We start from the raw sequence: 71269 nt of genomic DNA on the forward strand, positions 1-71269 counted from the left end.
ATAAAAGCCCTATTCGTAGTCGCTTATAGTAGCCGTCTACGCGGCTAAGACGCGGCCGCCGTAGTCCTGCCCCTAGTATAGGAGGGCGGCCGAGATAACCGAGAAGGCGAATCTAGAGATAACCTCGATAGTAAGATCGACTATCGCGGCCGCTACGGCGTATTCGAAGTCTAGTAATAATTCTACTAGAAGAAATAGCGGTCTTCTATATATAAGATCCGGCGTAGACTAGCGACCTAGATACTTACGCCTTAATAGACTGCGATAGGACCACCCTCCGTAAGTTCTAGACTAAGCTCGATAATAACTAGATAGAATACTATAGCCGATACCGCGAGTATTAGTTTTAGATATAAATAGATTATAACGGTATTTATACGCGTTACTATTAAAAGGATAAGAAACGTAGCCCCGACGAGCCTTACTTCTTCTCTATAGAAAACTAGCTCGACTTTAGCCTTATACCGACCCGATTGCCTAAGCTTATACCTACCGAAGAGGCATTAATTGCTCGTGTCTATATCTACGTAAATATTATACTTATACGGGGGCAGTAGTATAAATATCGAGGGCACGTTATTAACTTTCTCCGCGAGGTTAGCTTAGTATATAACCAGCTCCCTCTCCTACCGCGGGAGTTAAACACGGTATTGCTACGTCCTACTAACACGTCGTTATACGCTAATCTTAGCCGGCAATTTACCCGCTAGTTCCGCGTGCGTTGCTAGGCGGTTATAATATAGCTAGACTACCTACGCTATTATTATCCTAGCTATCGATCTATCGCGATCGACGACGAGCGACTAAGCTAACTACCCGAGGACGGTAATATAGTAGACGCTATCCCCTAAAGTTAGGTAGAGGCTGCCGATATAGGACCGGATAAAGATTAGGAGGTAGAGCCTAACCTAGAGGATGCGGCTATAGTGCCTAACCTATTAGCTAAGGACACGGAGCTAGATGCTCTATAGTCTATTCTCGCGGGTAAATCCGAAGCGGATATAGGGCAACCCCTTACTATAGGCTCTCTAGGGTAGGCGAGGCACGAGCTCTAGCTTCCTAATATACGGTATACGCCGATTAATAAGTTTAATTACTCTTATGCCCTACTCTCCTTAGTATTCCCCTGCCTATTTCTAGATAGTAGAGCCGACTTTATAGAGCCTCGCTTACGGTCTATTAAGTATAAGGATTATATCGAGCACGCGATGCGGTAGTATAACGGGCGTTTTACGCGCTATCTAACCTTCCGTTTTATTATATTTAATACCCTAATACGGTCCTAAGCACGTGCTCGGTCTAACTTCTTCGTAAAGTAATACGATAGCACCTATAAGCCGCTTACGCGAGAGCAGCTTATATAGGCGCTCGAACACGCTAAGGATCTATAGGCGTAGGCGCTAATTAACTCGATTATAAGGTATACGGTATCGATTCGCGGTACGCGACCCTTTTAGAATAAAAAGAGGTAGGACCTTAAGGCGTACGCCTATAGCTTAGGTTATCCTAGCGTATTTATTATATTTAGCCCGGCTAATTTATATTAGCGGAGCCTCTACTAATATATGCCCCGATATAAAGAATAGCTAGGCGCGTCTAAGCCGGAAAGGATAGTATTATCGCGGTACTTATTATAGTAGAACCCTTATATTACTACTTTCTACTTTTACCGCCGATATTATCTCTTTTAGGATATCGTATTAAGAACGAAGTTTAACGTAATAGATTACTAGGATCGATATAAATAGTAAGGGCGTAAGAGTCTATATAACTACGGTCTATACTAGATAGAGAATAGCCCGGTAGCCGATATAAGGGATAAAACCGCTCGCGACCTTTTTATATATACGTAGGGATTCTATATTACTACTATAAACCCGGAGCTAAATAGGACAATGCCCTAGGGTAAAGGGAACCCCCTAAGTATAGATCCGCTAGGCGTAGGGATAATATTCCTACGGCTCTCGTAAATCGTTAACCGCTGCTAGCGCTATAGATATAATACCGCGTACTACTTACGGGTCCGAAAGAGAAGTAGGGACCTAGCGAACGATATATAAGGGGCTATAGCCGATATCGAGGCGGCTAATATCGCCGATCCAGAGAGGGAGTATCGTTTTAACTTCCCCCGTGCCTTACGGGAGCTAGCCGTAGTTATTAGGAAAGAAGGTAAGTTATATTATATCTTCGAGGCAGCCTATAACGACAGCCTTATAAACCACTTTAATCCTACTATTATTCTAGGCTAGCTAGCTAATATCGATATATCGCCCTATACTAGCTTATAGGCAGTTATTATATATACTACTAAGTATTATAGTAAATCGGAGAAGAAGATAGAGCCTTACTATAAGCTCGTAGATTAGGTTTTGCTATATATAGCATACTACTAGCCCCTATTATCCTTCTCCTCTCGCTTTATAAATAAGTTAATTGCTAAGAGAGATTATTTAGCGTAGGAAATTTCCTACTTACTACTTAATATCCCTTTATAGGAAGGCACTCGGATAGTTATATACGTCGACTGCCGTCCGTTAGAGTAGTATATACGGTCGTTCCGCGTCGACGAGGATATTAGTAAAGCTATTAGTAGCTACCGGAAATATCTATAGAGAAATGTCTAATATAAGAGTATAACCTATCTCGAGTACCTATAGTCCTATAATCTTAAGACGTAGAGGAGACTTAGTGCGAACGCAAAGAAGAGGGTCCTATCCTACTTCCCTCGGTATAGGTTAGCGGAGGCATTACCCTAGTTTTATAACTTCTGCCGTGTTAAGTTAATAATAGCCTATCCGTATCGCTCTCCGGAGGAGCTGCTTGCTATAGACGGGCAGCCGTTTAAGTCCTTTACGGCGGTGTACTAGTGCTGCCGGCAGCGACACTATTTCTATAAAGACAACTATTACGGCGAGGTAGGAGTAAATAAGCTATAGGCAGAGGACGATAAGTTTAAGCGGGAGGAGCACGAAGAGCCTATCGTAGAGGAAGATTAGTATAAACTCGCCTATATACTACTAGACTATCCGCTAGAGGAGGAGGATATCGACGTACTAGGCCGGCGAGATATCGACGTGAATTATAACTAGACTCCCTACGTTAGACGGTATACCGATAACGGCATTCTCTAGGGCGACTTCTAGAAGCAACGTAAAGCCGAAAATCCCCTTTACCTTAATATAGATTATTAGCCGCTAGAGGCTCGCGATTCCCTAAATCCGGAGCAGCGCCTAGTATACGATACGGTGATAGGCTACTTTCTAACCTAGGCCTATTCCTAATTATTACTCTATATAGATAGTGGCGGTGGCACGGGCAAGTTATACCTTATTAATCTGCTCTCGGCGTACCTCTAAGCCGCCTCGGGCGGAAGAGGGACGCCTATTTAGCGTGCCGCGCCTACGGGCGTTGCGGGAAATTAGATATCGGGCACTACCTTACACTCCCTACTATACCTCCCTATTAATAAGGACTTTAAGCCCCTATTAGCGATCGATAAAGCTTAGCTATAGAAGAAGGTAAAGGATATTAAGTACCTAATTATCGATAAGAAGAGCATACTAGGTCTATAATAGCTATTATAGATTAATAACCGTCTCTATAAGGCGTTCCCGAATAGAAATAAGGAGTTCTTTAGTAGTCTTAATATCCTCCTAGTTAGCGACTTCTTTTAGCTTCCCCCTATACTATAGAAGCCTCTTTATTACGATAAGGAGGTATAGGGGGTAGAGATTAAGGGCAGGAACGTATATCGGCGCTTCGATAAGACGGTTTTCTTAAAGGTTGCCTAACGTTAGCGCGGCGACGATTAGGCAGCGTTTCGCTTAGCTCTTAAGGAATTGCGGCTGCTCTAACTCTCTATAGAGTCCTAGAAGCTCCTCTCTAGCCGTATTTAGGCGAAGCTAGACGATTAGGAGGTTACTAAGTTCGTTAATCCCCTACGAGTATACGCTACGAAAGATAGGGTAAACGAATATAACCACTACCACCTCGACCGCCTAGGCCGGCCTATTATCTAGGTCATAGCTAAGAACGTTGGCCCCGGTGCTGCTGCTGCTCCTAACGATAAGGCAGGCAACCTTGCGAAGCAGATTCCCGTATGCATTAGCGCCCGTCTAATGCTAACGTCTAACCTTTGGCAGCCGGTTAGCCTCTATAACGGTGCACGTGGTACAGTATACGATATCGCGTGGGCGCCTAGAGCTAACCCTATGCGAGGCCCTCCCTGCGTGATTATGATGGAGTTTGACAAGTACCGGTACACGGGGCCGGTATTCCTAACCACCACAGATGGCAGGAAGATTGTCCCGATTCTGCCAGTAGACAGGGACTTCCTCGTCGGAGCCACACTCTACACTCGTACGTAGTTTCCCCTGATCGTGTGCTACGCTATTACAGTTCATAAGTCGCCGAGCATTACCGAAGACATGATCGTGATGGATCTGTCGTGCCGTGACTTTTAGACCGGTTTAAGCTACGTGGCCGTCTCGCGTGTGAAAACGCTGCAGGGTCTAATGCTAGATGCCCCGTTTGACCGCAATTACCTAACTTATGCGTCGCCGCCGGAAGGAATTAAGATAAAAATAAAGGATCAATAACTTCGCAAACGATAGGTTCTTACCCAGAATCCGTATAAGATAGGCGAAGGGTCTACGTAACTCCACTTGATGCTACCGGCGACAAGATCGACATTTTCCAAGGCACAGATGAATGTATGATTGTAGATACTGTACTGATTGTTCAGTGACTGACTGCTTGACTGGTAGCCAGACTCGCAGCCTTCGGCTGATTGTACGCCTTGCACCACAGCCCTAAAGACTAAAGTGCAAGGCGTGGCGCAGTATTTTAGCGTTATGGGCATCGGTTTCGTCGCCGGCGAGTTTCTTGGCTGCATCAATTATAGACACCGGCTGGAGGTTGCTGGTCTCAGCGGTGCCGGGCCGGTCCGGCGCGGGGTCGCACCGCGCTCCTTCTGTAGCGGCGGCATGTGAGAAACGGACTAGAGGCGACGACGGCGTTGCGGCCGGTCGCCGGAATATCGATGAGAGACCAATAGGGCAGGTCACAATAGGAGAACTGTCTCGGAGCTGAGATGCACGGGCTAAGCGAGCAAGGTTAGGCGGAGTATGAGCACCCAGATCAAAGGGATCTGAGCTGGCATGCGAGCTCGTGGCAGATGCCATGGCCGCAGCCGGAGCCAGCGCAAAGCGCTGCTACAGAGGTTGGCGTGCACGTGTTAGGCAAATAGGTTAGGATAGCGCCACTTTCTTAACAATAGCATGCCAAGAAAGTGTGATGGCAAAGGAAGGTGTTCTACAAGCTACAGGGAAGAGGAAGGTACGATATAGGGTATATAGTTAGACTGGGCCTACCAGGAAGTGGTTTATACAGCTGGTTGGCCGCTGTAGGCGGAAGGGGGGTTCTAGGGGGTCCCCCTTAAGAAAGTCGAATGCAGGTATACGATATTCACCCTTCGGGCTGGATATTCAGCCGTTAAGCCCCTTGCATTGGCAACTTAACGGGTGTTCGAAGTATTTTATTATTATATGCTCGTTCTCGCCGTGGCATCTTCGTCCATTTCTCTCAAGCTTTCACTCGCATATCTCTTTAGTTTTATAAGGTCCATTCCCTTAGCTATCTTCTCAATAGCTTGAAAAAGCCGTCGCTGCTCGGGTTAGTTCCTAATCCGGGTTGCTTCTAGGACTACTTATAAATGCGTTCTCCGTCCCCTCGCGATTAAAACAGCCGTCTTCGTAGAGGACATTCCGACGAGAAATCTCCATGTTCTCGGCCATAGGGTATGGAGGGTCTCCCCCGAGTGTGTTTGGGGATCCAAGCTGTCCCTGAAACTGTGCAATCGCCTAGAGATCCCGAGGTGATAGTGTTGATGAGCACTCTTACGTAAATACGCGTGCTCTCTCCGAATTCTCTTTAATCTCTTTAAAAAGTTACCGCATAATACCAAAGATAATTGTTTAGAAGGCGACGGTAGGGAGTCTAGGGACCTTAGTATATGTGCCGGGTAAACGACTAGATGTCTGACGGAGGCCCTTAGCTTGAGATTTCATGGCCTCTTCGATCTATGCCGTCTTGGGCTTGCGCTTAGTCCTATTATTCGACTCGCCCATAGCGTTACCCGAGTCTCCTATATCATTTACATCAGTGAAAGGTTCGCTGGTGCCATGAAATATCACGAATCCGTTCTTACTATCGTCCTAGCGCTCGGGCTTTAGAGCGTTTAGTTTAGTTTAGTTTAGTTTAGTGTATTTTCCGTCTAGCAACTTTTGGTCGCTCAGGTCTCCGCAGGGGAGCATAGGACGTGCTAAGCTAGCAGGTGTCTATATACTATATATCGTATACCTCACCCACTATCTAGCATTTTATCGGCTTAACGGCGCTTATAATAAACCTATTGCCCGTTAGCGGGACGTCTAGGCATAAAGAGAAAGCTATCCCGTGGTTAGATTAGCTAATTTGCTTCTAGGGCCTTATAGCCCTTAATGACCTCGGCGATCGCATAGTCGCGAGACCTTAACGCCGCCCGAGATCGGAGCAGGTAATAGAAAGAATTAAGAGGAAAAGGTAGGGTAAGAGAGGAGAATAATAACCGTCTAGTAGCGTGGGTAGATCCCTCCGAAGAAGGAGCTCGCTTTCGCTAGCCTAACGAATTTATTAAAGTCCTTGCCGATTACGCGGTTAATAGCTATAGGCGGCGAAGGTGCAAGCCGCATACGATGCCGTGGCGCAACCTTTCTATAGTAAAAGATATATACTAGCTCTTTTCGTCGTCCGCACGAGCACGTTAGTCGCGTATCGTCGTAACTAACCCTTTCGTAGTAGTTAGCAAAATCCCTATAGTAGGTTCTTACTATAAGCAAGTTATAAAGTAGGGGCCGAGAGAGCGCTAATTCTGATAGATAGCTGGTTGTGGCTTTAAGCCTTAGGTCTCTATATCGCTCCGGCGCAGAGGCTTCCCACTAGGCCTTGAAAGCCTCTTCCGGCTACTATCGGGCAATCTTTCGCAGGTGCGCTAGCGTCGGGACGTTATTAGCGGGTTCTAGCAGTGATGCTCCCGCCTTTACCAGAGCATTAGCCTCCTCGTTGCCTGGGATGTTAGCATGGCCGGGGATCTAATAGACCTCTATAGCTCCGTATTTTCGCGCTAAAGATTAAAACTCAAGGAAGACCTCTTGCGAGGAGTCGTTCGGCGTGCCCCGTAAGCATATTGCGGTCGCGAGGTTGTCGAGGCAGACTAAGATGCGGTCAGTTTCTAGAAGGCTCACCGCAGCCTTTAACCCCTCTAATTCACCTTTCGCCTCGGCGTCGAAAACCTTAGCAGGCCCGAGACGGCCCTTATCGCGTAAGACGGTAGATCCGTCCCGATAAACAACATAGCTATATCCGGCGTGGCCTTCGGCAGAACGGGACCCGTCGGAATAGACGACCAAGGTTCGGGCTTTAGAGCGGCTGTCGTGGCTTCGGCGTATAGGTTAGGTTGTTGTTGGGCCGGATGTCACGGGCTACGCCCGGCTCGGTGGACCCGGTTATACCGGGTCTAGTAGATCATGCTTAGATGGCAGCATCGGCCCCGCTTCGCGAGCCTAGAGTTACGAGAACATTCTATAATAGACATTATATAAGTTCGAACTCGAGGCGTAGCCTCGAATTTAGCTTCCTTTCCCCTTAGCTTTAGATAGATAATACTAAGGCACCTACTTATTAAAGAAACTCCGGGCCAGCCTCTTATATATCTAAAGCTTAACCAACGCATTTAGAATATAAGGCAGAATAGCTTAACGCCGAGCGACTTTTAATATATTTAGAACTCAAGGCATAAGGCACGACGGCTCCACGCGAGCAAAAAAAAATAAAAAATTCTTTAATAGAAACGCAAGGAGTACAATAGGCTGCGACTCCCACGCAACGCGAGGCGCAGTTAATAAGCACGATCGAAACGATGCAGGCACAGATCGAGGAGCTGCGGGGAGCGATCAATCATCGAGCGCACCGACCTCGTTAGGTACTCCCGGAACCCGACCGATTCAGCGGCCGAGCCAAAGATTAGGATGCATAGGCGTTGGCCATGAGGGCCAAGCTACGAGTTAACGGCCAAGCTATCGGAGACGAGAACGCGCAGTTCTACTATGTCTATAGCTCCCTTAACAGGAACATCCAATCCACGGTTTTAGCATTCGTACAACGTGCAGAGAAGCAAGGCCAATAGAGCCCAACGCTTCTACTCGACCATCTTGAACGGATTTTCGACGATCCCAACAAGTCTAAAAAGGCAGGACAGCGGCTCAGAGAGATGACACAAGGAGTTAGATCACTCCCAGACTACCTGCCAAGGTTCGAGAGAACGCTTTTCGAGGCTAGGGCCGATTCATGGCCAGACGACGCAAAGATCACGACGCTGGTAGGGGGTCTCAATAAGGAGTTAAGACAACGATTGACCGCTCAGCTCAATCTCCCAACAACCTATAATGAGTTTGTTCGGGTTCTTCTTGCCCTCGGTGACCAAGATGGCGTCAGGTTTTACCACCAAGGAAGCAATGCAATGGACTAGGAATAGACGAAAACTACGAACGCAAGGGTTGCGCCAGCGATCTCTGCTACGCAACGGCAAAGGTGGCGCGACGAAGGGAAATGTGTCCGGTGCGGCTCGTCCTCTCACTGGATTCAGGAGTGCAAGATGCAGCCCACACGAACCCGAGGATCGTCCCGATCACCGCCTCCAGCAGTTTCAAGGGTGCGATTCAATAACCAGCTAGCTTTAGTGAAGGCACCAAATGTAGGGAATATGGCGAGGCGCACAGGACATGTCTACGAGTACTCGTCCGACTCCGATTCGGACGGGGAAGGCTATTAGAGGGGGGGTAATGTCACGGGCTACGCCCGGCTCGGTGGACCCGGTTATAACGGGTCTAGTAGATTATGCTCGGATGGCAGCATCGGCCCCGCTTCGCGAGCCTAGAGTTACGAGAATATTCTATGATAGATATTATATAAGTTCGAACTCGAGGCGTAGCCTCGAATTTAGCTTCCTTTCCCCTTAGCTTTAGATAGACAATACTAAGGCACCTACTTATTAAAGAAACTCCGGGCCAGCCTCTCACACCGGAGAGCCTTTCGCACTTACGTAGGAGTCGAAAAGAGGACGCTGAGGTTGTGACATTGTCTCGATTAAGATTCGCTACCACAAGCTCTCGTATATGCCTATAGGCGTGTAAGACGTAAGTACCGTAAGATACTCACGACCTAGAAGTCGAGTGTTAAGTCAAGGTATAAATAGAAGACGGAGTTAGTAGTAGAGCTAGGAAACACGACGTAAAAGCCGGACAGGTAATCGTATAAACCAGCAGTCTATAGTGGCGTCTAATAAGCGGAGCGTGTAAATATCGCGATATCTCGTTTTCCTACCCTAAGGGGTGTCCCTAACGGCTCTCTAGAGCCGCTCCTTTAGACTTCCGGCTAATTTTTATATATTGCGAAGTATTGCTACCTCGTTAGATGCAAATATAGGTCTCGCGAAGGTCGCCGTCTTCTTCCCGAAATTGATGCCGACGTAGGTAGCCCTCCCCTTGTCGCGAGGCTCCCTCCGCTACAAGCTTCGCCACCCCCGATACTTACTAGGCATGCACATATACATTGTCATACATTAGGTCAACAACGAGGGAAGAGAAATTAACGGATAAGTCCTGCCTCGCGTTCCCTCCCTAAACCCCGTCGCAGGGGAGGCTGCGGACTAGTCTGCACGATTCGGTTCGCCCCCCTGCGCCTATAGAGAATTTAGCTACTCGTAATTTTGCAGCATTAGCGGATATGATCGGCGCATAGATGTAGAAGCTGAACCTGGTCAAAGACGCATAATCTATCTCAGGGGTGGCCGGCAGGCGTTAGCGAAGCAATAACGGACTATAGCCCGGAAGTAGAGGAAGGCGCATAATCCTACCCGACAATATATACAATAAGATAGCCAAAGCTACGCCTTAGGGATTCTCGGGATAATTCGCTAGAGCTCTCGTCCCGGCTAAGGCAGTCCGTCTTATACTCGTTTAGATAGTAAAGGAGGTAGGTACTACCCCCTTTTATCCTAGTTTCTATATCTCCTATTTTCTTATAACTTATTAAACGCTAACGAAGCCCTCCTTCCCGCTATATCGACTAATACTACCTCGACTATATAGGGGAATATAAGTTCTACTAAATCGATTGCCTATAGATAAACTAGTTATCTTCGTGCTCTCGATATACTTCTTTATCCTACCTTACCTATATTAAAACTCTTAGATACCGAAAGCTAATTTAATAGTATAAACTACCGTAATAAATATCTATAAGACGAGATTAAAGTATTACCTATATAAAATATATAGCCCTCGTTTATACCTAGCGATCTTAACGAGAGTAATTACTCTTTATTTTAGGGCGATAATAAGGAGAATCGTCCTCTTACTAAGCTCGTTTTTCGAGTTACTATATCCGATACTTACTATCGAGTAGAGGCTAGCGGTATAGTCGAGAACGGATAAGGTAAATAGGTTAAGATAGAACTTAACCTCCCTCTCTATAAGCCTATTAGAATTACTATTAGCCTTTCTTAGTCTTCTCCTTCGGACTCGTTACGATATACTAGGAAATGCGAGCGGAGAGACTATAGCGGGATATACGGGGGTATAAGTATAGAATATCGAGCGCCTAAAAGAATATAGCAAAGCCATAGGCAAGGGCATAAGCAATAGCGGATTCATAAAATCCGGAGGAGCAAGCAACCAGCCGTAGAGGAGTATTAAATTATTATATCTTTACCAGCCCTTATAATAGTAGTAGTCCTTAGATATCTCCTCTAAGAAACCCTAGTTCTATAAGCTGGCATTTGCATCCTCGCTCGCCTTTATGCGAGACTTATCGGGGAATTGCCCTCGGGTCACCGAATTATACGAGGCGTATCGATAATCTAAAACGGCGTCGGGTATAAGTGCCCCCTACTGCCTTCCCAACACGAGTCTAAGTCTAAGTAAGTCGGTTAACTCGGTTATAAGTATACTGCGGCGAGTCGTTCGTAGTGATAGAATTGCCCGGGTTTTCCCGGGGTCGCATGCGACTTAAGTATATAGAAAATTAAATCGAGGCTCCTCGCTAGATCCCTTGTCTAAGGTTGACTGTTGCTTGCACTCTCTACTATAAGCGTGATGAGTGATTGTCATTGCCTTTCCCTAGGTGTCGTACGGTGGAACAGCCGCCACTTCATGCTCGGCTCGCCGCTTTCACTGCCATCAGAACTGTAGTCGTTCACGGCGAGTGTGAAAGGCCTCTAGTGAGTTGATGCAACTAGTCCCTATGCTGTTTACTATCAAGATATAGAAGAAAGGAAGAAAGAAAGAGAATCTACTATATAAGAGCATAACGGCATTTTGTAGCTTCGAGCCAATGGAAGGTTCTAGAAGCTAGGCGGCGCAGCCGCCGTTAAAGCGGCTTGCCCGTTACAGCGAGCTCGTCGCCCCGAATTTGGAATTTAATTGATACTTCACTTACGGAGGTAAGCTAAGCATATCTGAACGTCTGGACACTGTCTACAGCGTGCATATTAGGGCGAGACGAGCCGGTTATCCTTAGCGAGCCCTTCTGCGAGTCCGATGAAGTCTTTAAGGATATATCTTTCAAACGACTGGTAGATGTTTGCGTGAACTATCGTGGGTATTTCGTTCGAGGAGAGTGTAACTAAAGTAAAGATCGAACTAAAGATCATGATTAACGTGGAAAGCAGGGCTTCCTTTATGCTTCGGAAGGCACACTTACGTCGCGCTTCCAACTTAGATTACTTAGAGCTTTTGCACGACCTGAATGCAGGATGTGCGTGTGGCCTAAACTTGGGACGCTTAAATCTAAAGAAGTGGCCGTAGACGGAGGGCATACAGTGATGTAATTATCGTCTGTCTGATTTAGTGCCCTTGTAAGGTGCACACACGCAACGAAACAGAGAGTGAGGAGCGGGGGCCAGTGGTTCAATTGATTGATCTCTAAAGAACTCATAAAATACCCGGGAATAGACTCTCTTCTTTATATGATAGCATTCCCCGTTTCCTGCTCGGAGGTATGATTTCTTCTAGCGCGTAACAGCCCTCAGGATAGTACAAGGTGCTCCGTCGACCGTTCAGTACCGGGGGCTGTTACCATAGACAGCTACACCACTCTATCTACCCGTTTCCTCTAGTGCTCTCTCATTATACTGTCTAGAGGTACTGCTGGCATAACTAAAATCGCCAGACAAAGTCCACACTAACCTCTAAACTAGTGTCTTACCTAACTAGTTATAGAACATATTAGGAGCATAGATGATGCTAGGAACACTAATCCGCTTACTGCTCTAAGCCACGGCATCCCCTAGTTTAACGTCGGCTGCTCTAGCTAAAGCGGGTTAGAGTGCCGGTTAAAACGACGAAAAGACTATATCTTCCTCTATATCGCTATAACTATAATAACGGTAACTAAGTAAGATACTATTAGAGCAGCCCACCAATATTCGACGCCGGATAGCCTAGACTACTAGACAGTCGCCCTAATAAAGGTAAGGTGAAAGACTAAGGCTAGTCTAAAAATAATGATTCTCGCCTTAGAGGGGTCAGGCTTAACGGCGCTGCAAAAATAGGCGTAAATCAAGGGATCGATAACTTAAATAAGCTATAAACTATGAGATATCGGGGAGATAACCAGACGGGCCTTAGTAGGGAGTACCTCGATAATATCGACGCATAATATTATGACTCCTTTCTAGGCTATAAAAAAGGGGTAGGCAAGGACGCTTAGTAGGAGTGCATTTCTCGCACTGCTAAATAAAGCGGCGAATATTAGTCCGGAACCTAAGAGGAGATATGCTATGGGAATCAATGCCCAGGTTCGCCTACGCGAAGCTTCTCGTGACTTAACTCTAATTAAATCTTCTTATGGCTTAACTCTAATCGAAGCTTCTCGTGGCTTAGCTCTAATCATCTAGTACAGATAAAGCGCTAGAAAGACCATGGTCACGGCAAACACGACACCGGCCTCGGTTACCTCCTTAACGGTAATCTCGTCCTATATTTCGAAATATAGCAACTTAAACGGTAGAGAGAGCGTAATTTAGATTTAGAGTAATAAGAAAATAAGCACCGGGCTTGCCCGGAATAAGACGTGCTTTATACAATGTTAAGTCGAACAGTGAATTTTAGTACTTAGAAAGTAACGCTTAGATAAAGAGAGCCACGGGACGTTATCTAGTCGTTTAGCAAATGCGCAGACATGCCTAGAGTGAGGTGGTAATAGGTGCTTCGTGTATAGTGAGGTTATACCGTTATCGCCTTAAGAAGGGGCTATAGTTAATATGATGATTTATATATATGAGGCAGGTGAGCTTCCTCTATATTAGAACGGCCCTAGTCAGAGTAGGGTGGGTGGAATGGCACGTCTTTAACTAGTCAATGCGGTGGCCCATAGTTACGAGGCTATCTAGTATCTCGGCATCACTAGCAGTGCATATAACCTGGTTTATGCACTCTAGCTTGCATGCGCCTAAGCTCTCCTTAACTAGGGGTTAGAACGCCATAGACCGATATAGAGGGCAACTTGTCTAGGGGCCGTGACGACACTATAAGCTCTCTGGTAGAGATGGACCAAACAAGGATAGTTAAAGACACGAGCAAAAGGTGTCGTTGGTCCGTTCTATATTGGGATTCGTGGGCAACAGCGCGGCTGCCGGAAGCGTAACTCTTAGCTATAACAATTCCGTAAGGTGGGTTTCGAACTAGCACGCAGAGCTAAGAACTTGGCTCTCTCCTGGTCGGCCTTATCGGGGCCATTGGTGGTGAGCCTCAAGAAAAGGCAGGATTGTTAGGCTAGAAGGGAAGGAATAGAGAATAGATCTCTAAGATAGGAGTGCATATAACCTGGTTCATGCGCCATGGCTTATACGCGTTTCACGCCGCCTTGGCTGGGGAGGTCAGAACGCACAGGGCTTGCGCGGAGGGAACCACCACCCGGGGTCTGGATTCGTGGCCGGTCAAGATGAGCGCGACCGTCACGACGATGTGCTACCAGGGAGAGGAGGGGGGGGGGCGGGGAACCAAAACGATCAAAGATACGGGGGTTAATTGCCATTGCTTTCTTCCTCATTAGAGTTCGTGAGACCATAGCGCAGCTCGTAGAGGGGCGTTACTTACTTAAGCACCCAATTGCTATAAATCCTGTAAGCCGAGCATCGTATTAATTTACCGAAAGTCGCTCTCAATCATATGGTGAGATCAGTCCCCGGCTAAGAAATTGAAGGATTTAGGCCCTGGTGCAATTGCACGATGGCTAATAGAGCGTAACGGCAACGAAAAGCTTAGCCCGCATCGCAAAATGTATAAATCCCAAGGTATAATTGCACTGTGGAAGGCTAAGAAGCGTGGCAACTCGGGCACCTTATTAGTGCATTTGCACTATATCTAGACACAATTGCCCTGCCTACGCATGGTTCGATGCAATGCACCATCTTATAAGCAAATTTTAGTGCGAATCTCGCTGTAAGATAAGCGAATGCACTCATTGCGCAAATAGTAGAAGATATAGCAGCGAAGCTTTCCATTTATATCGCTGCCTTTACCGCCTTAGCATCGATACAATATAGGTTCACTACCGATAAACCACGTCCGTATACTCTCTAAAACCTTTAATCGCCTTAGTTCTATTTATTTATCTCTAGCAAAGCCAAAGAAATTTAAGAGAAAAATAACTCTAGATGAAATTCAACCCCTCGTGAACTTTTACGAATTTCGCACTGGCCGTCGAAGTAATGGATCTCGCTACACCTATAAGGCGTCGGACTACGGCAGCACGGGATGCAAATATTCCGACAACTACGTCCCTCCGCGACAGTAGAGTACGTCGATTTATATATCCGGATAATAATTCAATGTTATAACCTGATATATTTCCCGTAGTATCTAATTCCTTCGTTTTCTTATTACCGTAGGATAACAAAATCGGCGACGGAGGAAGGATATTGTTGCATTATAAACGCAGTCTAAGTGGTAAGTGGCAAATTCGCCACCGCAAGGCAGTTATACTCCCTCAGGACTATTAGAGACAGAGCTTCTTATATTCGTTTTAGATAACCGACAATAAACATTTTTTTGCTCTTGCCCTCTGCTTTTATTTCTTGCGAGAGGCGGCATGGTTGTTCACGGAGTGGCGACATGGCTATACGCAAGAATTGCTGTCGATCTAGCAACAGCTACTGTCTGAACAAAGTGCTTTCATTCCTGTACACAGAGCCGCACGGTCCCGTGCATTCATTCTATCACATAGAGTATATCAGCCTCTAATAGTCTAATTCCCCTATTCGCATAGTTAGCCTATATTTTAGGTCGTGGCAGTTTATAATGCCATATTAGTGATGGATTCGAACCTTCTAGATAACATCGTTATCTAGGCTGCCTAGGTGGCGACATCGCTACTCAACCCAACGTCATAAGTATAAGAAGCCAACTTCTCACCATCACTTCGATAGAGAATTAAGAGTTGTTCAGTCCCCGATCTTCATGCTTGCTCAGCTTATCCTCCGTGCTATACATTCATTCACTTCTTATCTTAATGAATTTATATTCGTTGGCAGACACTTTCCCTAATCCGTGTAAAGTGAACGGTTTATATAATATCTAGCCGAAAGAGTGATTAAATGGTTAGGTATAGAGGGTCTCTCTACGGTAGATGGCTGGTTAATTCCAACTACCGGCTGGGGCGACTATTCCAGAGAAAAGCACGGGGCTAGGGAGGCATCTCGTGGTTATAAAAGTATGGTAGTGTAGCTGTATAGCTCCTAAAGGAGCTCGTCAGAGATTAATGAATTGAATTATTGGCCCCCGTTCTTCACTCTCTGTTTCGTTGTATGTGTATGCACTTTACAGTCTCTGACCTCGCTATGACTAGGTTGACAGCTGACACTGTCCGCGAATACTTGAACGATGATATTACTTCTGCAGGAAGCTATAGCAGCTTAAGCCGCCCACTAGTATAGCTATGGCCTGAAACCGTTAGAGCACGTAAACATATATTTATATAGCCTTGAGAGACCAAAGGTGTTATTCTCGAAACTCGCGTATTCCGATCCTTCTATTGACCAACCGCGTGTACCGGCCTTGAGGCCAAGTTTATATCCTTCCTGTTGGCAAGAATCAAAATCGATAATAACAGCATTATCCATCTTATCAACCATAACATTTATCGGGTTAATGTTATTGTAGACGAGACCCAAGGAATGTAAATGCTGGATCCCTTGCTTAATACCACGGAGACAAAGGTCCTTATTAAAGGGTGCGTCGACTCTCAATCTCTTAGCAAGAGTTATTTTATATCTAACAAAACAGAGTCCCTTGATTCGATTAGCAGTCACAACATAGCCTATGTAGGTAGCAATGTTAGGGTGTGGATGTTTCTTTAGAATTTCGCAAATTTAGACTTCGTGCAAAATATAGCTGCTTGGTTGTAGAGACGCCGGAGTATCGCTATAATCCAACAAATTCGGCTCCTTAACGAAGAATTCCGAGGGCAAAGGTTTAGGAGCTCGTGAGAATTGAGCCGAGAAAAACGGCTAAACGTCGTCGATCGGGATTAAGATTTTATAGAGTCGGTTTAAGTTAACCGGAGAGAACGCACCGATGCGACCTTTAGTAGTAGCATAGAAATATTAGTAATTTTATCCTCGGATTATAAGTTTCGTAAAGGCAAATTCGAGATCGCTATCTTTCTTAACAAATACCTAGCTTTGCTAGTAGACTTCCATCCTAATCGCTAGATAACGACGTCAGTAAATAATTACCAGAGTCAAAGTAAGATTAAAGTTTCCAGGCTTCCGACAGGGCACCGTTAGCGTTGTACCGTCCCTGCGAGGAGAGAGAACATTAAGGAGGTCTAAAAGGAATAATCACATGGGGCCAAAAAAAATAGGGACGGATTAAGCTTTGACCTTTACCTTACCCTCGGAAGAAATTATAGCCGAGATAAGTGCGATTGCACCTAAGGACTGAAGTGCGATTGCAACTGAGCGCATCGCACCTAAAACTCTGCCGAAAGTGCAAATGCACTTAATTATCTCGGCAATAAGATTTGGTTATGCTATAGTATGTTTAGATAACCTAGGTAATGTGTATCTTTATTTTAAAGTCGATCTTTCCTTTATAACTGCGCCCTAGTCTTCCGGCTCTAAAAACGTCACTTCCTTTTATAAATAGGTTCCTAAGTTTGCCATCGCACGCGCTTTATAAGCAAACTTAATTCGGCTTTGCTTTGCATTGTTGTTGTTCAAATGTATTTGTCACGTCCTCTTTTTGCCGTATGAGGCACATATTTGGCCGGTGGTAGTTATACTATCGGTGCAATTTCCGCATCCTGAGTCAGCTATGATAGCACGCAATTTCTGCGATATCGACATCCGTTAGCCATCTGCTAAAGTGCATAGGGGATATATTACCTACTCGAATGTTTGCTTAACGGCCGCTACAAATTAGTTATTAGGTATAATCGCTGCTTAAATTAGGAGCGATGTGTTTTCTAAAAGAAACTGTGAATCGCTACTAGCGACTCGATAAGCCGATTTATCGTCTTATCGCATTCTAGATATATAATTAGCTAAGCCGAATCGTTATCATATAATTGAGGGGAATCGCATCTTGTGCCCCCGCATCGAACATAATAACCTAACCTTCCTATAATATAAACTCATGGCCCCCCCGCCAGGCTTCGAAAACATTTCCCTTTTCGAAAAGACTTAGATTTCCTCGATAATATCTGCGGACGGCTCGTCCGATTTTTTCTAGAGATATAGTGTATTCTACTAGGCAAACGCAGAGATTAGGAGAGTAGCCGTCACGTTAGGCACTAAGGCTATCTCTAGTGATAATATCAACTCCTTTAAACCTATCCTTATAAAAGACTTCGTAAGCGCTCCATAACTCCTTTCCCGAGCTACTACTAACCCGAATCAGCGGCTTTAGTCCATTCTTGCGCCCTTTCTCGAGAATATGCTATCGTTCTGCTTTACCCTTAGCTCGGATGCAGGTAACTTTTACGCCCTTACCACCAACGAAGATCAATATCCAAGAGCAATTATATATATATAGAAACCCGAGACCTAATTAGAGTTTTCCTATAGGTCTTACATAGGTTCCGTGAGGGGAGTGCCCGCGTCGAATAGTTTAACGCATATTCCTTATATTAATCTCTCGAAAACAAGGAATTTAAAGGATATTAGTGTAAGCTTAGAGGAAGGGGGCATATAAGCAAGCTCGCCCGTTTAAAATTAAGCCTATCTAAAGACATCAAGATTAATAGTGCACCCCCGCCTCGCAGTGTCGGTAACGAAGGGATTTGCGATAGCTTTCGGATATAAGAGGGCGACCAAATAAGTTTAAGAAGACTTTCTAAGCTAGCGATTCCGACGTATCCACGCCTTAATTTTCTAAAAGGAATATATTGCTAGAGTCGAACGCATGCCACAACGACTAAATTTCTGAGAGTTGGTTTTGCTGAGTTGTGCTAGACATGCCATCAAAAAGCGTATATAGCTAGAAGTAGTCTGCTCGGGAGGATCCATCGGTGATAGACTGGTTGGATGCTCCAAGTTAAGGAAGAATGGAGGGACTTTGTTCGCGAATACCAGCTGCAGCTTGGGGCGGAAGCTGGGATAATGCTGCTTCTAGGTCGAAAGCGTCCACGTTCAAAGATACTTAAGCATTCAACACTTCAGTGCTTGTTTGCTTAGATGCGCTTAACTATGTCTGCTATATTGTCCTTGCTCGGGGATTTCGCAATCCAAGCTTTATTTCGATGTCCTTACGTATCTCCTTATATTGTGATCGAATAATACTACGGTTTTCGGCCGAAGCACCACATTAATAAGTCCCGAATTTGCTTACTTCGGTAAATGTTAAGGAGTAGGATAGACAGACTTCTTTAATTTTATAATCTAGAAAGCAACCACGCCGTGTTAAGTCAGTCTCGTAATAAGTAGGAGAGGTATACCTACGTATAGCATAATGTCGCATAAGCTCCTATTTTCTTACGAATCTCTTTCGCTTATACTATTAACGAGGGCACTTTAAGTTCTTGCCTCGTTTTTAACGCACTTAATAATGACCTTAACTAAGAGGTGGAGACTGCTTCTGACAATCTAGAAGGTTGTAATTTGCCTCGTTCTATTCGTTATAATTAGAATCCCCGAAAGTATTAGAATTATTAAAATGATTAGCATTAAAGGAGCCCTAGAGGGATTCAGCTTTTTAATTTAAGCAGCCGGCAAGATCTAGTCTATTAATCAACGCGAGCATTTAGGACTATCTGGTAGTAAGCCTCTATACAATCGTCCTTAGTGTCAATCAGGGTTATACCTAGTGCAGCTTCACGTGCCTCAACGTATGCTCGATTAACGTAATCTCTCTTAAGCAAACATCGCAATTAATATAGTTTTAGCTCATTTTAAAGAAGTAAAGTTAAAAGATAATATTAAAAGCCAGAACGTCGTGATTAGATCGAACTAATTAGAAGGAGGCATTCGATACGTACTTCGGATTTAAGATTATTAATTATAGAGACCTCGTCACGAGCGGGGTAGCGTTGCTAATAGACATAGATAGATATTGCTATAGGCGAGTGTAAGATCTATAGCGCCTCACTAAACCCATATTAACGTCCTTCTAATAGAGAGTGCACCTGGTTATAGTCGGACGTTTTCCGCGGTTAGCCCGAAGACCGGCTTCGCAGTTAGCCCTGAGGCCTGCTTAGTGGGTTTCACCGCCCGAAGGCTACTTACAGAAAAGCCGAAGCTGGCGGCAGGTGCAGTTCGAACTTACGGTCTTTATTGTTTCCTTCTAAAATTCAGACCTTCCTAGCGCAGTCGTAGGAGCCTTTTAGACGGTGTCCGTGGCGGTGGCTAAGGCTAACGTAAGCTTATCGGCGTAGAAAACGATTTTAACTTATTCTATAGGAACGATATATTATTACGTGAGGCATTTCTACTACTAGGTCGGATAAATTCCGGCCCGATATCCTACGCCACGTCCCTCTTTGTTCCGAGTCCTTCGCGCTTTCCGACGTATTACCTTCTTCCTTCGGGCCCGAATCTGCATTCTTGCAAGCTCCCTATAATATCTTCTCTCGCGGTGATGTTTACTAAACCGGTCGACCACACCTCATCGTAGCATCGTCGCGCTTTCTGCATGCTGCCGAATTAAATGGCTACTCTATCTAAACACGATCGCGATATAATCGCGCGGCACCCCTTAGGCAGCTCTCTATGCCACCTCCGGAAGTCGCTCTAGGATGCAGAGCAGTCTTATGCCTCTATCTCTAGTTCTTATAGTAATATTACTAAGGACTCTAAAGAAGGTCGCAAAAAGGCGATATCGCGACTACTAACTGCTTTAATAGGGTATAAAATAGCCCTTAATCTCTACTTACCTCTTAGCAATCGAAACGTAGCATCCGAACTCGCAACTATCCTAGGGCATCTTCGTTAAGACTAGTTCTATTACGGTTATTTCTTTGCACTAGTTAACCTCGTCACTTAAAAGGCGTCCGACTCTAAGACCTAGAGCGCCGTGCTTAATCTTATCGCCACTCTTACCCGAGTAACGCCTCCTACAAGCGTCCCGATTACATTCGACGGCACGCTAATTACCTACTCCTCCGCTTCCTAGCAAGGTGCCGAATAGACACGTAACGTGGTAGAAAGAAAAGTCTTTAAGGAGATCCGATTTTATATATACCGCGACGTAGAAGGATTCTTTAAGAAATACTTCGAGGGGAAAACTTAGATAAGCCATGCCTTAGGCATCTATAAGGCGATAAAGGACTAATACGTTAATAGCGCGTAGACCGGCCTTCCTAATCCGCCCGTATAGGATAGAGTTCTAGACTAGTGGTTCCGATTCTAGGATAACTTCTTCTCGGAGGAACGACGCCGCTACTATTCGACCACGAACCTAAAGGATCTTATCGGTGCCGAAGCTCAGCGATAGATCGATCTCTTTATTAAGCGAAAGAATAGGCAGCCGCTAGATGCCGCGCACGACTAGAGGGATATCGAAGTAATTAGCGAGCTTAAGGCGTCGAATAATAATAAAAAGGCGACGCTTCTCTAGATCGGCCGATACGTGCGAGATATCTTCTCCTACTAGCTAATACGTCGGTACGTTTACGTATTTACAATCTACGGGCGCGAGATAGAAGTTTAGGTATTTAACCGCTCGGGATATTATAGTCCTAGCGCGTTCGATATCTATAATAAGCCCGAACGGTTTATATAGGTAATCGCCGGCTACGTAATAATAGATAACGAAGAACTAGGGTTAGATATATTTATAGAGCTAGATAGCAACAATCGCTTTATATACGTTAACTAAGATAGGACTTTAGGCAGGAAGAGGCTACGGTTAGAGTTATAGCCTTTTACTCGTTAACGGGCGGTCGTCTACTATAGGACGTCTTACTATCTTACGAAGTCTCCGGACTTCGAGGGTTAGAGCTATATCGTTAAGTTCTCGTAGACGTCTAATAGGCGAAAGCTAGAGGCAGACCTTCTTAGATTAGCCCGTTAGAGAGGAGTTAAGGGCATTGCCGACTTAATCGGCCATCGTTATATAACTAGTATTAATAAGATGCGATTAGGCCTAATATTTATAAAACCTTATACCTTTCGAGGTGCTCTAAGCACTGCGTCGGCTTTTTCGCAGTCTTTCTCCCGGTCTTAGCCTCCTAGTGCCCCCTCTCGGTTATTTAGCGAGATTCCTAGCTTAAGCATCGCTAATAGACCGTTAAGAAAGCGTAAGTCGGCTAACGTTAGCCTAAAACCCTCTAAGCGATTAAGGTCTAATAGTTAAAAGTCGAGCTAAAAATAAAACGAAGTTACGTACGATATAGAAGGAACCTAAGGAATAAGTCTGCTCGCTCCTAATAGCGGACCCTATAATAATAGAGTCTTTCGATGTCTAGTAATCTCCCCCGCTGGCCGGGCGATCCATAAGTACGAAAAGATATCGGAGCTTCTAAGGGCGCTTCGCGATACTATCAAGGCACATAGGTCCCTATACCTTAAAGGCAACATCCTACACTAGGACATTTCCGAGAACAATATTATTATAACCGACCGCGAAACGACTAGCTATATAGGTATGCTGATCGACCTAGACCTTGCTAAGGAGCTGGGCAGCGGGCGCAGCGGCGCACGCTGTCGCACTGGCACGATAGAGTTCATGGCTATCGAGGTGCTGCTTGGGATCTCTCACACCTATCGCTATAATCTCGAATCTTTCTTTTATGTTCTTATCTAGCAATGCGTCCGTCGTGGCTAGGAATTTCTAGAAAAGCCGATAGACTATTCTAATAGCAAACTACGCGCATAGTATATAGGCAACTACGAGGACATTGCGACTGTCAAGCTTAGTCATATGAGCAAAGCAGAAGATATGGGATTTGGATTCATCTTAAGGGAGTTCCCGCTAGAATTTGATTGTGTGAAGCCGCTTTGCAGAGAGTTGCGGGGAATCTTATTCCCTTACAGGGATGGGCTCTTTGTCGGGACACCGAAGGATCCGGAGATTATCTATAGGCCAATCATTAAAGCATTTAACAAGGCTATTAATAATATCAAGGCGATAGAGGGATAAGGTAGTGTCTGCTATTCTATATATATTACGATATACTTGCTAAAGTGCTAATATATAATGGCTCCTTAATTTCGGAGCTTTGCTAATCGAGCAAGCGGTGCTCTTCGCGTCTCTGCGTCTCTACCATCGCAAGCAATAACGGAAAATTCACGTAGCCTTCGGCTCTCCTAGAGACTTTTAGTAATTTAGTTGCAACGCGTCATCCTGCCCGGCACCGGCAGCGGGCGACCCGCCTTTTAGCTTTTGCGAGATAGCAGTGGGTGCCACCCTGGATCGCAAACCAGCACTGTTCCACTGCATTATTGTAGCTGTTAGGGGCGCAGAAGGTTCGCGGAAAACGTCGTGCCGCCTCCAATCCCGCCACCACGACTGCAAGCAGCCCGGCGATGCTGTGGCCAGTAATCGGAATGGTCCAGTATGAGTTGGTATTGGTATGGTAAATACCGCCAAGACCTAGTATGGTTTGACAAAAACTTGATACTATGGTATTACCGGTAAATTTGATAAGTGCCTGGCGCCGCGCACGCGAATATCTCCACGGCCAGGAGCTCAATCGAGGCCATTCCGGGGCCTGGGGGACTACTACACTCCGGCGGCGCGTTTGGTCGAGGAGCACTCCGTATAGGCTACTGTCCGTCGAGATATTTGCGTTGCAGCGCCGCGAATGGGTAATGGGGGGCTAGGCTCGGCTACAGGAACTGCGAGATAGTAATGCACTGATCCTACGGCCCTTTGATCCTTAAAAATATGTCTAGTTGAATGGATATAAATATGTATAAAGACTCTACGAGGCAGCTGGCTTACGTCGACGAGGGGCGGTCCGCTTTCCCAGCCGGGTCCTCCGCCCCCGACGGCCCTGACCTCGAGTTGGACCTGGTCCCGGGCCTGGACCTGGGTCATCGGGCACGGAGGTCTCTACCTGTACCCGTATCTGGTCCTGGCCCTGGCCCTGGCCCCGATCCTGGCCCCGCCGTCGGCGCTGTTTGAGCTCGTCGACGAGTCGGTTCAAGCTTCGGCCGGCGTGTAACAGCTCTAGCTCTGCAACGGCCGCCTCCTTGCATTTGCCGGACGCCATACGGGCCAACAGCTCGTCCCAGATCACCTTCCGGCGACAGAACTGCACTCTGACCCCGTTCCCCGGGCGCCAGCGGCTTCCCCACGTCTCTTCCAGCTCCCGTACAGCGCTCCTAATAGTGCAGACCGTTTAGCGCACTATTAGTGCACACTGCAGTTTGTACCGCTTAGTCAGCACACTGCCAGTGCAGTATAACCGTTTGGCAACGCACTGCTGGTTCAGTGAGGCCTCCCCCTCCAAACTGCTGGTTCAGTGCGGCTCCCGTCAAACTGCCCCATAGTTCAGTGCGAGCGCCGCGCACTATCAGTGTCGCTGTCAGTGTGACGAGTGTAACGAGTGTGATAGAGCTAAACTTAGACGTTCGACCATAAACGTAATTCCTGGCCTACTTACAATAAGTCAATCGCTAATTAAAACGGCTAGATGCGTTCTTGCTTAATTTTACAAACCATCTAGCTCTTACGAGATATCCAAGTGTTGCCAGGGCAGAACGAGCCTCTGCGTTTAGTTTAGTTTAGTTTAGTGTATTTTCCGTCTAGCAGCTTTGGCCGCTCAGGTCTCCGCGAGGGAGCACAGGACGTGCTGAGCTAGTGGGTATCTACATGCTACATATCACACATTTCACCCGCTATCCAGCATTTCATCGGCTCAACGGCGCTCTTGGTAAGCCTGTTGCCCGTCAGCGGGACGTCCAGGTCTAATGGGAAACGCTGTCTGTGATCAGATCAGCAGTAGCTGTGGGGGCCTGGCAGCCCCTAGTTGACCTCGCCAGACGCTTGGTCGCGAAGCCGTAACGCCTCTTGAGGTCGACATGTATGAGTAGCTTTCATCTCATGTCTGTAGGGTAGCATCTGGTCACACTTCCCATACTCTGCTAGGCAGAACTTGACGTTGAAGCGTTTCCTCAGTTCACCTTTGTCCCCCGCCGACAAACACGAAACAGACGCGACAAGGTAAAAGCAGATCAGACGTGCAATATTTATTGCGCTCTCCAATCGCCAGACCGCTTCACGATCACGGAACTTTACCGCTCGACTAGACTTGATGAAGCAAGCCACCGGCTTCCAATCATCTAACCTTGAGGGATGTGATTGGGCGTCAAGCTCATTCTGGGACGCCCGATTTTGGCCATAATCTGACCAACTTGACCAATAGCGAGCCGGAACAAAGAGCTGCAGTCTCTTGAGCGCTTTACTGAACCGAATTCACGCTTGCATGCGTATGAATCGCGCCGTGATGCGCCAGACTATTTTATCAGGGCCTCGTCGCGCTTTGCAGTGTCCCAATTTCTACGGCAATGACGCCCTGTTCCGTCGTTGCGGTCGTTCCCGTACCAAGATTGCCGACTTCGACACGCCCAAGACGTTTCTTCAGTATCTGATCGCCTCCAAGTTCGCGACGCCATGGACAACTTCGCTCAGGCGGATGCGGCCGACTACGCAAGTGACACTGCCGCCTCACTCTGCTGCTGCCGGGCCGGCGAGGAAGCCGCCATGACTGTAGTAGACCCCCGCCTTCTCGACGACGGCCGCCTCGGTGCGATGGTGGGCTATGTGGCCTACGTAAAAATCATCTCTCGGCTGCCCTCGCCTGGGCATTTATGGTACCAGCAGATCTTTCCACGACTACCTCGACGATGTCCCGCCGAGAGCCGGTTAGAGTTTCCCCTAACGAGGTGCGATGTACTTTAGAAGTCCTAGAACGGCGACGTATTTTAGAAGTCCTAGAACGTCGGAACAACCGACGACGCCTACCTCGACAGCATAGGGTTACCGTTCCGGAAGATGAGCTCGCCCGCACGATGGCCGCTATCACGCAAGAATAGGCCGAGGGACGCTCACGGGCAAGAGCCGCAAGGCTACGAATGCAGGAGCAGGCGGACGAGCGCGAAGAGACGCCGCCGACGCTGCCACTCGTCATTCCCGAGGGAATGGTCCGTGACCTATAGGGTTCCCCGTCCGAAGACTGCCCGAGGCATCGACCTCCGCCGCCTATACGACCGATTCCGCACACCCCCTCCCCTCGAAAACGCGCCCGGGACCTATAAACGGAAGGACTTCCGACTCCGCTACCTACGAGGCCGGACCGACCCCGGAAAAGAACGAGGCCGTCGCACGACAACGCCCGGCTCTAACGAGAGTCCCTCAAGACCATTCTTAAACACTATAAATCTCGTTTTCGCGATAAAGAGAAGGAATCGCTAATAAGATCTTAGTATAAAGAGGTCCTACTAGCCCTCTAGGTAGAGACTGCGAAGTCCTTCTACTAGGCATTCGCCGACGAAAGGACGTTGCCGATTTCGCACTATAGCTTTTGCTATAGGAAGTAACCCCCGTCCGAGCTCACCACGATCCGCTGGAGGACGCGCCTGTCCGCCCCGTTGCTGCAGGCTACGACGGCGCTCTAGGAGTGCACGGACTATTTCCCCGCTAGCGACGACGCTAAAGCTATAGTTTGCCACGAATGCTCCGCTACTTTAAAGAAGGGGAAGCTGCCGAAGACCTATGCCGTTAATAATATATATATTAGATGCGAGCACCGGTATCCTAAAGCACTTAACGGCCTCTCTCCCGTTAAGGAAAGGCTAATTGCTCTATAGGCCTTATTTAGCTATATTACGAAGTTTATCGTCGATAATAAGACCCCGTTAGGCCTTAGCTACCGGAAGCACGTTAAGGGCTATATCGTGGTCTTTCCGAATAAGGTAGAGGACCTCGTTGCTATAGTCCTCCCTTACCCTCTTTTAGAAACTATCGAGAACATCCACGTCTCTTAGAGTGGCTCTAGCAAACCTAGCGCTGCCGACGTTGGCCACCTTCTCTAAGTACGTAAGTCCTGCGTGAGGGACGCCCTATCGTAGCTCTAGAAGAATAATCCGCTCTACGAGTATATCGCGATCGATTATAGCGAGATAGATAGCTAGGAGTACGCAGACGGCTCTAATATCCCTATCCTTATTATAGACAGTATATAGTAGGACGAGCCGTCCGTTGCCGAGAGGACGTAGATAGACTATATAGTCCTAGATACCGATCGAGGTTTAGAGGAGAACCGGTTTATAAGCATTAAAGAGATTATTACGTCGGCGTAAGCTTAGTCCGGTCGCGACTCTAGCCTTACCGAGGGTACTCTACCGAATAAATAGGACCCGCGCTTATCGGGTGACGCCCGTACCTCTACCCTAGGACCAGAGGGTGCCGGTAGTAATAGTAATATTATCCTAGAAACGACATCGTCCGGGATATTTCCTCTTAACGGGCTAGTAGCTTTCGAAGAGGCTAATAAGCTTTTATTTCTAGCCGGCGCTATCCGGACGATCCGGGCTCGAGGTGCCGACGAGGCTGAGCCGTGCGCGATGCACGTCTAGGGCACGGGAGCGTAGCCGTTCATCCTGGTGGAACGAGGTGCAGACTTTGCGGACAGCCTACACGAGGACTTCTTCCCGCGTACCTTCCCGAAGCTTTTCCCCTAGGGCAGAGGTGGCCCGAAGGCGCTGCACGCGTCGGACCTCTAGCAGCAGCAGGCTCCGGCGGCCGCCGGGCTCCATATAAACCTAAACCACTCGCTTAGTTACTGGGCCAGATACGTGCTACAGCGATATAGGGGACGGTTTGCCAGCCACCCCGTCTTTTGTTTTCTCGTCTTTAATATCCTCCTCCGCTCTTCTAACCGCCGTATCGGCATAATACGCACGATAAAGGGCTCTTTCGAGAGGGTTAAACGAGTTTACGAAACCCTAATAGCGGACCGACTAAAGAAGGCCGAGGACGAGATACGAGAAATAAGGAAGACGACGGACCCCGACGTGGCGTTCCTGCTCCGGGAGTTATCTATCTTCGGCCATGCGTAGCCGCTCTCCAACGAAACGCGACTGCTTATGCGTAGGAAGATATAAGCAATTAATATCTAGACCGGCACACCCGTAATTTAGTTCTCCATTAACCCCAACGACATCAACAACCCGGTCAAGATACGGCTCTCTATCCATAGGCTCCACGACTATTACGCGGCGAAGGACCTATTAGCGGATCTCCGAGGGAAATACGACAGGATTGCCCTCAATATCATAGACCCGGTCAGCTCTACTATCTTCTTCTAATAAGAAATATCTCTCTTCTTCGAAAAATACGTCCGAACAGGCCAAGAGTCGATCTTCGGAAAGGTAAGCCACTATTATGCAACGGTGGAGACGAACGATCGTGGCAGCCTGCACCTGCACGGACTCCTGTGGTTGCACGGCAACATAGAGCTGCCGTCGCTCATCGACGACATCGCCGACCCTCGAGAGCACGAGTACCGTGCCCGAGTGGTGCGCTACGTGGACTCGGTCTTCCATGAGTGCTTGGATGAGGACGCCGGAAAGGCCGTTCGCCAGCAGCGGAAGCCGATCCACCCCCTACCCGACGTGAAAGACCTGCGACCAACTCGCCATTTCCTCAAAGCTATGAACGCAATCGACTCGACCTTCTCCAAAGTCTGGATCAATCAGATAGAAGCAAATGCCCTGTCCAATCCGGACGACGAGTGGCAAAAGACTTTCCCTGACGGAATCAAGATCAGTGAGATCTTCGAACGATCGTATCGATCAACCACCAGCAACTCCAACACCAAAGGTGCATTTTCCACCTTCAGGGTGGCAAACCACTCAATCAACTCAACCAAAGAGTCAAATTGAGTAGATTGACGGCTTACATCAGCGAACCTCTCGTTGAGTTGAGCAATCCAAGCCCTCGTTGAATTGATTGCGTTGATTGATGGAGTTGATGCCCTACCCTACCTATTAGTAAGCTACTTAAGGTCCTCAACACCATCAACTTCTCGTCCTTCGTGGGGCACCTCTTCGGGAAGACATCGTCATCGACTGAAGCATCAATAATCCCCTGGTAGTCGGGTATTAGCCCTGCCTTCAGCCAAGACCGAATTGCCTGGCCTGCATTGATCGTGTTAGCCTGAAGCCGGCTGCGTAGTCGTGTGACCATTAGCCCAGCAAATGAGAACGCCCTCTCGCACTCTGCTGACATTGGCGGTATAGATAGCATATCAAAGGCCATTCGAGCAAGTCTGGGATACGTTGACTCTTTGAGTTGCCAGTATTGGAACGGATCCGTGATGTCTCCGTCATCTGCGCCGATATCAACAGTCCAGCGATCGAATTCATCGGCAGTAGGTGGCCCACGACGGGTTGTGGCCGTCTGACCAGCTTGTAGCCGGTGCCTCAGTCGGAACTGTTGGAACTCGTTCAAGTCGTCAACCTTTCGACGTTTAACCATCGGAATAGCCTCGTCATCGCTGAGAATTAATGACTTATAGTCGCGTTCCCAGATGCCCCGAACAATCCGTCGTGCCTCAAGGACCCATTCAGGTCGATGAGCCCAAGCCTCCTCAAACCATTGCAGTCGCAAGGCGGGATGGAGAGCGACTGCAGCATAATATACCGGGCACTCAACCAACTTGATATAGTATTTCTCCAACTTCTTCCACCCCAATTCGACGTTTATCGCGAAATGCTCGGAATCAGGCACATCCTTGGCGAATTCCTTTGCCTCTTCCAATCGTTCAAGGAGATATTCGAATGCTTGGATAATATCCCATGCTGTTCCGTATGCCACGAGGTTGCCGCCCTTACGCACCCGAATCTGGGCATCTCCTCGAGGGCCTTGATGGCATTTTCGAAGTGCTTAAGAATATTCCGAAAGTGGCTGATCACTGTCCAGTCGTTACCGGTCAGCAGGTCAGAATCTCGGAGGCATGCAGGCATGTCTTTCTTCTTTGACCTGCTTCGGGTATATTCGAACTGTTCCAATGCGACGAGGTCGTCAAGAAAGTCGTGCAGTAGAAGGGCTCGATCCATCATCTTATAATGGGACAACCATCGTGTCATGTTATCCGTTAGAACGTCAACTGGTTTCTTCGTACTGTCCCTCTTGCGTTGTAGATCCCGAAGCATGTACGTTAACCTATCCGATTGATGAATCCAGTGGACAAGGTTGTGGAGCTTGCCAATAGGCCCCCTCTTCCGCCAGAGATCATGTCGAGCAAGGTCCAGGTCGAGTCGCTCTTCTGATTTGAAGACTTCATTATCTTTGCCAAAGAGCAGCGCTTTGGCCACGAGATTGATGATATGCCCAAAGCAGCGGACCCGTCTCTGCTTCCTTAAAAATTAAAAACCGTCTCCCAGTGTTCCTACCGCCGTATCGTTATTCTTCGCATTGTCAAGCGTGAAATACCCGATCTTGTCTTGAATCTCGAATGATTCGATCACTTCCGCCACCTGCGACGCTATATTCTCGCCAGTATGAGACTCTCGGAGTTCAGGAGCCCAAGGATGATCTTCTGTGGCCGCTTTTCCTTAGAGAGATAGAACGCAGCAATCCCATTAAGCGCATAGCGATTGGGCGATCTCCAGCCGTCAAACGCAAGGTGTATCTGCCGGGGCGCTCCTCAGTTCCTTTATCACAATATGCTTGTACTGGTGGTATTCTTGGAAAAGCTTCGTTCGAATAGTCGAGTGTGTCATGTGGGCTTGAGTCAGGGCGATCGAGGGATTGAGGTATTCGAGAAGACGCCGGAATCGAGGGGCTTCAACTGCGCGGAAGGCAACATTCGACTCGGTGATCCAAGCAAGCAAGAGAGATTGGAAGACATCTTTATCGAATTGGTTTTTTAGCTTGTTAATGAATGCTTGCTCCTTCTGGTCATTGGCATCGAGGTTGAAGAATTGGGCAATAGAACGCTTGTTGGTTGTAGAACCCTTCGGTAACCGTCTACCTGATGGGTCAATAACATTGTGAGCATCATGTAGATGGCGCTCAATGTTTAGGGTCCCCTTTGCCGCGAAGCTCACGGGTCCCTTCGGCGATTTCTTCGGTAAACACCGCTCACAGACCCAGAGGCGATTATCTACGTTAGCTTGATGTTCAATGTCGAACCCAAAGCTCCAGATCCACGATTTGAGCTTGCCGGCGCGTTGAGACTTGGTATAGCCGCGGAAGTGATGCCAGGGGAAGGCATCCCACTCGAGATGGGGAACGGGGCCTGAGTCGCCTGAATCGCCTGATGGCGGCAAGGGAGTAGAAGAAGGCTCAGGAGATTCGCTCATTGCATATAGGAATGTTTAGATCAGCCAAGGCGTTGTGGAAGAATCGAGAAGTGTAAGTGGAACTGAGGCGAGAGATTGAACTTTGTTGTGAAGCGCGTCGATGCGCGCAGCGCGTCGACTCTTCCAACGGAACAGGGGCCCTGTTCCCGAAGAGGAGAGCAGGCTTACCTACAACGGGCCTGAGTAACCTGTAAGGTTAGTGGTAGCTATATACCCAATCCGTACCTACATTTCGCCTTGGCCACCTACCCTACAGGATCCCTGACCGTCAACGGCAATCTCATCAATCCATCAATCAACGGGAGCATGAATTGAATTGACAAGCTTATTCAGCAGACACTCGATTGAGTTGATTGAGTTGACGGTTGCTCAACTATATTGAGCAACCGTTGCTGGGATTGAGTGGTTTGCCACCCTGTCCACCTTCCAAGGTGAAGGAGAGCCCGATTCATCCGGTACAACCCGAGCATCAAAACCCAACAGGAACCAAGGAGGAAAGCCACCGTGCCTCTGCGGTCACAGGCATTTCTACTCAGAATGCCCATATCTCTCTGACTCGGTACGACCTGAAGGATGGTCTCCGGACAGCAAAGTCCGGGAAGAAATCGATCAGAAGCTCAAAGACCCTACTATCAAGGGCAAAGTCGAACGGTCCATCAGGAACCGTAAGAAGAAGGAAGAAGAGTCTCGACAGGAATCACCAGAAGTTAAAGGTACCGGTACTGCCTTCGCTGGACTCAGAGCCAAGGTCGAAAAGAACCAAGGCGAGAAGGAACAACAGCCAGAGCAGCCACCCGACTCGCAGATCAAATCAGCCTTCTCAACAACACCAGTCTATCCACTCCGTGACTCGTTCATCATGGATTCGGGATCAGACTTCCACATTTGCAACACTCCCTGCCAGACCCAGGTGCTCACACGGCCAACTCGTGCGGCTCACCAAAATCGAAAAGTACGCCGTAAGGAACATCGGTTCTCAGCAATATCGGCAAGTCAATATGGTTCTGGAAGGCGCCGAGAGCGACGATGATGTACCGGTATGCAATATCATGCGGTGGCTGAGAAGGCGAGTCCGTTCAGGCCGCCTATACAAGTAGGCGAAACGTTCTATGAGGCCCAGACGGAGAAGGCAAACGTGTTTCGGGGAGAGATCCTGGAGAGACGCGTGACTGCAGACGACATCACGGACCCCTAGGCGCCAGAGGTGCGGGTCCTGCAGAGGGCCCTCGACTGCAGCGTCATGCTCGCCGACGCGGCTCACTCGTGCACCTCCACTGGAAACATATCCCCGGGAGTCGACGGCATCACAGTTCGGATGTTGCGTCGGGTCTGGAGCCACATCGGCGAGGCGGTGGGGAAACTGTATGAGGGCTGTATACACTAGGGCCACCACCCGGTCTGCTTCCGCCTTTTACTATGAAGTGACTTATGCCGGGTCGTGACCGTTCTTAGCGTACGTTCTAATACAATGTGTAGAAGCCACATTCTACATCAACCCGCAGATTAATATCCCCACCCCAGACACACACATACCATGGTGCACCACAAAGGGACTTAGTTCTGCTTCTGCCCCTGCTGGGAAGCGCGGCAATCTGCCGTGGCCTTGCGGCCGACTTCGCCGCAGCGCCGGATATCCTTGGGGCTGTCCTTTTTGCAGATGTTAAAGGCTTCGAAGCCGTGGCGGCGGCAGTCGTCTTTGATTGTGATGGGGGGAGACTTGGCCTCGCACTTGGCAAGAGCATCTCGTGCCTTATTGGAGCAGCCCTCTTTGTCGGCTCTGAGTTCCGGGGAAAGGGCTTGCACGCACTCGTCAAAGATCTGCGTCGACTGCTCCTGGCAAGTGCCGCTGCCCTTGTTGTCATTATTCTGGCTGGCAGCCTCGGCCGGCATCCCGAGGCACTCCCGTCTGTTCTTTTCCTCCTGAGCGACGCAGTCGCTGCCGCCGTCTTCCTCGCACTTGGTCCGGACCAGCTTGGCGGAGTCGGCGCAGACGTTCTTGTCCCCCTCAGAGGCGGCAGCCTTGGGAGCGGGGAGCTCCTTGAGCTTCTCGGCGGCCTGGCCAGCCTCGTCAGTGACCTGCTTGGCGGCCGTGGCGTCGAGCTTCAGCGTCTGAACGACCTGGCCAATCTTGGTCACGGCCGCCTAGACATCGGCGCCAGAGCCGAGTTCCTTGAGGCTAGGGACCACATTTTCGGCAAAGTCAGCCTCGACCCTAACGTTGACAGACTTGTGGTTGCCTAGGGCCTCGATGGCCACGAGGAAAGTGGCTGCGACATCGTGGTTGCTGCCCTGGCTCAGTAGTTCGACGACGGACTCAATGGCAGTGCGGCAAATATCAGAGGCGCAGTTCTGGCTAGCGGCAGAGCTGACATCGACCGAGTTGAGGCCCTCGTTGATATCCGAGGCAGTACCGCCGGGGGTTGCCGAGGCTTCTTGGCGGCTTTTTGGAGAGCCTTGATGGTATCCATAGTAACCTTGATAACGACGTTGAGCTCCTCTCCGACAGAGGCGGCGACAACGCAGGCACCGATGACGACATCCGAGGCAACGCTCTGGCCCATGGCGTTGCGCACGACACCCCTGATAGATGCCAAGACCGACGAGGCTTGGGTGGCGTTGTTGTTGGCCGTGGCATCAGCAGCGGCCTTACCAAGGGCACCGGCAACGTTGGCGAGGTCCTGTTCCGTCTCTATTTTGCCGCCCCCCTCTGTGTTTTCAGCCGCCCCGGAAAGTTGGGTGACGACCTGGTCCGGGAGGTCAGCCCGTTTGATTTCCTCAGCCACGTCGTTGGCGCTGAGCCTCAAGTTGACTGCCACAACGCCATTATCGCCAAAGATGGAGCCGCGGGCCTCGCCCCCGGCCTCGTTTGGTCCGGCCTCGGTATTGACACTAACGTTGGTCGAGGATTCTCTGCCCTAGTTGGAGAAGACGTCGCTGTTGGCCCCGGCATCGACACTGGCGGGCGCGGCAAACCCGACAGACTCAAGAGCCGCGACAGCAGCGAGGACAAACGAGTATCTCATTATAATTGCGCTGGCTGTAGAGTAACAAAGAGGGTAGATTTTCAGGCGAGAAAAAGAGTGGTTTAATCTATTCGATCTGGAAAAGATAGTGAGTGATGCAAGGGGTTGCTCAAGATGATGGTGATCTGATGTTCTGGCTAGACGAGAAGATGTCGCTGCCAAAGGCCACATATATACCTAGTTCTCAACGCCGTCATCAGCCTCGAGGGCGCATACTTACATGTAAGCTGACGGTCGGATTTCCAAGGCACAGAGTCCTCAAGTCAGTCACCATGCTGGCCGCGTACTCGATAGCCATGCTTCTAGATCACGTACGATGACATTCATGCACGACTACACAAAGTCTAGCCATCAGCATGTTCCGAGAGGGAGAGCTCCGGGGCGAAGCGGCGTACCTGGTCATACCCGGCGTCAGTTGCTACCATGCCAAGGTCCAGGAGTCTCGTCCGGCTGAGCCGTGGAGCTTGATGACCAGAGGGCAGCGTACATGTGGTCTGGGGCGCGGTCAAGACTCTGCCCACAATGGGGCCGAAGCACATGGTCCAAGAAAAACAACGCCGGCTGAATGGTGGGCGCATAAAGTCACATGGAACAACCACCTACCTAGCATATCGACAGACTTGCTGCCCATCTTCCAAGCCATCATCTCTTCCGCCGTGGACCACCCGCAAGTGAAGTGGATGGATGACTCAATGAGCCACGTCAGTTACATGGATTACATGGCAACACGTCTGGGGCGCGGTCAAGACTCTGCCCACAATGGGGCCGAAGCACATGGTCCAAGAAAAACAACGCCGGCTGAATGGTGGGCGCATAAAGTCACATGGAACAACCACCTACCTAGCATATCGACAGACTTGCTGCCCATCTTCCAAGCCATCATCTCTTCCGCCTTGGACCACCCGCAAGTGAAGTGGATGGATGACTCAATGAGCCACGTCAGTTACATGGATTACATGGCAACACCGCCTAAAGGCGCATCGTTCGAGAACACCCGCGGATGGGGCAGACATTAGTAGCTGGTTTCTACACATTGTATTAGAACGTACGCTAAGAACGGTCACGACGCGGCATAAGTCACTTCATAGTAAAAGGCGGAAGCAGACCGGGTGGTGGCCCTAGTGTATACAGCCCTCAGGTCTGTCTCGCCTTGCGTCCACGACCCGTCCTAGTGTTTCATACTCCTGAGCGAGACTCCACCCTTATAAGCAAGGCATATCTACGTTTACATATTATCCCACCGGGGCCCGAAACCAGCTACTAATGTCTGCCCCATCCGCGGGTGTTCTCGAACGATGCGCCTTTAGGCGGTGTTGCCATGTAATCCATGTAGGGGTCACTGTTGCAAAACCCAAAAAGTCACCGCGCGAGAGACAAAATGGGTTAGCGGCATGAACGGCCCGCCCCACGGTACATTGGTCTATGTATCTCGGCCCAACTTTGGTGGAAAATTTGGCGTTAACAGGTAAGGCAACCCCTCATGGGTTGCGCAAAAAGCCTTGAGGAACGAAGACTGAGGATTGAGACAAACAAGACGAAGACAGAGGGCGAGAGCAAAGAACGCAAGCAGGCGGTAGCGCCAGGAACTAATGCATGCAAGAAGGTAGGCAAATAAATTGGCCATTCGGGCACCATCCCGCAGCGGGAAGAGGAGAAAAAGCAAGAAGGCAAATACAGCGATAATAACGGTTGCGGGGTAAGAGAGAGAAGGGAGTATAAGAGAGGCACCAAGGCACGAATAGGAGAGCAGAAGCGTCTACCCTAGCTACCGATCGAGCAGTTAGGAAAACAACTACAGCATGGCCACTTGCAACGTTTCCGTGGAGTTCTGGTGCGAATTCGGGGCCACGGAGCTCAAGTATAAGCATAGCATCCCGAAGACGCTCGTGACGCAGGTAGGCCAGGCGAGGCCGGACGACGAAGCCAGCGCACTATTCCTATAGTGGATAAGGCCGATCCTACGGGAGCACGAGGCGGCGTGTCGGAAGGCAGCAGGGGCGCGCTGCGAGAGTTGCGGCGAAGTCGCAAAGGATATTCTATAGAGCCCGATATCGTACCTACATGTAGAGAGGCCGTTTATGGTCGTGGTCGTGTCGTCATTCTGCGGCTAAGAAGGATGCGAAATAAGGGCGAGGCAGGAAATGCAGGACACGATAGCAGAGGCGGGGCAGGCGGACGGAAGTATAGGCGCAAAGCAAATGCAAGGGCAGATGCATAGAGCACAGAGGGGAAGGTCTGCCGGGTTTGTGGAGAGATGGCGGGGGCGAGGAGGTGCAGCCGATGCCTGGCGGTCGCGTATTACAGCAGGCAACACCAAAAGGAGGACTAGAAGGTACACAAGAAGGGATGCAAGCCAAAGGCAAGCTAGGGAGCTAGTGAGGGGAAGCAAGCAACGCCGTCGAGGCGGCCTTACGGCCAGCCTCAAACGCCGCAACGGCCTTTATAGAACCCGCCGACTTTAACGACCGTCGTCCCTATAGCTTGCATAACTAAGGAACGGCATATAATATTTTATAGTAGAAAACCGTATCCTCTATATAGAGCAATGACCGATAGGCGAGAAGCGGAGTCGGCTTCCGCAACAAAGACGCCTTTTGCCGAGGCGCAACTATAGGCCCCCCGTCGCCGCTAAATGCAGCCGAGAGGTGCGGCGGCAAGCTGGCAAGGAAAAGAGAAGGGGCGAAGCGCAACGCACAGGACACAAATGAGGTCACGGAGAACGTCTAGAGGCAGGCACTTTCGTAAGAAACGGGTTCGGAAGCTAAAGCTGTCCTTGAAAGGGACAAACGCTGTAATGTGCAGAGTAATAGTAATATGGGAATCATGCCAGTTTACGAGTCATGCCAGTGTAACAATTATATAAATAGCGCAGTAGGCATTAAGTGCCCGACCCTCCCGATGACCCGGCATTAGGTTTTAAGTATGTAAATATACGCGGCCTTGCCTGTTTTTTAATATCCCCAAGTCTGCCTTAAACCTCCTTCTTAAGATATACGTGTATATATAAGACTCGGCGTTCCACTATAACACCCGATAAGTCAAATCATGCATAATATACGGGCGGGGGCTTTACGGCACGACTGACATGCTGCACTTGCACTACACGCAGACTTAAGCTAAGAGCGATTGACCTGTCGCTAAAAACCTGAAAAGTAAGCCGATATATCAAATAGTGAGAGTGGGATACCTATGTAATAATTACATGTAGCCACCCTAATCGTTCTATGCGCGCCTGCTATCTATAGTGTTTAACCGTATATAAATAGCTACCGTATCGCGTATTACGCATTTGCGTTAATTTAGCTGTATCGCCCACTATTAATAATATAAATACCTACCGTATGATTATAAGGTAAAGATTATAACATGTATAGCATAATATTATAGGGGAAAAGGAAATTAGAGCTGATATTAATATGCTGCATAAAATACAGATTACATAGTCATCGAAGCGTATAGCCCGAACTGTCCATAACATCTAATCGCGTAAAAACTTAAAGGATACGGACCTGACCTCTATGTATAAATATCTTTGGAGACAAGTCTCTAAACCCTCGCTTTTCTTATAAGATACAATACACGGACCCAAAGCCTTGTTCTATTCCCTACAGCTGCATTTAAGCTTGAAAGAGTCTGAATTGGCCACTTTTGTTGAGTTACCACCTTCGGCAGCTATGATACGCGGGGTCCTATCCTTTGCCACCTGTTGGCTACTATGGTCCAGCAACGTCAATGCAATAGCACAACCAGTGGATCATTCAACACCACGGCCGCCACCAGAGCCACCAAGTTTCTCTCCTTCCTTTTTTAATCCCTTTCTTTTGCCGGATGGCTGTGATGGCTCTTTCTACATGAGACTGTCTCAATGGGACAGTACATATGGGTTGTCTCTAAATTATAATGCTGATGCGCCGTCACAATTTGAGAGCCAGGGTGGGATCACGTTTGAAGGGCAAAATCCTTCCAATGACGAAGTTCAGGGAATTCTGCTTGGCTGCAGCCTCCACGAAGTGGAACAAGCGGGGAATCAGAATGAACCCAGAATTATCTTTCGCATCGCCCCATCGCCCCACATTGTTTGGTTGGGGGGTACAGTGGCAGGACTTCAATATTTGGCCATAGGAGGAGTGTTTTGGTCCCAAGTGCAAAGTTGGCGTCTGCTGGATGGCAATGCGCCGGGGGAATGGACCCCAAACCGTGGCTATAGCGAACAAGACTGGGGGTCTTTCCAGGCCAATAGCGATTCACTAATAACCTTCCCCAGGGATAGAGGAGGAGGCGCCCGCCTCCGCGAACAAGTTTCCGGCAATGCGGTCCGATCAGTTGGCAGAGTACGGCATGAAATCGCTCGCACATTCATACATTCTCTAACGGCAAACAATCCCGTTCTTCAACGACTGCTGGATTGGGACCCCAATACCGAACCAACCCGCGACTTTCCGTTAATTCGCCTTCGACAACGTAAGACTCCACCCAGTCAGATCAAGGAACTGTACTAACAGCATGTCGCAGCTTTACGCTTGGCACATACAGCAATGCGGGCAATCAATTGGAACTCCTTCACTGGTATACCGCCCGAACTATTGCAACCTCTTGCCGATGGCTTGGCGACACTTGCGCAGTGCGCCATAGTTTACCGTGCGATATTTGGAAATCCAAAACATCCTCGCAGGACAAAAAGAGAGCCCCAATATTGCAACGCACGAGAAACAAATTGTGGCGCAATCGCGACTGAAGGTTCAGACTCTTGTACCGACTTGATCAACAAGGTCCAGCACAGTAATGTGATCTGCTCAAAAATTGACAAGTTAACCATCGACTTTCACCTACGAAATGAATTATGGGACGGAACTTTCGATGTTATTGAAGTTACCTTCAATAATCTTAACACCAGAACCCGTATTGCGAGAAGACCCTCTAGAGGGGGCAGTTTCACGAAAGAAATTGTCCTTACTGATAATTTCCAAAACAGTATTATTCCCCTAAGCAGTCTCCATGACGTATCTATTATAGATACCCCAGATGCCGACTCTAACGGGTTGTGGGACCAGGATAAATGGGGGCTAAAAGGTATGTGGCTTTACAAATTCCTATACCTTAGCCTTGAATCTAACCTGGAACTTATATAGGGTTTGAATTAAAGGCAAATTGTGCCGGTTCGCCAAAGACGATTTCAATGTCGAAATTCTCAAATGTTGATAAAGATGTTCAGAACACGGACGACAGCTGGTTCAAATATGACAAATCCCAGGTGGTCTGGACAGGGTCATTTACAGATAAAGATTGGAAATAGCTTTTGTTACAAACAAAGTATTAGTATATATACGTCAATTGGCAAGCATTTGTCAACTGGCGCCTGACTTTTGCGTGGCGACGATTATAATAACTTGTGTGTTAAGTGCAGCAGATACCGTCTAGTTGTCCGTCTTGGCGGTGGCGGCTCAGTAACATTTCCAGGCCCCGATACGCAGTGCGCTTTCTTGTCTCTAGGATTGTAGATCAACTTGCCCCCATTACACCCGTTATCGTCGACGGATTCCTGGGCAAATTTTGTCTGTTGACTCTTTTTTATCGTTTCACTCTTCTTTATCGATTCGCCCTTCTTTGGGTAGCACTTGAAATACCACTTTAAAATAGCTTAGTACTAACTACGTGCTCGACAATAGGGGCGGCTCGACTTACTCTTTCATTGCTCCACTGCTGAGAACAGCTTTGGCACTGTAATCGCTTATCAGCCTCTGCCTGATTGCGACATGCTTCTGCGAAAGGACACTTACTTTGCCGTCGCAGAGTTTCAAAACCTCCGCAGGCTTTCTGCAGTTTTCTTTACACTCTGCACTTTCTGAAGGGTAATAAATGTTGCATTCAAGATAGTTTATTGTACCCTCGTTCGATTGTATGTTGTGCGGCTGGCATTCCACTTGAGTGGAGGAATCCTTTTGAAGAACGTCCACGAATTCTTCGGGTGTCTTTTTATCACGTTGGTAAGCTCTAGAGTGCGTCCTTAGATTTAGAGGGGCTGTTACTAACATTGATTTTCCCTAGTAGTTTAAACTGTTCCAATTCGTACTCTCCGGCGACGACTTTGCCGACGAAAGCAGCCACAACCATGCTGAGGTACTTCGTCTTGAGGTGTATCACTACTTCATGGGCAGATTCCGCTCCTGGGCCCCTCGCCAGGTGGGCAGCGTCCTTCTCCTCTGAGTGCAGGACATCATGTCCTCGATAGCACTGCCCCACCTGACCAGCTCGTCGTCCTTCCACGCCGCTTGCATGATGCCCAAGCCGATGCCCATGCCCGACTCCTTGTGGACGCCGGCTGGCAGCGTGATCATCGGGGAGCCCGCCTGGGCAGCAATCTTGTAGCTCTGGCCCGGCTCGAGAGGCACCAGCAGGCCGTTGAGCTGCTTGCCCTCGTGCTGTAGGGCGGCGTCGATGCCGTCGCGAGCTGACCCTTGGCGAAAATTGAGGGCGTCGTTGTAGGCTGCGTCTTGAATGCCTCCCGTGGCGAGCGCCGCCTCCAGGCCGTCCTGGCCCGAGGGAAAGGCCGGGTGGGCGTTGGGGAAGCCCCCTTCGCTGCCCGAGTAGCGTCGGTTGTACTCGACAATGTCCCGTAGCGAGCGCATCGGCGAGTAGAGCAGGCGGTCGAGATATTGGTTGATGTTGTTGTAAAAGTCAACCTTGACCACGCTGTACTCAGACCCCTTGTCTGAGGTTCCGTTGAAGTCCCAGTCCCAGCCTTCCGGGCTGATGATGGACTCGTGTGCCTTGATCTCGGTCATGTTGTAGATCTCGGCGCCGCACGTCTTCAGGAGGTTGATGACGATTAACAGCACGTCCCTGGTCTCAGGATCGGTCAAGCGCCAGAAGCTCTGCCACGGAATGCCGAACTTGGCCTCTTTCAGGATCTCCTTTGTGCTCAGGAGCTTCTCGAAGCTCTTCTCGGGTATGTGAAGCGTGGATTGAAGCTCGGTGTAAGGGTCCAGCTTGTCGGATCCGTAGATTGCGACGAGGGCCAAGACGGCATCCCGGACGGTGCGGCCAAAGGTACCGACGGAATCTTGGTGCTCCGACTCGGGGATGACGCCGGCGCGCGAGGTCAGGCCGACGGTTGGCTTGAAGCCGACGATCTGGTTGCGCATCGCCGGGTTAATGACTATGATGGTCCAGATCCCCGTCAGAACTACGGTTTCAGCTCTCCACTCCGAATCAGACACATCCAGGGGGGTAAGAAGGGCCCTGGCTGGCCTCGCCACCTACCACTGCCGTCGGTCTCGGTGCCGATGGAGAAGGCAACGGCGTTGGCCGCCACGCCGACGGCGCTGCCGGAGCTGCTGCCGCCAGGGTTGACCATCAGGTTGTAGGCGCTGCGGCACTGGCCGCCACGAGGCGAGTAGCCCTCGGAGTAGTTCGTGCTGCGCATGTCGGCCCATTCGCTCATAGCGGCCTTGCCGAGGAGCAGGGCGCCGGCGTCACGGAGCCGCTTCAACACGGTCGCGTCCCGCCGCGGCCGGCTGCCCAGCAGCGCCCAGCTTCCGGCCGTGGTCTCCATCATGTCGTTGCTCGCAATGTTGTCCTTGATGGTGAACGGGATGCCGTGGAGCGGGCCGGAGGCGTTGCCGGCGCGTCGCTCTGCGTCTCGCAGGGTGGCTGCCTCGAAGATTTCGGGATTCTCTTGCATAACAGAGCTTCAGGTTTTAAGGCAGGCCGGAGTCAGCTTCCTCGTCGCGATATACCATGCAGAGCCCCAGCTCGACGCACTTGAGATACGGCCGCGTCTGAAAGGTCCGCTTCAGATAGCAGTGGACGAGTTGGACAGACGTCACCCGGCCATCGTGCAGCGCCTCCTGCATCTGCCCGATCGTGGCCTCCTCGAGCTGGAAGCCGTTGCAATCTCCCATGACTAGGTGCGGAGGCAGCTGCGCATTGTTGTCCGCGATTGACGGCGGCGCACAGTTGCAGAGGCGACACAAATGCTTCGCCGGCGCGGGGGCCAGGCCTACCGCGGCCGACGCGAGCAAGCCCAGCAATTGGAAGGACGTCCACGACATTGTCGTAGCCTACGCTCTTGGCCGCTGGCTTCATCGGCGAAGATGCTGGAGGACAAAAACTGGTGAACGAAGTGTGTTAAGCGGATATTTAGTTATACCTTATACTGTGTATGTATGTCGTACATACTTTTCTATAACACTTCACCTAGATGCGTACCTAGACGCCTACACCCTGCGATTGTGTGACCCATCGTCGTAAAAGAGTTACTACAAGAAACATGCGAGGCCGTTCATTAGCTGTCGCTGCGAATTGCCTCGCGCCTTAAGCTCAAAGGGTGTCGTCCGTCCCCGGTGCATCATCTTTATTTACTAACTCGTTGGAGTGATTTACACATTTAAACACCGGCTCGCGAGGAAAAGGAAATCAGGAAAAAGGTCTCCTTACAAGGGAAAAACGGTAGGGAAAAGGGACGAGGCAGCGGTTGGATGGCATGCGTGAGTGCAAACAACAAGAGAACGTCAATCGCCAGCGCCATCATATCCGGCGGCCAGGACAGCCTCCAGCGGCGCAAAGACCCTCTCCCCTCTCCCTCTCCCTCCTTCCTCCTCTCCCCCTCTCCCTCTTCACCTCGACTACTCGTGCCCCACGACTAACATTGCTACACTCTCTGCTCTCTTTTTCTTTTCATTTTCTTTCTGCCCCGTAGGCCCTCGAGGGGGCTTGCGGCCGGCCCATGACTTCGTGGGCTTTCTCAGTCACCCGGCCTCGGCCAAAGACTGACACTATTACGGCTTCACTGCCGTGCCTGGAACCCGCTGACGGGGGAAGGGCCCCGGATTTCCGACCGACCTCAGAGCCTCAGGAATATTCTATGAATCTAGTCTTCTCTAGCCTAGCTAGCACGTCTTTTGCCCTGATAGGGATGTCCCAAACGGTAATCAATACTACTACTACTACTACCACTCAAGTGGGTCGCACTCCCTTGTATTCTTCCTTTCTTGGCATTAGCGCTAAGGAATCTGCTGTATACAACGCTCGGGCGCTAACAAGGGCGATCAGCAACACGCTCAGCGCGAGCTGAGGGCGGCCATGGCACCTAACACGGTGGACTAGGCGCGACTAAAATCCCAAGAACAGGAATCGATTTCTCCCACGAACGCCCCAGGAGCTGGAGAAGTGCTCCTACGGCAGGTTCCCCGCGGTTGTCTTGCCGAACTGCAGTTGCGACGATGCGCACAGCAACCCGACGACTCTTCATTCGGCTCCACAAGCAGCAACAGCGCCGACTCCGACATCGCCCAAGAGGACGTATCGCACGAGGTGTAGAGCAGCAGCAAGCATGAAGATCAGGAAGTGGAAGAACTCTTGATTTAGCTATCTAGAGGGGAAAAGGAGCAACATCTTTATAGATGACATAAAGGAGTGGCTGGGAGATGCTAAAAGCATCTGATCATAGAGTGTAGGTAGGTGCCTATAACGTGTGCATAATGTTGATGGTTGGTGTGGCTGTTTGGCATAGTGTAGATGGTAGGGGTCAGCCTGTTGGAGGCTGATATCCTGTGTGTGACAGGACGCTGTAATGGGAGACGCAGCAGACGAAACCGAGACCGACGAACCGGATGACCTGCCTGAGCCTCGAGGCCCAGCAGTAACGGTTGCCCACCCGGCAGAGACTCATCGCCAGCCAGACAGAAGCACAGCGGGCAAAGCTGGCCGTATTCCGCGCATTCTGCACTGTATTCAACCAGACGGCCGCCCAGTTCACCTCAGCCCAAGCTCTCAACTTCGCCAAGGACTTCTCGCGCGGCTTCCTCAGCTACTGGGACGACGCGCTCAACGGCGCGCCCACACGCTGGTAAGAACGCCAACAACCGCCAAGGAAGAGACAGAACTGCTATGGCCAAGAAGGGGATGGCACAGACAGGGGTCCCCCTGCCGGTCCACCTAGATCCACGGCCCCGGAAGAACCCCCCGCTCCAGCCGCCTAGGGATGACCTGTGTCTTCGTGCGGCTCGACGAATCGTCCCCAGCGTGGGGCTTCCAGGGACACGCCATTAGATCTCGTGGCTAAGACCCTCAACCTAGGGGCAGAACGCAGGCCACAGGTCGCCCGGGTGAAGACTTGATGGGCCATACGGGCCTCCGGGAGGCGAGAGACCTGCTCGTGGGAAAGTAGGATAGCTGGGCGGCTCGCCTCGGAGCCGTGGCGGTTGAAGGCTTCCAGAAATGGCACATATACGCTGTGGCAGACTGCCCCAGGCAGCTCACGGATATCTGGGGGGCCGTCGTGGACTATGACCAAGCTATCAAAGAGGAGATCAGGCTCCAGACAGGCGGCGAGCCAATCGATGTCCACGTGGCTAAGAGATACGCCGAAAGCTCTGACCAGCCCACTGTGACGATGGTTGTGTCTTTCGAGGCGCCGATACAGAGGAGATGGCGGCACTTCGGCACCAGCCGACTAGCCCGACTGATCGCCAAGAACCCCCAGCCCGCGCAGTGCGATAACTGTTGGCATTTCCACTCCCGCGCTACGCATGCGACCGAAAACAGGCCTGCCGACGATGCGGCGGGAAAGACCACCGCGATAACGTCTGTAAGCACCCGGAGAGGTGCGTGAACTGCTCCAGGCCCCTCCCGGCAGACCATACGGATTGTCCTGCAAGGCCCCGGCGCTCGCACGGCCAACTCGCGCGGCTCTCGAAGATCGAAAAGTACGCCATAAGGAAGATCGGCTCCCAGCTATATCGGCAAGTCAATATGGAACTCGAACGGGACACGGCTACCGCCTCCCCCCAATTCTCCTAAGGACCGACCCCGTCGCCCTGCGCGAGAGCCGCCGAGACTCGCCTAGGCACGCAACAGGACCAGCAGCAGCAGCAATGCCAACCCCAGCGGCTGCCACCGCCTACCCGCCCGCCGGCGCCCGACTTCACAACGCTTCTCTTACCGCAGCATGAGACAGTGGTCGCAGCGGACAGTGCCGAGTCTCCCAAGAAGAGGCGCCGACAGAATGCACGCCTCAAACCATATGAGTGACAGGCCCCCGACACTAAGAAGCAGCGACAGGGGAACGATCCGAGTTCTCCACGCCAACGTGGCCAAAATAAGGGCCTATCATACCATAGCCCTACGACTAGCAGAAGCAGGAGATTACGACGTCGTGCTCATCCAGGAACCAAACGCCTAGATTGAAACAGAGAATGGGGCATATAGGACCCAGACGCACTGGTCCTTCCACGCCTTTGCCCCAGAACGAGCCTGGGAGCCAGACCAGGCCCCGAGGGTGATTTCATATGTCCGTAACGATGCGGATATACGGATAGAGCAGCTCTGCCTCACGCCTACGCGCGATCTACTCTGGCTCCGGGTAAATGGCATTCTCATTATCAACTGCTACTGACATGAGGGGACACTCTGAGCCACTCGAATACATCCTCTACCAACATGAGGTCCCTGAGAAATGTCTTATTGCGGGCGACTTCAACGCCTTCCACTGGCCTGCCTCGTTTCTGGCCAGCATTCGAGAGGATATCGGTGATGCTCTTGTCCGGCCATATACCGAAGAATGCTCTTAAGATGTCTCTCTGAACGTAAAGCACTGGCACGTCTTGACAGTTTTCGAAGGAATTAAGGTGCTCGAAATGAAGCAATTGCGGGAAGAAAGACCTTTGGTGTAGCTGTATTAAAGCCCGAAAAGAGGGTTTTCCGCCACGCCAGAATGCTGGCCCTTCGGGCTCTAAGAAGTCCCGAGGAGCGCTCCTAATGCCGGCCTCACGACCTCTTTTGACTTTTGCGTTTATAAATCCTAACTTTCTAGCTGTTATGCATAGTAGCCTAAGGTAGTGTCTGTTAACATATGCCTTTAATGTCTTGTAAGGGAAGCTCTAATAATAAAAGGGAAGGATCGCAAGGTAGTAACAAATAGCTGTATATAGGCCAATCTTGCACTTGTAGGCATTCGGAGGTTTCTAAATTCTCTGTGGCTTATTTGTATCTGCGAAGTATCCGTCTAGTCTGCCTTAGGGCTTTGAAATAAGCATATACGGCCGCCGGATATAGTAATAACCTCTTCGGCTTAACTTAGACGTGCTTTTTAAGAATCTTAGCTCTAATACTTAAGTACCTTATATTATTATAGAAATTATCGATGCTTATAATTATAACTATAATCGATAAAATATTTCCTTTTAGTCGATTTCTGTCCTATTATCGAACTATTAAGGGAAATAGTAGATTGTTTTTGTCTATAAAATCCTTCTTAACTTAGTCTTTATCGTAGACGGAAAGTAATAGAACTCGACGCGTAATGCGTTATATACTTAGATAGTCGATTAGATAGCGTAAATTCTTAAGATCTACTATTATATCCGACTATTAAGACCCGATATAGTTCTAATAGTTAATAATAAGATTATTGTTATAGGCTATAAGGTGCTTTACTTAGTTACCTATCTTAAGCCCCTAAGAGACTTATAAAAGGAAGTATACTATCTATAATATTTATAATAGGATTTCTTTATATAACGAGATATAATACCTTCTTCTTATATAGAGAGAGCCTATTTAGCTATAAATCTACTATAGTATATTAGCGCTCTTTTAGTAGTAACGTATATTTCGAAAGACAGCGCTATTAGATAGCGCTTTAGGTTTCGCTACTTCTTATTAATAGGAGTAGTTAATATAGGGAAATAATAGACTTATAAGGTATATAATATAGCCGCACCCTATATATATAATTGTCCCTATAAGTATAAATCGTTATTTAGATTACGTCGCTTAAAGTAAAGTAAAATATTATTATAAAGGAAATAAAAGGCACTTCTTATAAATATAATAATTAGTTAACGGACTACCTTAGTATTCCTAAGATATTATTATATGTTTTAAAAGTAATCCTATTTTTAATTATATATTTAAGATCTTATAAAAGCTATATAACTTCTATAGTATAAGGGATAGCGTATAAGTTAAAGTCCTTAGAGATTAACTATAAGAGCTTAATCGTTATAATTCCTTCCTAAAATAAAAGGTCTATATTAAAGAGAAATATAAGTTAGGAAATAAAATAAGCCTTTTATATACCGTTTTTACTTAGTTTATATATAAATATTATTTTACGCTTAAAATAAAACTTATATTAAGATACGCTAACTTATATACTATATACGGCTAATCTAAGTAAGCTAAAATAAGATAAAATACGCTATATAAAAAAACATAGCGCTAATTATATTAAATTAGTTATTAAGTATAAGGTACTTAAAGAAATTTTACGTTATAACTTTAATACCTTTAAAGTCTAATACTTTAAAGCTATTAAACCTATACCTTTAAAAAAACCTAGCTTTATATAAGACTAGTATTAACTAAGTAGCTAATAAAGTATTACTAATATATTAGTACGCCGGCCTTACTAATAAGGATATAGTCGCTACTATATTAAGACTACCTTACTTATATATAAAGGGATTTTCTCTCTTTAATAAGCTTTAGTCTTACTATATAAGGATAAATAATATATTATATATAGCTATTATATTAAGACTATCCTTATTACTTAACCTTTTATACTATAATATATATATCCTTATAATTTCTAAAGCTTTTTCTTTAAGTTACTTAGTAAGAGATAGCCTTACTAAGAGGATAGCATAGTATTATTAAATTAGTTTAAAAGAGCTACTAAATATAAGGCCTTTTACTAAGGGCTATAAAGTTACCTTTATAAAAAGGGAGTATAAAGTCTATAAAGGTTATATTAGCCCTTAGTAATATCCTAATACTATTAAATATATTGCTACTTATAAGCGTAAAGCTATTATTATAGGCTAAGTATTAAGCGGCCTTATAAGCTTAGATTAATAAACTAAAAATAACTAAATAACTTTAAGAATAACTTACTTAGCTAAAGTCTAAGGTAGCTAATTATATAGCTACCTTAGGTCTTAAATAAAGGAAAAGAGATAATTAAAAGTCCTTTAATTTATAAAGTAATTAAGCGCCTAAGATTAAAATAAAAAATATACTATAACTTATTATAAGGGTATTTACCCTTAGTATAGGTCTAGGTATTAGCCTAGACCTTAGCCGATAAGCGTTACGGGGCAAGGTAAGCTATACGTATAAACGCGTATTTAGTAGTAGTAGGCGCGGCGTATAGTTAGATCCTATATAGCTTATTATTATAATATAATAGGAGGCACCTATAGTATAACCCTCTGCCTACCCTATAATAGTATAAGCTATTATTATATTAGACTTAATATTAGAACCTTAGCAGCACTAACTAGGGCAGTAGTAGTAGTAGTAGCTACTATAGGAAGAAGCCTAGTACTAATAGCTACGGTAATAGGCGGAAGAGCTATACTAGCAATACCTATAGGAAGAGGCCTAGTAGTAACGGGACGAATAAGCCCGGTTTATAAAGCTATTCTACTAGATATTATAAGACCTAGACTAACGAGCAACCCTATACCGGATCCTTAATACCCTCTTAACGCTGGCTCTAATAGATACGCCCCCCGCTACTAAGAGGTCGGAGCGCGAGGCGGCCCTTAGTAGATAGAAGCTACTGCCTTAGCCTACCTAGGATAGTAAGCTAGAGACCTTTTACTTCTTCCTTAACCGCCTAATAGCGAAATACTATATTAACGAGAAATAAGGCCTTAATAGCTATAAGGAGACGGCTTAGTTCTCGCTCCTCTATACGCTACTACAGCCCTAGATATAGCGAGTAGCGGGCTTCTAGGAGCGGGGTAGTCCTAGGGGGACGAAAGACCCCTAAGTATTCTTTAACTACCTAGTCTACGCCTTCGGTAATATATAGGAATAGGAGAAGGCGTAGGATAGGCTACGGACCCTTACTTAGTAAGAGGGGCAGTCCTTCGAGGAGTTCTTACTAGAATTTAAAGAGACCCTAACCTAGGCGGCGGGTCACACCGCCTAAGATAACGGCGCTAAGCTTACCTAGCTATAGAACTCGATCTCCCTAGTGCTCTAGGAGCTACTTATCCCTATTATAATGCCCTCTACCTATAAGGGCTACGTAGGCCGCCTTATAAAGGTAGCCTAGGGATATAAGTAGACGCTATACTTCTAGAAGCTATATAAGCGCTTAGCCTTAAGCGGGACTAATAGGCCGGATAGCTCCTCCCTACTTAACCTATCTACGCCTAGGCCTGCTCCTAAGTCGGCGGTCGATATAGATAGCGACGTCCGGATAGCGGCTATACGCCCTAGGGGGCGCGGTAATAGTAAGACCCCGGCTACTTTACTAGCGGCGTAGTCCGGTAAGATAGCTAAGTAGGTACCCTACGAGGAAATTAGTAAACGACGTAAAGAGGGCCGCTATATACGTTACGGCGTAAGCACGTATATAGTTAAGTCTTGCCCTTACCTCTTAGTAAGGAGGCTAGTAGAGATATAGGTTACCCGCGCCTTATTAGAATCTAACGATAAGGGAGATAGGGGAACCTCCGCTATATATAAAGCGGAGGGAAAAGCTTAGCTCTAGTATAAAGGCGGGCCCTAGAGCTTAGTAAGCTAATACTAGCTAAGGACGACCTAGTAAGGCGTATTAAAGAAGAACCTACTTTAATATTAGTTATTATTAACTAAACTTACCTCCTCTCCGCTTTTATAAATAAGGGTTATTAGTATTACGCCGTAATTAACGAAGTAAAAGCCCTTAAGCTACGCTTACTAGTAGAGAAGATTTGCCTTAGGCATATAAAGGGCGCCTTAGCCGCGATAGAGGGCGCGGTTATTAAAAGCGTCGCCTAGGTAGCTATAAAGGTTAATAGCCTCCTATAGCTACTAGTAGTATATATAGTCCCTTAGCTTAAGTTTCCCTTAATTCTTAGGAAGCTATAGTTAATATATATAAAGTTATATTTAGTACCGTATAAGGGGGGGCTATAGTTTAGCCCTATATAGTCCTAGGTCTAGTATAGTAGTAAGGAGGGAGCGCCGGACGCTCTACCTAACTTATAAGACGCCTAGGAAGTCTTAGCCTTAGTATTCGTAGGTATAATATAGTAAATCTATAGGCGGAAGGGGCTAGCTATAGCTATAGTATCGATCTACGCGGTTAGCTTAGCGGATATTAAGAAAGCGCTACGACCGAAGCGCCCTTTATCGGAAGAGGAGCTATAGTAGGCTATCCCGCCGCGGTTCTACGACCTACTACTACTTTTCAGGAAGAGCGAGGCCGATAAGTTAAACCCCTATAAGCTAGGCGTAGACTACTTAATACCGCTCTATATAAAGGATAACGGTAAGGAGCTTCCCTTACTATTTAAGCCGCTATATAGTATATTACGAGAGGAACTATTAGTATTAAAAAAGACCCTTATAGACCTCCTTAATAAGGGATTTATTAGGGCTAGCTCCTTTAAAGCGGCGGCTCTAGTCCTATTTATATAGAAGCTAAGGAAGGGACTTTACTTTTATATAGACTACTAAGCGTTAAACGTAATTATACGCCTAGACCGGTACCCCCTTCTACTTATAAGAGAGACCCTCTATAACCTAGTAAAGGTAAAGTAGTTTATAAAGCTCGACGTTATCTAAGCGTTCTATAAGGTATAAATAGCGTATAGGGAGGAGTAAAAGATAGCGTTCTATATAAGATATAGCTTATTTAAGTAGATAGTTACCCCCTTTAGCCTAGTAAGTGCCCTAGCTACGTTCTAACGTTATATTAACCGGGTACTTAAGGGTTTCCTTAATAAGTTCGCGTCTATATATATAGATAATATTCTTATTTATTTAAGCGGGAGCTATAGAGACTATATATAAAAGGTACGGAAGGTACTAAACCGCTTAGTAGAGCACGGCTTATACTTAGACCTAGATAAATACGAATTTAGCGTTAAGCGCGTTAAATACCTTAGCTTTATTATTATTACGGGCGTAGGTATATAAGCGGACCTAGCTAAGATTTAAGCTATCTATAACTAAGCGACCTTAATATTATAACGAGGTATATAGAGCTTCCTAGGCTTCGCTAACTACTACTAGGTCTTTATTAAGGAGTTCTCGCGAATTATACTACCGCTTAATAAGCTAATAGGGGATAGGGCCCCTTTTTCTTAAAGACTTATATAAGTAAAGGCGTTCTAAACCCTTAAGGACTTATTTTCGTAGGCCTTAGTACTACTATAGTAAGACTTTAGTAATCCCTTAACTATAGAAGCGGACTATAGCGGCTATATACTTAGGGGAACCCTATCCTAAGAAGTAGAAAGGTAGAGGAGGCTAGTAGCGTTCTACTTACGTAAGCTTACTACGGTAGAGAGGAACTACTTAATCTACGATAAGGAGATATTAGCGATTATTAGCTACCTTAAGTAGTAGTAAGTAAAGCTCTATAGCTATAAGAGCTTTAAGATCCTTATAGACTATAGGAACCTTAAATACTTTATAACCTAATAGTATCTCTTAGAGTAATAGGCGCGCTAGGCGGAGTATCTCTCGCGCTTTTAGTTCTATATTAAGTATAGACTAAGTAAGGAGGCTATAGTCCTAGACGCCCTCTTATAGAGAGAGTAAGACTAGCCTACCTCTATAGACCTTAATACGTAAGATATATAGATAATCCTAGATAAGGCGCTCTAGACTTACCTTAGCGCTACTCTATTAAGGGCGGAGGGTAACCCCCTAAGAGCGGTCGGGGTCCCGGCCCCCCTTAAGGGTACGCCCGACGTCCCTTAGCGTATCTTTTAAGATAAGGAGCTCTAACGCCTATAGGACTAGCTAGCGGTATAAGATAGTACGTATATAAGTGTACGCTGCGCTATAGAGGTAGGGGCGCGCTTACTTAACCATGGCCTTAGTTTAAAAGTCTAAGTAAGCGACTACTATATCGACCCCCGCGGCTACCTTCGCTATAAGGGCAGGCTATAGGTCCTAGGCGCGCTAGCGATAATAGAGGCCGTAGCTAGGGCGGCCCCCTTAAAAGTTAAGGAGCGGGATAGGTTAAGAGGGCGGATCGTATAGATAATCTACGACTTAAGTATAATTAGCTATCCTAGCCGCGAGGGCACGCTAGTAGCGATTAGCTAGGACTTCTACTAGCCGCTTATAGTATTATATATCCGCCGTTTCCTCTATAACTATAATATTTATAGCCGCTCGAAGATCTAGTAAGCGCTTAAGAAAGGGCTATTAAAGTTACTACCGGTCCCTAACTAGTTCTATATATATATATAAATAGACTTTATTATAGACCTCCCCTTTATAGCGGGCGGTAACTATAATCTCTAGGTAATTAAGGACTATTTAAGTAAGGAAGTAGTACTAGAGCTAATACTATTTATAGAAGTAGAGGCCTATATTAAGCGCTTCCTTTAATACTACGCCCGCTTCTATTAATAGCTAGCCTCGATTACTAGTAATAGGGGTACTAATTAAACCGGCCGCTTTTAATAGTACCTCTATAAGCTACTCTAAGTTACTTAGTTACTAAGTATAGCCTACTACCTATAGACTAATAAAGGGCCTAAACGCCTTAACTAAGAAGTCTAAGCTTACCTTTAAGAGGTAATAGCCTATAACTAAGTAAACTAAAATAAGTAGCTTCTTATAGCCTAGATAGCGCTTAATAGTAGGTTAAACTTATCTATTAGTATATCCCCCTTCCTTATACTATATAGGTTTAAACCGCCGTTAGCGTAGCTTATTACTATAGATATAAGCGTAGAGCGCTACCTAGCTAGCTCCTTAAAGGGTAGGGCGTCTACTTTTATACGGAAGCTATAATAAGTTTTAGAGTTCTACTAATCCTTAATAGTATCTACCGCTTAGGACTAAGAGCGGTAAGCTAATAAGTTATAGGATCCTATAAATAAGTTTACGGTAAGGGATAAGGTCTAGCTAGACCTCTATAACTATAGGTCGACGAGGCTAAAAAAAAAGCTTAATTAGCTATATACTAAGTATATAGTAAAGAGGGTACTAAGTCTATAGACTATAGAGCTAAAGGGGCTGCCCTTTAATATCTATAGTACGATTAATATTAACCTCCTTTATCGCGCCGCTATAGACCCCTTACTAAGCTAAGAGATAGCGGATCCCTAACTAGCTACTATCCTTATTAAGGGGGAGGAGGAGTTCTCGGTAAAAGAGTTATAGGCAGCCCGTTAAAAGAATATAGGCCGCGGTAAGAGGCGCGAAGTCCTCGTTAAGTAGCGCGGCTACTAAGACCTAACGTAGGAGCTAGCTTTTAAGTTTAAGGGCGCGGTAGCCCTAAATAAGTTTAAGGCCCTTTATAAGCTAGTAAAGGAAAACGATAGCCTAGCGAGAAAAGCTACCCTCTTAACGGTAAAGTAGCTAGTACCTTAAAATATAAGGGAGACTACGCCCCGCCCTTAAAAAAGCGGCGGGGCACTAGGCCTACGGCGGTCGCTATACTAGTATAAGCTATAGGCGTATATTATAGATACCGCGACTATAGATAATAAGCGGGGCGTACTTAGGTCGGCGGTAGTATAAATAAATCGTATTAGCCCTTATAGGCGCGCTTAAGGGCGTATAGACTAAGCCCGGTAGGCCTTCTTCTTTAGTAGGGTCTTAACTACTAAACGGTTATCCTTATTCTCCTCCTCGTCCTCCTCCTCGTCCTCCTCCTTAATATAAGGCGCGGCCCTAGCCTCGAGGGCGCGGATCCGGCCCTCTAGGCTACCTAGCTAAGCGGCGACGGCGGCGGTATTAAGGATAGCGGCGGCGGCGGCGGCGGTGCCGGTAGTATTAGAGGCGGCGGCGGTAGAGGTAGCGGGGGCGGCTAAGGCGGCGGCGACGGTGCCCCTAAGAGAGAGAGAGTTAGCGCCGTAGAGAGTACGGGAAAGGGAGCTTACGCACTTAGGCACGAGGGTAGCGCGCTCGAGGAACTATAAGTTACGGTAGGCGGCGGCGGCGGCGGTTAAGGTACGCTTAGCCTTATTCTAGTCCTTACCTAGCTCCGCGGCGCTCTAAGCTACGGCAGTATAGGTAAGGACGGGCGGCGTAACCTTATATACGCGGCTAGCCTAAGCATATAGGAAGCAGCTGCCTTAAGGGCGGCCGGCTTAGTTAGCGTAGGGGAGGGACTACGAGGTATACCGTATATAAGGGGAATCGCGGGTAGCGCCCCGGACTACGGCGCGCTTATACTAGTACGGGGAGTTAGTAATACTCGCGAGAATAGGGGCGGAGGGGCTTATAGAGGAGGGCGGCGAGGACCCGCGCTTATTATTATCGTTATTATCGTCGGCGTTACCGCGGCGGCCGGTAGCGGAGAGCGTAGCGGCGGCGGCGGCGGCGCGGGCAGTAAAGTTAATAGCCGAGAAGCCGGGTAGCGGGTAGCGCGGAGCGGCGGTAGGCGCGACTAGGGCGGCGGGGGCAGTAGGTAGGGTAGCGGGCGAGGCGAGGGCGCGATCGACGAAGTTATCGATCTCGGCGGAGAAGTAAGATAAGGCGGGGGAGGATATATTAAATTATTTAAATAACTAATAGGGGTATAGGTTAGCTTATATATAGGCGGTAGCGTATAGCTAAGCGCTAAGAGACTTATAGTTATAGTTATAGCTATTACTACTAATAATAATAATAATAGTATAGTTAAGAGGAAAGAGTAATAAGAGCGCGCTAGTAGGTTATTTAACTCCTAGCTATACGCTAAGGTATAGGATTAACGTTATAAGGGACCGCCTATAAAAAGAAGGGTAGGGACCTTATATAAGGGTATTTACCCTTAGTATAAGTCTAGGTATTAGCTTAGACCTTAGCCGATAAGCGTTATAAGGTAAGGTAAGCTATATATATAAATATATATTTAGTAGTAGTAAGCATAGCGTATAGTTAGATCTTATATAGCTTATTATTATAATATAATAGGAGGCACCTATAGTATAACCCTTTACCTACCCTATAATACTTATATAGCTAATAAATATATAAAGATAGTTAAATTAAATTTATAATCTTAATAATACGTTTATTACTACTCCTTAGCGTTTTATATAAAATAAAATTAAAATACTTTATACGCTAAATTATATATATACTAATTATAAAGTAAAATAGTGCTAATACTTTAAGGAATAGCCCTTAAATACTTAGGTAATTTATTATATAAATTAAGACTACTTTAAGGAATAGACTTTAGTCTTAATTAAAAATACTATTAACTATAAAACGCTATTAGCTATATAGCTTAAAGCTGCCTATTAAAGGGATAATTAATCCCTATTAGACTTTAGCCTTTATCTTAACTCCTTAAAGTAATATTTTTTATAATAGCTTAATAAAGTATAGGCCCTTATTTTCTTTACTAAGTTAAAGAGCGACCTTTAAGACTAAATTACCCTTTATTTAATACTTATTTATACTTACTAAAGAGAAAAGCTAATATAGCTAGTATAGTATTATTAAGATACTTTAAGCTATAAAAGAATACGTTTTAATAATATAAACCTAGCTTTTAAACTAAGGGGTAATAGGGGTATAGGTTAATATAAAAGGTAAGTAGGCCGCTATTTAAGAGGTAATTAGTTATAAAATATTATAAAATTAGCTAATAATTAAAATTATAAGAAATTTATTAATTACGGCCGCTTTTATAATTAAACTTAAAGTAGCTAGCCTTATAATAAAATTATCTATTATTATTATAATTAACTAAGATATATAGCCCTTAACTATATTAAAGTAAAGGTAAAGACTATAAATAACTTAGTACTAACTTTAGCTATTAGTCCTAACTAATAAGGAAACGCTTAAAGGTTAAAGTAAATACTCCTCCCTTAGCTTTTAATATACCTTAAAAATACTTATTCTTTATTCTTATAGTAATTAAGGGGTAAATCGCTATTAAATTAATTACGTACTTAAATAGCTATAGAGCTATTAATTTAATTAATATAGTATTTATAAAGGTATATAACTTATAATAAGTCCTATTTACTTACTTTAAGGTTATTAAGTTAAGTAATATTTTAACTAAAGATTATAAGGTATAAAAAGTCCTTATATAACTAAAAGATAGTTATAGCTATTAAAAGACTATTACTTAATACTATATTAAAATTAATAAAGTTATAAAATATAATCTTATTTTAATTTTACTTAATATATTAACTTTAGTTAGTAAAAGAATTTACCTTATACTTTATAAATAATAATAATAGTTTAAGTATTAAAAAAAGAACTATATCTTAAAGTAACTTACTAAGTTTTACTAAGAATATTAAAATAAAGTAAGGGTCTTTATAGTAATAATAGATTTAAATCCTATTTTATTAGCTAATAAAGATAATAATAAGGATAAACTTAATAATAATTAAACTAAATTACTACTAATACTTTACTAATTTAAAGATATTTGTTTTATATATAAATTAGATTTATTACTAAGGAAAAAGGATTATTTTATTAACCTTTTACTTAGTATTAAACTACCTTTTAAACTAATTTACCCTTTATTATAAACTAAACTTAAAGTACTTTAAAAGTAAATAAAAGATATAATATTTAAGGGTTAAATTTATAAGTCTAAGAGTCTTATAATAGCGCTTATTCTTTTTATATTAAAAAAGGATAATACCTTATACCTTTATATAAACTACTATAGACTTAATTATATATTAAAGAGAAATTAGTACCTTTTACCCTTTATTTTAAAGATTACTAACTATTATTATAAAGCTAAATATTTTTCGAAATTTAATATTTATAACGCCTACTATTATATATAAATAAAAAAAAGGATAAATAAAAGACTACTTTTTATACTTATTATAGTTACTTTAAATACTTAGTAATACCGTTTAGGCTTACTAATATATTAGCTACCTTTTAAGGGTATATTAATTAAGCCTCGAGACATATGCTGACTGCCAATCCGCTTAAATGGTGGTGTCGTGAGGAGCAGAGAGCCGAGTATCCACGCTTGCATCAGATGGCCCTTGACATACTTAGCGTCCCAGCGATATCGGACGAGCCGGAGCGGGTGTTCTCTTGCACAAGGCGGACACTTTCTTAGGATCGAGCTCGACTTTCCGCGGATAGGACTAAAAAGCTGCAATGCTTCGGTAATTGGGTGAGGAACGATTTAATTCGCAAACTATACGTTGCGGGTGATAACGAGATCATGGATATAGGCGGCGCCAACGGAGACGGAGATGAGCATTCAATGTTATATTAATAATTATTAATAAGCTTAACAATATATATCAATATAGCCACACTCCTAACAATACATAACAATATGCCAAAATATGTATTTATTTATTATTGCAATGTCTGCTCTTAAGTCTCCCCGACCCTAGCCGCGAACCCTCTTTCGACCAGCAAGAAAACCCGCTTTATAGGATGCCTACCTCTACTCTGCGTAACCCCCCCTTCACACTTCCACGGTGACCACATCTGCCATGTTCTCACGATGTCGGCCTCCCAGCTCGACATCGATAGCTCGTCCTCCCCGCGGCAACCTCTTAACAGCCAGAAAAATGCTGGCGCCGATATGTCTATGATGGCCTTTGTCTAGCCCGGCTACCCGTCTAGGTTCGCCTACCAGAATGAGCATCGTATTAAAGGGCTCAACGCAGAAACCCTAGCGAGAGTCTTCCTTCCGACGCCCTTATAGCTATCGACTCTAGAGTACGCAGCAATCCGGTTAGATACTGCTAGTCCATCGACCTATATCTTCTTTAGCCTTAATATTTCTATATATAACCAACAGATAATCCCCTCCGAATAGACCGAGCAATGGTTCTTTATGGTCGGCCGTGTTCATCCCTTTGCCCTAACGTAGGAAATCGAGCGACGTGATGGCTTAGAGTCGGACGATGATAACATCATAGAATACACCGTCCCCGCGCTTATAGTCCGCGATCACAGCTACTAACCGTAAGTCTATTCTCTAAACCTCTCTATCGCCACTACCCTCCCTAACGATATCCGCAAAGTCGTCACTCGCACCCTCGGCTCGGTGGATGCTTTCCCAACGATATAACCCATTGTCTCCTTCACGGGACCTATTATCGGCTCCGGCCGCGACCTCCTGCATGGAAACTCGGCTGCGGCCCTTGACGACAGCCAGCTAAGGTGCTGCGGCTTTGTCTAGCTCTCCACCTATATTTGTCCTAGGATTCCCGGCAAAACACCCTTTAAGGGTTTTCACCCCTTTTAAGTTTTCGTTATCTTCCCCATTCACGCTATTCCTTGGACCTCCCTATAAGAAGATAACCGAGAGGCGCGACAGCCAGTTCCAGCCGAACGCTCTCTTTACTTATACGGGCAAAATCGCCGGCTTACTAGATCACTAGATTATAAAACATGCCCCGGCTTTCGGCCAAGACTATATCTTCATCGTCGTCCCCGATACGTGGACTTTCCTCGACAGGGCCATATCCAACCAGGCTTCTGCGACACAACTACTGCCGACGACACCCAAGGGCACGGTCGGCAATCCCTCGGACTATAGCGATGCGTTGGCAAGGTTTACATCTACCAAAAAGCCTAGGCCGCCTAAACCCCCGCCTCCCCTACGCCGCCTATATCTAGCCTAGTCGATCCCCTTATACTGACATCAAGTCGGTCATTGCCCGATCCCTACCAAACCCCAACCAAGAGACCGCGACTTTCTCCCGAAACTTCTACTATAATCACCGCCTGTGACATCAAGACTCCGCTAAGTCCGACACTTCCTCCTTTCTGTCCCCGGAAGACCCCGTAGAGTCAGAGACGGACACCGAACCATTCGATCAACCAGGCACAACCGCCTCTGGCTCTATCAGACCTCCCGCGTCTATCTCTTCCCGACCGCTCCGCGCCCGACGTCCGCCCAAGAATATTCTCTAAAGCAACGAACGAAACAATACAACATAACAAGGAATATGTTTTATCATCCTTAAACTCAAGTACGAAAGGCTCGAATAGGATATTCCCTTCTCCTCTTCTTCCCCTTTTTATAAGGACAATTAAGTTAAAACTTCCCTAATATACTCCTTATTTTATTTATATCTACGACTTATAGCACCTATAAATCTTCCGAGCCTTCTACTCGCCTAGATATGCATTACCTACCCATATCTCTCTTTAACCCTGCCGTCTCTCCACGCCCTCTGCGCCTTCGCAAAATAAAACCTCCCTCTAGCGGCCTAGCCTGCCTCCCCGACGCTCTGTCTCGGTTTCACTCACGATAATGCTCTACTTCTCTCGCCGTATCTCGTATCTCGACCTCACTCTTCTTCCTATCTTCCTCTCACTTCTCTTATCTCCTATCTCCTATCGCCAACTCTCTCTCTCTCCTGTCGCTAAATCTTCTCCTGTCCTCCTATCGCTAACTTTCGTTCCGAAAGGCTTCTTTGCGCGAGCCGCGGCTAGCGAGCCTTCCTCTCGTTCGTTCCTTAAGGCTCTTTGCGCGAGCCCCGACCGGCGAGCCTTCTCCTATTGGCCGACTTTTTGCCAATTTTCGATATAAGATCTTTTATAATTGATCGCCGACTCTTTTCGCCCCCCCCTCCTTATTGGTCGCTGCCGCCTTATCTTCCCGCCTCCCCTTGCCAACACTAATGCTAACATTTTTCGTTTCGTCCGCCGGTTTTCCTACTATTGTTTATGTCTAATCTAAAACTCGCCTCCTTTATCTTAGCCCTTTTCGTTCCTGCCTTTCCTTCCTTCACGTCTAAGAGTTCCCCCTCATTAGTCGCTGCTGCCCCGTGCCCTTTTCTTCTTGCCCGACCCGGCACCGACGCCCTCCTCCGTCTCCCCCTTGTTACGTCGCCCGGTCCCTACGCCCTACGCGTAGGTCAATAAGTAGGCCGAATAGATATAGCAGGCGTCTCTTGCTGTCTATCAGCTAGGTACTTATTTGGCCATAGATAAGTATATAGTCCGCTATATAGGTAGGTCGAGGCAGATACTATCCCCCACCCCTCTTTCGGTAACACCCCTCTTTCGGTAGCGCAAATGGAAAAATCTCCACTAAAACCCATCATTTTTACTTACACCGATTCCAGCCAACTATAAAGATTCTCGTAAGCCGTCACCTACAGTCGATAGAGAATTGACCGAATTCTACTTTTTAGTGGTTGAACGCTTCTACAGGGGTCTATGGCCAGTGCGTACCCTGCACGCGAAATTACCATCCAGCCTCCTACCATCCTACCCCCACCTTTGGCTCACCCCCCCCTTTAGCTTAGGTAAACGACACTAGCCTTACCAAAAATCCTAAACTTAAACTACTTATATTCCAATAAAATATTATAATACTTATATAAAAACTATCTTATTTAAAAGAGAATTAAACAAATTACTCGCTTCTTGGTCTTTTGATCACGCGACCTAGCCGGGTGGTGCGCCGAGGAGGCTCAGGTACCCTAACTTCAATCACCGAAGCCGTCTCCGTCTCCGTATCCGCCTCTTTCTCTGACCGATGGTCAGACAGAGCGGATCAATCAGTCGATCGAACAGTACCTACGGACCTTCTGCAACAAAGAACAGTCAGACTGGATAGACAAGCTATCGTTGGCGGAGTTCACCTATAATACCTCGTACTATAACACCGTAAAAGAGGCTCTAGCGGAAGTCTTGATGGGATACTCTCAGCAAGCTGAGAGCGCGGGCGGAAGGATAAGGGCAGGCACAATTGAGTCCAAACGATGATGCATGTTTTTTATCTATCTGTGCGACATTGAGGGGGTATTTATACGAATAGATACCAATCTGGGACCCGTGGTGGCCCTGAATCAGTGCCAATTCCGTGTATCCCGATTAGGGCAATGTTCCTCTACTGTATCGATACCTGACTCAAGTCCTTGTGTCTGACCTGCCTCTTTCACCGGAGTTTATACGTGTGCGGATTAGACCGTCAGTCTGCTCCTCTGACACACCCCTTTGCCTCGGTCTCACTGGGTGAGTGAGGCAAACAAGCAAAAGAGACAGACGAATCATCCAATCTTATCAAATATCCAGCGAGTGAGGCTACTACCGTTGAGGGAGATGCTCTTCATGATGTCTTCCTTGGTGTTGTGACCAGGAGCATTTTAACAAGTCAATACCAGCAAAATGATGGGTCCATCCCGTGCCTGGGTGATGCTCGGAGAGCATCTATATCTCTCTCTGGGTGGTGATACTGTCGAAACTGTCCTCCGGCGCATCGGCTTCAATTGGTGCCACCGGTCTCCCTTGCATCCCTAGCTGCTTGACAAAAGCTTCGTGCTTTTGCTGGGAAGGGCCTTTGTCATTCCATCAGCGGGATTCTCCGTAGACTTGATCCATGTGATCTGGAGTCTTTCTTCCTGAACCTCCTGTCGAAGCCAGTGACGATGGATATCGATGTGCTTAAGGTTCGTCTTGAGCTTTGCGCTTAGTTCAGTCAGGAGCCTGATGGTCTGCAGGTTATCGCACCATAGCTCATTGGTGCCTTCTACCTTGATGTCAAGCTCTTTAATTAGCCGGGAAAATTGCATTTGCTCCTTCGCCGCGCTTGACAGGGCCAGCAATTCGGCCTCTGTGGACGACGTCGTCACAGTCGCTTGTTTCGTAGCCTTCCAGTCAACGGGTCCGCCTAGAAACAAGAAGACATATCCTGTGAGGATTTTCGAGTCTCCGGGTTGTCTGCAAAGGATGAATCAGAAGCGCAGAGGAACCTGCGTTCAGCTTCTTTGACTGAGAAGCAGATGCAGCGATCTCTCGTGTGATAGAGGTATGCCAGGCATCTCCAGGCCTCTCTCTATGCTTCGGGCCCGGGTTATGGCTGAATTGTGCCAGTTTTCCAACCGGGAACGCACCGTCGGGTCTGGTGTGAATCGCTGGGTGAAGAATTGAGCCAATTAGAGAGATATTGATGAACCTCGTCCCTAGTAGCCGTCTTCTCGTATGGCTTGAGCTCTTCGGTCGTTATCGGGATCTGGGGCACGCCAAGGATCTGATCATCGTCCTCAATGTGGAATTTCTTGGCCATCTTCGAGAGATACGAGGCTTGAGCGAGCCAAAGCTTCTTCTGGGCCCTATCCTGATGACTTCAATCCCTAGGAACCAGCGAAGTTCCCCCATGTGGTTGATGGTATATTCCTTCATAATGGCAGCGTGAAGTTCTTCCCATTCGGCCTTCTTTTCTTTTGGATACATCATCACGATGTCATCCACAAAGAAGAAGATGATGACTCCTTTATAAGTCATCACGCAGGCATCTTCGACGAGTTGTTGAGCGCCCAGCTTCTTGAAGAAGCCCGAGAGCTCCTCAAACCACAGCCTTGGAGCGATTCGAAGCCCGTATAGTCCTTGAGAAGCTTCAAGCATAGCCCAGGCTCAAGGTAGCCTGGTGGCATCTGACAATAGATGGCATGCTTGAGCTTATTATACAGAAACGCTGTTTTCACATCGTACTGTTCTGTTTCAAGGTCTTCAAGACAGCAGAGGGCCATTAACACTCTGAAGGTTCTTGCTCGTAGTGTGGCCGCGTATGTGTCCTCGTTGTCTTCCGGCTGCTGGTCTCCACGGACCACAAGTCGGGCTTTAAAGCGAGTGACGTAGCCCTGCTCATCCAGTTTATATGCATATACCCATCGCAACGGGATTATGAAGTGGCCGGCTTCTTCAACCATCTTTCTGGCCACCTTGGTCCACGTTTCGAGCTTCATCTGGTCCTCAATTTCACGCCCCATCCCCATTATCCATTGGGAGGCGTATTCCGAAGCCATCGCGGCTTTAAAGGAGGTTGGCACAGGAGGCATATCCTCAACGTGAAGCCTGTGCTTCGAGGCATTAGCAATGATGTTATTGATGAAGGCCTTCTTCGGCTTCCTCTGTCTCTTGCCCTCAAGCACATTGGCGGGGTTTATCCTGAGACTTGTCCCTCGCCTTGCGGGGTCGTTTTCAGGTTGTGATTGTGACTCTGGGGTCGGGCTCTCCCACCCCAGAGACAGCTCCTCGAATTCTGACCATTGTGGCTCTTCGAGCGCACCACCCCCCGGATCGACAGGCGGCTCATTCAATCGCTCATTCAATACGTCTAGGATCGGCGTGCCTAATGATACCTGAGGCTCCGGGTCGGTCCGCGTAGGGCTCGAGATAATGCTTGAGTTTTCCACCTCCGGGTCCTGACTCCGTGGTGTGTGACCTCCTGCTGGGTCACGCTAGTGGTGACAGAGCTTGGTGGGAGGGCGAGGTTTCTTCCTCCACCCTACTGTTTGAAGTGCTTGGAGGCGAAATATAGGCACTGTCCGTTGTAGCCCTCATCGAAGTCTTCAAATTCGGTGCTTCTTGTGTCGCCTCGTCTGCAGAGGGTGCCGCAATTGACTCCGAGGTGTACGGCGTCATTCCGTCATCTGTCTCATCATCGGAGTAATTGCGCACTCCTGCTTCCTCTATGTCTTCGTCGTCAGGGACGTCTATCGCCACCATTTGACGAAGAACATCGTATGTATAGACCTGGAAGGCTTCCGCGTCTTCTTCCCTCTTCGGATCGTACATTGTTGACTCATCAAATTGTACATTCGCCGAGACCATCAGTTTGGTCTGGCGGATCGAGGGTATCCACACGACATATTGATGGGTCGATCTGTAGCCCACCAGGTAACCGATATGAGCTCTCTGCTCAAGCGGGGACTGCGTCTTATGTGACTTTACATGCTCCAACGCAGTGATTGTCATTGGGTAGGCCACACAGCCGAAGACACGCAGGTGATTTATGCTCGGCTGGACTCGCTTGATGTGGCCGTATAGAGGTTGTGGTCCCTCATATGGGTCCACCATCGTTCGTGTGGGCTTCTCCAGCTATGATCAGATCCTTTAAGTGGCGTACGGTTGAGCAAATACACTGCTGTGCGGTAGGTCTCGGTCCAGAGCTCCTCCGGGATGCGGAGTCCAGGTTCATAAGCCGGGCCCTTTCTTTGACCACGGCCCCGGACCTTTCTGCATGCCCATTCTGCGTGGGCGTGGATGGAGCTGACTGGAAGACCCGAATGCCCAATCCTTCGATGAATTTGACTAGCTCCTTTGTTAGAAGGGCTTTTTCTCCGTCAGAAGCCAGGTTGATCAGTTTTATCCCGTACTGAGTTTCTAGCATTGATGTTAGCTTCTTGAAGGCATCTCGGACCTCGGTTTTGCTCTTCAACGCGTAATAAAACCTCATCCTGGTCGTTATGCATGTGAAGAGCGCAAAGTACTTTTCACCCCCGAATCCGGCCACCGGGCCTGGGTGTAAGTCGAAGCTAAATTGAGCTCCGGCCCTCTGGGTCGTAAAGTGGGCTCCTCACGGAGACCTGCCTCTTTGCCTGTTGCGCAGACCTCGCATTCACACGTGGCCGGTCCCCATCTTGGTTAGGTGGCTAAGGGTTCTGGCCCCGGATGTCTAGCCGTCTGTGCCAAGGTCTGCTTGCCCACCCATTGGTGGCTTAGGAGCCCTGCTTGTGACAAAGACGCTGTGTTGGGGCCGCTTTGAGAGGCTTGCAATAACGTATTGGTCTTCAATTTCTTGCAGACTGACCAGAGTGCGCCCTGTGGGCTCATGGTAGAGTGTGCCGTTAACCTGGTTCCAATAGATCTTCGCAACAATCCCCTGACGAGCTGAGAACACACTTGTTGGCATCTCTGGGATGTAGTAGCTGCTCTCAAGCTTCAAATTGATCCCGTTTTCACTGGGATAACGGCCATGCCTACCCCCTTGACTTGGAGGAGTTTCTCCTGCCCGGACTTCTTCTGACGATCCCCAGGTGAAGGTATCCTCATCGAACCATCGTAGGTCGTTAAAGACATGTACGCTAGCCCCTGAATCATAGATGGCCTTGTCCTCGAGAGTCTTCACTCGTATTAGTGCTATGCACGTGCGACACTGTATTAGCCTGTTTGCTCGAGTTGTTGTTATTCTGCGGGACTGTGATGTCTTTGGCTTTTGGCTTCCACTCCATGGCTTTGGTCTTGTCCAGGGTTCTCCTTAAGGTGCTGGTTGATGGCCTCCTTAAGGTGGTCCCTGGGAATCCATCCTTCGGGGGGGTCTTTCTGGAACATCGCTCTAAAGGTCCAGCAGCTTTCCCACCACTCATCCTTTTTGACCCAGTGTTGCTTACATGCCGGGCACTTGTGTGACCCCTCTGGGCCATTCCTAGTCCTCTGATCAGATGATCTTGGAGCGTTGTTTGCGTTGTTGACCCCTGGGGTCTTCTGAGGTTTCCCTTTCTTCCTGAATCCAACCTCCCTTTTAAAGTCGGCAATCAGGGTGCGCAAAGGGGTTGCTGGGAGTCCTGTTCTCTCCAGGAGTGCGTCCAGCAGCCTAATCGTCATGGGCCAGCTAGGTCCCATTCTTCGGTCCCTTTGAGGAAGTCCTGACGAATCTTTGTGTCATTAATAGTCGAGACCGCTAGGTCTCTTGAATCAGGATGACTTGGTCCAGCTGCTCTGCCCAGGCCTTCCAGTCCCGGGTTCCTTTCTTGTTGATGATTTGATGATACCTTTCATCGATAAGGTTCTTTTCTTCCTCCGCTGAGGGGAGAACCTTCTGTTTGAGTTCTTTGATCTTGTCCCGGGGCGTCAGCTGTATCAGGGTCTCGCCCTGGAGCCCCTCACTGATGGACTTCTTGATCACCTCCTCGATCTGCATCATGGCTTTTTCTCTAGCCTTGAAGCGGTCCAATTGATCCTGGAAGGTCTTCTCTTTGTACCTAAAGAGGTCCTTGGCATCTTGAAGCTTCTCATTGAAGTCTTCCCTTGCTGCCTTATACTTATTTTCTTCGTTGGGAAAGCTTCCTCAGTGGGGCCTCTGCCCTACCTTCTCGAGTAGCTCTTCCCAGCTAGGCCTCAGGGGCTCCTCGAGCACCACGGTCCCTTCTGGGTTAACGTACTCCCAGATGTGGTGCGTTTGAGCCCATGATTTGATACCCCTAATCCATGGGGTCCAGTCAAGGCTTTCCTTGAGTGTGGTGATGTACACCTCCCCCTTCTGATATTGGGGGCCTAGTGTCATCGTGTGTTTTACCTCCTGCGAGGGATGCACGCGTCGTTGACTCTGCGTAGTTGTGGGTGTTGCCCCTGAATTTTGCTCTCTTCCTCGCGTCAACCCCAAGGGTGAAGGATATATGGTGCGTTGAGATTCGTGATAGCCTCACAGTTGGTAGAGGAATGCGAAGGATAAAGAGCACCGCAAACCGGGCTCATAACTCTCAGCAAGCTGAGAGCGCGGGCGGAAGGATAAGGGCAGGCACAATTGAGTCCAAACGATGATGCATGTTTTTATCTATCTGTGCGACATTGAGGGGTATTTATACGAATAGATACCAATCTGGGACCCGTGGTGGCCCTGAATCAGTGCCAATTCCCGTGTATCCCGATTAGGGCAATGTTCCTCTACTGTATCGATACCTGACTCAAGTCCTTGTGTCTGACCTGCCTCTTTCACCGGAGTTTATACGTGTGCGGATTAGACCGTCAGTCTGCTCCCTCTGACAGATACCATCCGCGGTCTAAGGGGCATGTTGAGGGATAAATCGAAACTTTCAGCACCCACGCGATAGACCGAGTTCGAGGTCTCAGATAGCTCCACGACCGTACGGCGCTACTCATCACAAGGGCTCAAGAGCGGCAGGCGCGACACTACAATAAGGGTCGAGAACCAAGATCCTTTAAGGAGGGCGATTGGATCCTCATCTCCACCAAAAACCTTCCGCTGCGGCGCCCAACCAAAAAGCTGACGGAGAAGTATGTCGGGCCCTATCAGATCGAACGGGTCATTGGGGGGCATAAACTAGCCTATCGCCTCCGCCTGCCGTCAACCGTCAGGATTCATAACGTCTTGCCTATTAGTAGCTTGGAGCCTTACCGGAGTCGAGACAAACAGCCGGTTGAGCCTGAGGACCACCCATTTATGGCAGAGACTACCTACGAGGCGGAACAAATTCTCGATCATCGTGGACCGAAAAGTCGTCGACGATACCTTGTGAAATAGAAGGGCCATGGAGAGGAAGAGAACTCTTGGGTGTCTCGGCGTGACTTCGTGGACAAGGTGTTCCTGACTGACTACTAGGGGGGTCTAAAAGTCGACCCCCCGCGCTTGAACATCAAGCACGGGGGGTGCATTGACTAGGAAAAGGGTCACTGACTGGGAAACGGTAGGGTACATTAGCGCCAACCAAATTTACAAGCATAACATAGCCGCGCCTTGTACTTAATTTCCTCGTTTAAGTGCATAACCTTCTTCCCCGCTTCCCTCATAACCTTGATTATCCAATATCGTGATAACGCCTTCGCCTTATTGCGCGAGCGGCGAGTGAGCTACAATGATGCAGTCAACGGCATTCTGTTCCTGTTCCTTTTCCTTTTCCTTTTCCTTTTCTTTTGTGACCTTAAAATCGCCTATAAAATCTTCAATCGCGTTAATCTACGAGATATCGATCCCGTTAGTCTCTAGAGAGAGAGCCACACGGTTTCCGGCGCGAACTTTATGCTCAGTGACCACCAACTGCATGGCAGCTTCAACCGTACCGATGTTTTAATCCTAGGGCCAAGTGAAGCTATTCTGAACCTTGCCGCGGGAGCAGAGAATACGGAAGGCGTGATATCTATGAGCAAGCCACTCCGTATAGTTGAGATGAGCGCGGCGGTCACCTTTGTGCCGCCACCCTTGAGCCTTCTGCTGATCGGGCTCTGTTTTCGTGATGCTGCTTCGAACTGTGCTTCTAACGTCGCGGAGCCAGCGGCGTAGGAAATCTGCTTCCTCGCGTGCCTCTTTCTTCTTAATACGGCGCTCCTTATCTTCCTGAGCTGCCCGCCTATAGTATTCGTCTTTGGCGACACGGATTCTTGCGTTATCGACCGTCAATGGTCTATATTTCCCTATAGTCTGCGTCCCTTCCTTAAGGGCCGAGCGTCGTAGCTGCTTGTCCTTAATAAGTTTCATCTCCGCCGTAGCAGTAATGCCGTTGAGAGCGAGGGTATTCCCAGCCCTGCATGCTTTCTTATGCACGCGTGTGACTGACGGCGTAAGCGGCACCGACGAGATCACGGACGCCTCTTGCCGTAGCTGTACATATTCGTGATAGCGACGGATCGCGGTGAGGTTTAGCCTTGGCGTTGAGGCGTTATTCCAGTCGTACGGGCGCCTCTTCGAGAAAAATCTGGCAATGGTCCTTGAGCTCGCGAGGCAGCTGTCGCGCCTCGATGTACGGACAGGGAGTGGCAGGACTGCTGGCTGTCGCCGACCGTTGCGTCTCCGAGTCGGCGTAAAAGGAAGCCGGCGACGAGCTCCGGGTGGACTTGGTTACCATGGCCAAGCAGAGAGGGGCTAGGGCTGAAGGGGGGCTCTAAGGTCGTGAAACTTTCGACATCGCGATAGCTTTAAAGCATAGTGGATGCAAATGGATATAAGTCTAGTAAGGGGCCACTGCTACCTGTTGCCGTGGGAGCACGTTAGCGGACTCCGGCGGCCAAATTCACGTAACGCGTCTTATCGAGAAAAAAATGCGGGACCCGGAGGAAATTGCGTAGTTAGTTCCCCCGCTCCGCCCAACAGCGCGACCCCGGATAAGCTAGGTGAAACCCGCCGGTATGCGTCGCGCAGCTAGGTGAGCTAGGCATCTCTGTAGCGTGAGAGGAGGGCTGCAGAAACTGTGCCTTAGACGCCCGTGCTCTTATTAGTCTACGGTAAGCGATAAGTGATTTTATCCCTAAGAGCATGTCTAAGACTAAAGGGATAAGTTATTCCTATATTATTACAAACTCGTAACTCGTGTATGCGGACGCGCTAGTTATTATTAAGGACAGCGGGTATAAACTTGCTATTTCCGACCTAAACGAAAAGCCTTATAGAGCAAAAACGAAAGCATCGTCGGGTCAATAGTCTCAATCTCGTACGTCACTAGCTAATCGAGGAAATAGGGAGTATAGTATTATCGCTTTAGATAGTATTAGCTAAATTATAATAAAACTAAAGCCGAGCGAAGCGACAACGAAATAAACGCAATCTACTATGCGCAAACTTAGGCCATAATTGTCGTTAAGCAACCGAATAATATCACCATACCGACCATTAGCATCACTCCTGCCATAGAGGCAGAGGCAGAGCGGCCGGCGTCCCGGCCCTATTGCGGCGGCTACGAGCTACGTTAATCACGACGCGTGGAGTCGTGGCCCGATAAGCCAAACCTCTCCCATTCACTTAATAGGAGTTCGCTCTACTCGAGGCAGCGTCTATAGGGTGTTGGCGCCGTAAAAAGGTCTAGTTACCGGGCCTTTTATGAAATTACGAAAGCCGCTTAGGGCCGCGCCGACCCTTATGCAATTAACCACGAGGGCACTATAGGTGCTATTCCTGCGACCAACGGTCGGATTCTCTTCCACCTATCGGAGGAGATGCAGCCTCTAACTAGAGTGTGGGCGAGCTAGGAGACTCTCCGCATTAAGTCTAGTGCCGAGGATACTAGAATCTATAAAGGCATTAAGTATAAGCGTAGGGCGAACGGGCTATTTCTAGGAAGGTTAGTATTACCGGGTATAATTATTAATATTAACGGCGAGGACTACGTCGAGTATTATATTTTAACTAAGCCGTCCTTTCTCTAAGCAAGGTCTCTAGAATTACTCTTTAAAAGGATAAGTATAAAACGCTAACTATACCCCTATTACCTCTTATCTCTTACTATTCGTACTAAGAAAGTCTTCCCTTTTATTCTACGTCTATAGACGTTAGCTAACGTTAGCTAATACTCCTTAAAGCTAATATAAAATAATACTAGAGGGGGATAGACGTCGATCCTAAATAATAATTACCGTCCGTTTCTAGCTTTATTAACGCTTTAAGTTTTTATAAGTTAGAATAGCTAATTAACAACGAATATAAATCTCGATATATTATTATATCGCCTAGTCCCGGGCAATCGGTAGCGCTAAAGCTATCGCAACTAAAGGCTATAGCAATAATTAGAGCTTAGGCTATAGCAATAGCGCCCGAATCTACGTAGACAATAATATATATATTCTCTATATCTAATATTAACGCCTCGGCCTTAGATAGCGTGCGCCGTGCTATTCGTAAGCACGCCTATATAGCGCTGCACTTTTATCTAGACCGGTCCGTCGGCGACGGGTTAGTAGCTTATAGCCTTTTCGAGGACGGGGTATATAAGAACTAGTTCGAGACGGGCATATTAAACGGGCTAGTGTCGGCAGCATTAGATAGCCCGCGAGATAAGTAGGAGAAGAGTCTTTTTAGCGGCGCCTACTATAACGGCGGCGTCGAGGCGTGTGACCGTCCTAAATACGGGGCCTTAGACCTCGGCTATAGCCCCGACGGGCCGGCGCCGAGATTCGGCTCTTATTTTTTCCTACTAAAGCCCGAGGTATGTCTTCGATCTACGTTTACGTTTAGCGGGTCGCAGTCGAACCCCTAGTCGGTGGCCACGATTAACGAATTCGATAGCGTCTTAGCCTCGATGCTAGAAGAGTTATTTACGCGAGACTCGATGCTCGGCCTTAGCAATATACGGCCGGCGTAGGTGCTAGAATGCCTCGGCTTTCTATCGATACTACGGCGGTGCCGCACCGATAACGTTAGCCGCATTCTAGACTATATAGTCGAGGCATAGGTCTATAGAGATATCTTACTAGGACGCGATATAGAAGCGCTTAAGGCTAACCCGTCCTTTAATAGGGGAGAGAGCGGGTAAGTTCTAAGGGCAATATATACGAGATACGGCATAGTACTTCGGTTTTATAGGGGGTTCTATATAGGCGTCGATAGCGTGCCTAACGACTTCCGCGGCCTAAGTATACTATTACTAGCTGCTAGGGTAGCTAAGAGTATAGTAGACGCCGAGGTAATTAAGTCTATAGCCTAAGCGGTATTTAAAAACTACGAGGCGTAGAGTAATAGGGGGATATATGACGAGGTGCTATAGGAGCTTAAGCTACTATAGTACGTATTAGTTCGGTTTAGGTAGTCTATTATTGCGAGACGGTATTATATAGCCTCGTCGGCGGCTAATAGCTCGATGGCCCTAGCGACGGCCGGCCTTAAGGCTATCGGAGGGCTAAGGCGCCGGATAGGGACGACGGCGTAGTATTCGAGGTAAGTCGGCGGCTATAGAAAAGAAGAGCTTAATTATTACTGCAATTAAAGCCGACGAGTTTATTAGCAACGGGGGGCGGGGGCAGAGGGCATATAAGACTAAGTATAAGGCGAGGGCACGTGATAACGCTAATTACTAGCAGCTAATAAGGGCTGCGCAACAGAACAGGACAGGATAGGATAGGAGAGGATAGGACAGGACAGGACAGGATAGGACAGGATAGGGGGAGCAGCGGCGGCGGCTGTTAGCTGTAAGCATAGACTGCAAAGAGAGCCGGCCGGTCGGCCGGTCCGTCGGTCGGGGGGCGGCGGCGAGGGTTCGGAGCAGCTAGCGGCACTACTATTACTACTTTTAAGAGA

General features: G+C 47.6%; 7 protein-coding genes across 7 annotated transcripts; 2 read left to right on the plus strand and 5 right to left on the minus strand.

The window, feature by feature from the left end:
- Nucleotides 1–25154: 25154 nt before the first annotated feature.
- HRG_01741 (uncharacterized protein) lies at nt 25155–28426 on the plus strand (the record flags this gene model as incomplete). Its single annotated transcript, XM_044860212.1, has 4 exons — nt 25155–25426; nt 25609–25684; nt 27683–27826; nt 27899–28426. The coding sequence occupies 4 exons, from the start codon at nt 25155–25157 to the stop codon at nt 28424–28426; spliced, it is 1020 nt and encodes a 339-aa protein (XP_044723845.1).
- Nucleotides 28427–32404: 3978 nt separating this feature from the next.
- On the minus strand, nt 32405–33873 carry HRG_01742 (uncharacterized protein; the record flags this gene model as incomplete). Its single annotated transcript, XM_044860213.1, has 4 exons — nt 32405–32992; nt 33035–33199; nt 33262–33760; nt 33824–33873. 4 exons carry the CDS (start codon nt 33871–33873, stop codon nt 32405–32407), a joined length of 1302 nt encoding a protein of 433 aa, XP_044723846.1.
- A 6140-nt stretch (nt 33874–40013) lies between these two features.
- Nucleotides 40014–41774, minus strand: HRG_01743 (amidase domain-containing protein; the record flags this gene model as incomplete). Its single annotated transcript, XM_044860214.1, has 3 exons — nt 40014–41056; nt 41134–41561; nt 41635–41774. 3 exons carry the CDS (start codon nt 41772–41774, stop codon nt 40014–40016), a joined length of 1611 nt encoding a protein of 536 aa, XP_044723847.1.
- Nucleotides 41775–42954: 1180 nt separating this feature from the next.
- HRG_01744 (uncharacterized protein) lies at nt 42955–45443 on the plus strand (the record flags this gene model as incomplete). The annotated part of the gene is made up of 10 exons (XM_044860215.1): nt 42955–42969; nt 42998–43066; nt 43105–43185; nt 43436–43513; nt 43536–43720; nt 44125–44457; nt 44700–44900; nt 44929–45025; nt 45056–45235; nt 45288–45443. The coding sequence occupies 10 exons, from the start codon at nt 42955–42957 to the stop codon at nt 45441–45443; spliced, it is 1395 nt and encodes a 464-aa protein (XP_044723848.1).
- Nucleotides 45444–61046: 15603 nt separating this feature from the next.
- Nucleotides 61047–61816, minus strand: HRG_01745 (uncharacterized protein; the record flags this gene model as incomplete). The annotated part of the gene is made up of 2 exons (XM_044860216.1): nt 61047–61470; nt 61644–61816. The coding sequence occupies 2 exons, from the start codon at nt 61814–61816 to the stop codon at nt 61047–61049; spliced, it is 597 nt and encodes a 198-aa protein (XP_044723849.1).
- Nucleotides 61817–65212: 3396 nt separating this feature from the next.
- Nucleotides 65213–65815, minus strand: HRG_01746 (uncharacterized protein; the record flags this gene model as incomplete). The annotated part of the gene is made up of 2 exons (XM_044860217.1): nt 65213–65542; nt 65621–65815. The coding sequence occupies 2 exons, from the start codon at nt 65813–65815 to the stop codon at nt 65213–65215; spliced, it is 525 nt and encodes a 174-aa protein (XP_044723850.1).
- A 1527-nt stretch (nt 65816–67342) lies between these two features.
- On the minus strand, nt 67343–68111 carry HRG_01747 (uncharacterized protein; the record flags this gene model as incomplete). Its single annotated transcript, XM_044860218.1, has 2 exons — nt 67343–67867; nt 67941–68111. 2 exons carry the CDS (start codon nt 68109–68111, stop codon nt 67343–67345), a joined length of 696 nt encoding a protein of 231 aa, XP_044723851.1.
- Between the last annotated feature and the right edge of the window lie 3158 nt (nt 68112–71269).

Source organism: Hirsutella rhossiliensis, assembly GCF_020360975.1.
Source record: "Hirsutella rhossiliensis strain HR02 chromosome Unknown scaffold00002, whole genome shotgun sequence".
Lineage (NCBI taxonomy): Eukaryota > Fungi > Ascomycota > Sordariomycetes > Hypocreales > Ophiocordycipitaceae > Hirsutella > Hirsutella rhossiliensis.